The 65796-nt window shown below is 39.1% G+C and overlaps 6 protein-coding genes across 8 annotated transcripts in view; all 6 read right to left on the minus strand.

The window, feature by feature from the left end:
- Window positions 1–3989, minus strand: part of LOC113016226 (nectin-1-like) — a 5267-nt gene extending 1278 nt beyond the window's left edge. The window contains exons 1-5 of the mRNA XM_026158900.1: window positions 3929–3989; window positions 1594–1932; window positions 354–671; window positions 242–280; window positions 30–159 (exon numbers count right to left, since the gene is read on the minus strand). Of these exons, the coding sequence (XP_026014685.1) occupies window positions 30–159; window positions 242–280; window positions 354–671; window positions 1594–1932; window positions 3929–3983 (881 nt within the window). The 5' untranslated portion in view covers window positions 3984–3989. The remainder of the gene's footprint in view (window positions 1–29; window positions 160–241; window positions 281–353; window positions 672–1593; window positions 1933–3928) is intronic.
- A 1193-nt stretch (window positions 3990–5182) lies between these two features.
- On the minus strand, window positions 5183–8022 carry LOC113016227 (OX-2 membrane glycoprotein-like). Of its 2 annotated transcripts, XM_026158901.1 has the most exons (7): window positions 7944–8022; window positions 7050–7150; window positions 6455–6793; window positions 6006–6332; window positions 5894–5926; window positions 5688–5787; window positions 5183–5534 (listed from the first exon to the last, which is right to left on the minus strand). In XM_026158901.1, exons 2-7 carry the CDS (start codon window positions 7120–7122, stop codon window positions 5504–5506), a joined length of 903 nt encoding a protein of 300 aa, XP_026014686.1. In that variant the 5' UTR covers window positions 7123–7150; window positions 7944–8022; the 3' UTR covers window positions 5183–5503. The 2 variants fall into 2 exon arrangements, with proteins under 2 accessions (XP_026014686.1, XP_026014687.1); XM_026158902.1 differs by lacking the exon at window positions 5183–5534 and having other exon boundaries at window positions 5725–5783; window positions 7944–8019.
- A 7936-nt stretch (window positions 8023–15958) lies between these two features.
- Window positions 15959–23186, minus strand: LOC113016230 (OX-2 membrane glycoprotein-like). Its single transcript, XM_026158905.1, has 7 exons — window positions 23013–23186; window positions 17990–18328; window positions 17597–17890; window positions 17485–17517; window positions 17302–17398; window positions 17151–17217; window positions 15959–16506 (listed from the first exon to the last, which is right to left on the minus strand). Exons 1-6 carry the CDS (start codon window positions 23074–23076, stop codon window positions 17175–17177), a joined length of 870 nt encoding a protein of 289 aa, XP_026014690.1. The 5' UTR covers window positions 23077–23186; the 3' UTR covers window positions 15959–16506; window positions 17151–17174.
- A 6202-nt stretch (window positions 23187–29388) lies between these two features.
- LOC113016229 (OX-2 membrane glycoprotein-like) lies at window positions 29389–35088 on the minus strand. The gene is made up of 7 exons (XM_026158904.1): window positions 34955–35088; window positions 31157–31495; window positions 30737–31036; window positions 30624–30656; window positions 30418–30514; window positions 30267–30331; window positions 29389–29651 (listed from the first exon to the last, which is right to left on the minus strand). The coding sequence occupies exons 1-6, from the start codon at window positions 35016–35018 to the stop codon at window positions 30289–30291; spliced, it is 876 nt and encodes a 291-aa protein (XP_026014689.1). The 5' UTR covers window positions 35019–35088; the 3' UTR covers window positions 29389–29651; window positions 30267–30288.
- Window positions 35089–38260: 3172 nt separating this feature from the next.
- Window positions 38261–42443, minus strand: LOC113016555 (OX-2 membrane glycoprotein-like). The gene is made up of 5 exons (XM_026159457.1): window positions 42395–42443; window positions 39270–39614; window positions 38882–39181; window positions 38766–38804; window positions 38261–38340 (listed from the first exon to the last, which is right to left on the minus strand). Exons 1-5 carry the CDS (start codon window positions 42441–42443, stop codon window positions 38261–38263), a joined length of 813 nt encoding a protein of 270 aa, XP_026015242.1.
- Window positions 42444–48578: 6135 nt separating this feature from the next.
- On the minus strand, window positions 48579–52518 carry LOC113017014 (OX-2 membrane glycoprotein-like). 2 transcript variants are annotated; one of them, XM_026160270.1, is made up of 7 exons: window positions 52384–52518; window positions 50686–51024; window positions 50298–50591; window positions 50180–50218; window positions 50003–50072; window positions 49866–49908; window positions 48579–48739 (listed from the first exon to the last, which is right to left on the minus strand). In XM_026160270.1, the coding sequence occupies exons 1-6, from the start codon at window positions 52445–52447 to the stop codon at window positions 49884–49886; spliced, it is 831 nt and encodes a 276-aa protein (XP_026016055.1). In that variant the 5' UTR covers window positions 52448–52518; the 3' UTR covers window positions 48579–48739; window positions 49866–49883. The 2 variants fall into 2 exon arrangements, with proteins under 2 accessions (XP_026016055.1, XP_026016054.1); XM_026160269.1 differs by lacking the exon at window positions 48579–48739 and adding an exon at window positions 48770–49631 and having other exon boundaries at window positions 52384–52517.
- Between the last annotated feature and the right edge of the window lie 13278 nt (window positions 52519–65796).

Below are 65796 nucleotides of genomic sequence, written 5' to 3' on the forward strand. Positions count from 1 at the left end.
CGAGGAGACTATATTAAAGTGAAAATTACCCAGTCTTGTTTTGTTGTTTGAAATGAGCAGTGAAGAAAGCCGAGATCCAATCGCGATGAACCACATACAACATCACCACTAACACTGCAACCACCAACACCATAACTAATACAATGATCCAGGTGAAATCTGGGAGAACAGAGGAAAACTGTGACTTGGAGCACCATTCATAAAGCACTTACAAATTACACACATGGAAAGGCAAACTTACTTGATTCACTGCTATGGGATGTGATCTTCTCATAAGAGCCTAAAAACAGGAACCCAAATATTAGAGTGGCAGGGCATCGATCTATAAATCTGTGAATTTGAATGTTTCTCACCATCCTCAGTAGCATCAGGTGTCTTTTGGACCTCGTAAATCATCACCGTCACCCCTCGCTGAGGGGCAGAGAGCACTCGTGCTGCACATCCCACCTGTGTGCTGTGTTTACGTGAACCTGAGAGCACAGCTGTAGTGGTGACAGTGAATGTAGCGTTGGTGTTGGACACACTGACAGTGTTGTACTGTGAGAAGCTGAGGTCTTGTTGTGAGACACTGAGTGTTACAGTGGGAGCAGGTCGACCAGTGGCTGAACAGGAAACAACCCACTCTTCAGTAGAGTTTGACTCTCTGACATCAAGGACAGGTTCATGCAGCTCTGCGAAGAGAATATATTTAAGAAAAGTCACCATTAAATGTGGAAATAAAAATCCAAATAAGCCTGTGTGTGTTGCTGATTTGTATACTATAGCTGTGCAGTGTTTTAGGCAATCGCATTCTCTATGTAAATAGATTTACTGTGAAGAGTGGTGTAAAAACTTCTACAAAATGATTTAACATTGGGGATAGGAAACAAAATATTATTCTTTTAATAAAATATTTTAATTTCTAAACAGAGTATTTGTGAATAAAGTATGAAATACAAATTTTCACAGTCTCTTTCCTTACCTGTCTTTTGAAACCCTGCATACTAAGCACTAAGGGTGGAGGAAAACCCGATGCAGAAGAGTATTTCAATATTTTGCATGGTGATATTATATCATTACAGGGACACCAAATATGAAAATGTTATTGAATAAATTACAAAACAAATGTCTGGGAATACCTAATAAAATGGCTCATCTCATGCACTACTGTGCAAAATTACATTAAATCAACTCAACCAAAAAAACATTCAACGCACCCATCTTGACAAAGCTATCTCCTAATAAAAAGACACTTTTGAGTTTTTATCAATAAGCACAACTAACGGGGACTCAACTGCCAGGATGTATTCTAGTTATATTCATATAGAAGAGGAAGGTTTTTCAGTATATTGTAAAATGTTAGGAATTGCAATAATATTAATTTGTGAGTGTAGTATTGAGATAATATTGTATCGAGGTAAAACTGGTACTTCCCAACTGTACTGAGCAATTCCTATTTTTAATATATTTTGTATTTTTTTTCACATTTGTTTTGTTTTCTATATTATTGCCATTAACAGTAAATACCACAAGCACTGTGGGTGCAGATGATGTAGAGATCTAGTTTTAGCTGTGGATAGGTTTCCTCTATAACTCTAGACCACGTGTCCTTACCGTAGACGTGGAGGCAGGTTCTACCTGTGAAGGCTCCTTCAGGATAAGTGTTAAACAGACAGCGATAGCAGCCTTCATCCTGCTCCGTCACATTCCTGATGACTATGGAGCAGTTCTGTAGTGCAGGATTTTTAAACTCCACTTTCTTTGTAAACTCAGGATTCACTCTCTGGCCAAAGTACTTGTTGTAGGTGGCCATATTTTTTTCTGAACTTCCTGAGATCATCTGCCATGTGACTTGAAGGACGTCTTTAGAAAGCATGAGCTCACAGTTCAAGCAGGCCTTATCTCCCACTGCTGCCAGCACAGTGTGCTGTGTTTGTATCCCAGATGTATGACCTGCACAGAGAAAATGACACGAAAATTATGAATGGCTTGAGCAGCATATGAACCACAGGCTGATGGTTATCCCTGCTGATGCCACAGAAACAGTTAAGTCACCACATGGGCCACCTTTACCCTGTCATGATCATACATGTCCTCTTAAAGGTTCTTCTGTTTCTAGCTAGAACTACAGAACAGGATGTAGCATAAATGGAGAAACTTGAAGTGGCAGACAAATTCAAAATAAAGACAAATATGCTGTTCTGATCGCTCAGCACCTTAAACTTTACAAAATGGAAATTTAAAGGTTACATGTAATCTCTTAAATCAACTTAGATGTTTGTAACCAGACAGCAGAGCTGTACGTGACGTGCTGCTGAAGTTATCTAATTATGTCACATTGTGGAATATCTTTCAAAGTAAATCACATGATAATAATTTCATGATATGCAAAGGCTAAAATGGAAGTTCAGTGCAGGCTAAGCTTTGTGTTTTGCACTATTGTGGTATAGTTCACAGTGACAGCCTGTAGCATCAGTGACTGTTGCTAGGTTAGGTCCTGGGCAACAACAGAGACATACGAGAGATGTGGGACCAGGCACAGTGCCCAGATTTGGATGGGCCAGAGTGTAATTTGGGCTGGATCTTTTAAATAATCTTATAAATTAACAAAACAGTGGATTGTATTGTAAAGATCTATATAGGCTTCATCTTTATCTTCTTGTTATTATTATAATTATTGTTATTATTTCTGTTACTCTATTGATTTTCTTTTGTCTCATTTACTTTGCCCGCCTCCTCTTCTTGATGTCCAAAGTCACCCTACAGACGACCCTGCGATGCTTCCCCTTACATCAGCTTGCAGTCTCCTGCCTCTTTTAGATTGCACCTTTGAATGAGATGGACTCCACCTTCCTCCACTCTTATGTTACTCCAGCTGGTAACTCCCTAACACCCGGAGCCCAAATGCTGTACAGAATTCTTCCTTCTTCAGCTTCCACCAATGGAGGATGTTCATTCACTTAAACACCAAGATCCAAAATATAAATAATAAATAAACTATCTTATGAATGAAAGAGAAAGAAAAGCTCTCACTCCTGTTTTTCTAGGTTTTTATACTTTTATACTTTCAGTATAAAATGTATTCGCTGTGTTAAGTGACTTTATTGTCACTCTAACCTCTTTGCCAGCAGTCTATTACAAACTGATGTAAAGCCCATTTGTGCTGTAAAAACAAACAAATAAAAAAAACTGTGTAAACCACTAAAGAAAATGCAACAATGCACATCCAACAATTACAGGTGACCTATTAGTTAATCATTTACATGATAATTGAGTTGCTTAGATTTGAGAGGTATTCGTCAGTGTAAAATGACCTGTTATGATCGCTCAGAATTCACCTGTGGTAACTTCTTAAATGCTTTTACTTTTGTAGAACAGAGAGCACATTTGAAAAACTGAAAATAAAACCAAAGAAATCACTTCTGATTGGCAGCCAGGATGGGGCTGTTGTTAGGCCCCTCCCACCTGTAGGATGGCAGTGAAGTGAGGGGATTTTCAAACAGCAAACATGCTGGTTGTTATACTTCCAGGGATAAAACTTTATAAAGCTTTGTGTGCAAAGTCAGCAAATTTTTAAGTGTTTTATTATTTTTTTACAGTCAAATTTGACTCGATGTTCTGCACGTGCACTTTTATGTCCCGCTCACTATTAAAATAAAAGTTAATTTAGGTATTGCTTCAAATGAGGTGTTCCTCAGTGTGCCTGCTGACTAACAGCATTTGCTTCTAAAGGAAGCAACTTGACTTGAATTTAAGCTGTTGATGTTCATAGTGTCACAGTAACAAATTCCATCTTATTCACTAACTGTATCTATAACTGTAAAACAAACTACCTGCCAAACCCACTTTGACTGTCTGCAGTGGATTACACTTAAATTTATACACTCCCCACAGAGCAAACTGACTACTACAAATCAATAAGTCATAAAGAAAACAGCATCTCTCTCACCTTTTGAAAAGATCGCCAGTAAAGAAAAGATCAGTGTGATTTTACGTCCTGCCATGTTGTCTGTGTGCCGCCAAATAAATATAAAGAAAAATTTGAATCTTACCGCTTGACCAGTCCGTACCATCTCTGGGTGTGCAGTGAAAAAAAAAAACATAATAAAAGATTATCCCTTTTATTAACAACAGCTACATGTCATATGATGATTTTTCACTTGGATATCTAATAAGTCAGTAATCTGATAATATTTACTATTTTGGAAACCCTGTCTGTCGTTTTACAGCACATTTATTCCTCATCGTCCCCTCTTCACAGTGCAGTGGAACAGACTTACTTTCACTTTCGTTTTGAACTCGCAAAAAGAATGAACGTGCCTTTGTTTCTCTAAAAGGAGACGCAACACCTCAGACTGTGGTGTGAAACACGCCTGATCTCTTACATGTACTGATCACATTTTGTCTATTTCATTCAACAAAACAGGAGAAGGTGAAGCTCGCCGCAGACGCTGAGTCATATTGGGGAATAACTCCCATCTAATAATGAATGACTGAATCTCACTGCGGCTCAAACCAGCCAAAGTTTTCATTCAGAGTTCACAGATGAGATTATTTACTTCCAGACAAGACAAAGCAGCATTGCTCAGCTTATTAATTGCTTTATTCTCAATCATACAAAACATCAAAATAAAATCACCAAAACAGCTTTCCGTGTTCATTATCTATATTTATTATTATTAAAATATTAATAAGATGAACATGAAGGAAGAAAGAAAGATGGGTTCCCACTTCCCCTGTATTCACCAAAAACGAACAACCTCACAAAGTGCTTTCAGTTTGTTATAACTTCATGTACACGTTGGAGTATACATCCGATTACATTAATTCTATAGCATTTTAGCAAAAAATAAATATTTTTCATAAGCAGTGCAGTGTTGTTTGTGTGTTTATCAAATCAAATATGAATAAAAAATAATGCTAACAATATTTGATGGTTTAATGGATTTTTAATGGAACTAGATAGAACCAACATTCCTGGGTTAAGTGAAAACTTTAACCATATGTATGCGCTATATTTTTGTATAGATGCTGACAAACTGAATTGTAAAAATCTGTAAAATTTCACAACAAACAGAGAACTTCAATTTCAGCAATGGGAGCAAAAATGACTAAAGTGAAAATTTTATGTTGATCACTCCTGTTGATTTTCAAAGTTTTCATTTGAAGTAATTAAGTGTAATAATATCCACCAAAAAAAAAAAAAAAATTAATAAAAATCCTTTTTTATCACCAACGTTTCCTTTTCCTTAATAATTTATGTATAAAAAAAACCTTTAAAAAATGTAGTAAAATTTAGCACAAACATAATAGTTGCAGCATGAACACCAGGAAAGCTTCTTGAATGCTTCAGTGGAACAGGTTTTTGTGTTTTGTGTTTGTCAAACTCTAGCACCATTTTGTTCAGAAATGCCACACTTCATTAAAGAGAAATCAACAATGGTCAAGATCAGATCTTCATCCTGATAAAGACGTGAGCCCTGGATGGTCTCCCTCAGGATGTTTGTGTTTTCTGAGCGGATTGTCACCTCATCTGACTAAAAGTGTTTTGGTTCCTAAATTAAAACAAAATGAGAAGATAAAGAGTGACTTACATCATTGATCTCATTTGTCTCGAGCTCGCTGTGTGACAAATACAGTTAAAACTGCAGAAACATTTAGCAGCTGAATCAAATTGACAAACAGTAACAGAATATAAGAAAGAGTACCTGCTCTGAGATTTCTTTTTAGGCCAGACAAAGATGAGTGTAGTAAAACAGGCCAACAACAACAACAACAACACAGAGGATAGAATCACTAAAATCCTTCCTTTGACAAAAACAGAGAAAAGAAGGACATAATCATTGAAACATCTACTAAATAACAATAGAGTGAACAGAAAACCTGAGTGTAAAGCATTCAAATGTAAACACACCAAAATTTCTGTGATAGGATCCATCATTCAGACCTGTTAGAAGGAACCTCAACATTAAAATCACAAAGTAATCACCAATTTATAAATCAATCATTTTAAAAGAGTTTCTAACCATCATCATAATCATCATCATCATCATACTCCTCCTGGACCTCAGGAATCGTCTCCATCACCTCTCTGTGAGGAGCAGAGAGCACTCGTGCTGCACATCCCACCTGTGTGCTGTTGCTACGTGAACCTGAGAGCACAGCTGTAGTGGTGACAGTGAATGTAGCGTTGGTGTTGGACACACTGACAGTGTTGTACTGTGAGAAGCTGAGGTCTTGTTGTGAGACACTGAGTGTTACAGTGGGAGCAGGTCGACCAGTGGCTGAACAGGAAACAACCCACTCTTCAGTAGAGTTTGACTCTCTGACATCAACAACAGGTTCATGCAGCTCTGTGAAGGATCAGGAAATACTATAAGGACTATGTTGTCAAGAATAAACAAGCTTCTAAACCATTTTACAGCATCATGGTTTCTTTCGGTCTAATCCGGTTAAAGAACATATAAGTTCTTACCATAGACTTGGAGGCAGGGTCTACCTATCAGAGAGCCTTCAGGATAAGTGTTAAACAGACAGTGATAGCAGCCTTCATCCTGCTCTGTGACATTCCTGATGACTATGGAGCAGTTTTGTAGTTCAGTATGTTTAAACTTAAATTTCTCTGTAAAGCCATCATTCACTCTCTGACCAAAGTACTTGTTGTAGGTGGCGACATTTGTCTCCACATCATGTGAGACTTTCTGCCATGTGACCTGAACGACGTCTTTAGTCTCCAAGAGCTGACAGCTGAATTCAGCATCTTCTCCCACTGCTGCCAGCACAGTCTGCTGTGTTTGGATCACTGCTGTTAGAGCTGCAGATAAAGGTGTCAAGCAAGACAAACACTCTCTTCAAATTCAACACTTACTGAAACAGAAAGTCCAGTGTTACTCCCACAGGTCTGACATGACACACATTTTCACCTTCACCTTACTAATAATTCTCCCACCACCACAAGTAAAATCCTTTGAAACCTGAGCCTGTACCTGTGGAAAAAAGGAATGAAATGAGTCTTTACTGTTAAAATTGTCTTAGATCTCATATTGTAATTAACATACAGTTTATCTCACCTTTGTCAAAGTTCCAAAAAATGAAAATGACAGCAACATAAAACTCGTAAAGTAAAACTCCAATGTTCGCCATTTCATTCAATGCGAGGTGAACTGTAAGGCTGCACAGGAAAAGCATGTGTGACTTGTTTGACCACATAAAGGGAAAGTCAAGAGTTTTAAACTTCTGTCCAGTAATTTACATCCATTATAGCATGTACTGGATGAACCAACCAATCAAAATTTGTGTTACTCATATCAGCACTAAGAAAAGGGGCTCTTTGTTTGCTTTCTGGTTTAACCAGTGGTTTAACTTCTCCTAAGGTTTTTCTGACCGTGCAGAAAAGAGAGATTAAAAGTTTCTGTAAAAAGTCAAACGTTTTCAGATTATTTTTAAACTAGAAATATTACATCTCTGTGTTGTGTGGTTATGTTTTTATGTAGTTGCAACTAAATTGCATGTTGATGATGTGGATCAAACTAGTGTTTAAGCTATGATGTTTCACTGAACAAGCTCCATCCCACAATGTAAAGCTACAGATCTTAGCAACCTAACTGAGGCTCCCCAAGATAAGAAAATCCTGTATGTTCGTTTATTTACATCTTAATGTCATAATTGCAAACAAAAACACTGTACACAAGTGAAATTACAAACACCATTTACCATAATTAATTAGCTGGACAAAAGTAAATATGTGGAACATGAGACAATAAATTGTTACATATACATACACATGTATAATTTTTCAGGGAACACTGTAGAAAAACTATGAACACAAAAATAACACTGTGTGACTAAAAGTGTTGCAATAATAGAATCTGCAGTCACAACAACCTAAAAAGACCAAACAGCAAAAAACACTGAGAAAGGAAACACATTTTTTATCAGTGAAAAAATATGTGTCTCTACTTCACCTCGTTATATGATATGGTACAAAGAAGAAAGGCTTAAACTTCAGTGAGTTCCATTCACAACACAACACAGAGTACTGAATGAAAAGAACAATCAACATTTGTGTTACAGGTTGGTGGCTGGTGACACCTTGTTATCCAGCATATTTGTTTCAGGCTGGTTCCACTTGTCAGAGAACAACAAACAGTGATAGAAGCCCTTAATCCTGCTCTGTCACATTCCTATTATTATGGAGCAGTTCTGTACAGTACAGGTTTAAACTTGAGCAAAGCCACGATTCACTCTCTGACCAAAGTACTTGTTGTAGGTGGCAACATTTGTCTCCCCATCATGGTAGATGTCCTTCAAGTGATGTCATGTGATCTAAAGAATGTCCTTCAAAGCCAAGGATTTCTGTTCAAGTTCAAGTCCAACACAAAGGACAGACCTGTAAAAAAAATCTGTCCTTTGGGGAAAACAGCCAGCTCAGTCCCTCCCCTCCCCTCAGTGGCCAGAACATACAGACAGAGATCTGATGACAAAATCCTCAGTCAGTTTTAACTGTTGTAATTATATATGTCAATGTCTGTGTAGGTTCTCAGTCATCGTATACACTCAAAAAAGTGAAATTTGGTGGTTATTGCATTTACAAGACTCTAACATGTAATTTGAACACAATGAATTTATGTTTCTAAGGTGAACGTAATAAAATCATATAAGATCTACAAGAAATTTACCAACTTAGCGCCTCTTAAATTTATTCTTGTTGATATGACATGATAAAATCTAACAAGAGTGGTTAGCTGCCTTAAAGACTCGCGATATCATAAGATCACGTGAGATTCTAAACAACAAGAGGCAGGAAAGCACATGGTTTGCTTCACGGTCATCTTGGAAAGGTAAGAGTGAATCTATCTTCATCCATCTTGATGAAAATACTTTTTGCACAAAGGTATCATTAGTTTGTCGATTCTTTTCAGTCCTATTTATTCACATTAGTTTTTGTTTTAAAATATCTGTTTGTTTATGCCATTCTAGCTAGCTAACACGTTAGTGCAAGAATATAGCACAATGTCATGCTAGCATGATAGCCTAATATGAAAGACTTAGCTACTCCAAATATAGATGTTGTTTATAATAAGCTAGTTTGGCTATACCACAGAGACTGTTGTGATAAATTTACATTTTACGTGTGGGTTGTTGAAATTTGTAAGTTTGTAAGTTGCAACTGATGGACAGTGGTTTATTTAACAATTTATGTGTTTTTAGTACACTGAGGAGGAAAGACAAAACATGAACAGATATGTTTTCCTGTTTTTTAATTTTTTTGAAATTAAATATTTTTCTACTTAATAAACTTGCAGACTTGCAGTTCCCTCCTGTAAAGATAATAAATGTTTAATCTTATCAGGTGGTGAAAGGTCTGGAGAGCTGACAGGCCAGTTCATCAAATTCATAGTGAGCTAATATTTTTCTTAAAAATTATCACATTCCCATGTTAAAAATGTAATATATTCATTTGTAGGTGACATATAGTTTTGAGACCAAGAAAACATTGCATTCTGATTTTATGTACACATCATCTAAACTTTCTTGAATTGGGGGTATGGCATGATTAAATTAATACACAAATTACAAAACAATATTAAAATGACAGACTTGTCTAAAATGCATAAATACTATTTGAAAAGATTAAGACGGTAAAACAATAGCCTCTGTATTTCTCACAAATTCCTGGTAATTCAACTAAAAGTTCTTTAATCCCACTGCTAGGTCGTTGAGATGGATTTCCGTATATATTTGTTTTTTCCCCCTCTGTGTATAAAGACTGATGCTGTTGAAATCAGAAGAGAATACATCGCCAAAGATCTTTGCGTGTACCTGAATGAAGATCCTGAGAAGCTGGTGAAGGATTACCTGGTATGTTAACTTGCCTGTATCCTTAACTAAGGAGATGATCAAAGATAAGCTTGAACTACATACAAAAAGTTTCAGGGGATGGGGTTTTCCTATAAATTACCGGTGGCTGTAAAAAATACCTTTTAAAATAGGAAAAGTAAGAGCTTTAAGTTTCTCACTGGATACTACACGCACCATTCTTGAGTGTTTTATACTATCATTATTATAATATCATTATAATAACCTCATTCATACACACATTCATACAAGATTTTTATGTAACATTTACACTTCAATGGATGCATCAGGAGCAACTTGGGGTTCAGTATGTTACCCATTGATAGTTTTAGTATCAGATTAGAGAAGCCAGGGATTAAACCAGTAGACAACTTGCTCTACCTCCTGTGCCACAGTCACCCCTATCACAACTCAAGATTTTGAAAGACATTGTTGAGGTATTGAATGAACTTCTCATGAGTCAGGAAAAATATCGGGCAGTCATTTTTGATTACATTTACATTATTATAAGGCTTGAATGAATAAAGCTTTTAGGTATTTTACATTAATGTAAAACAGATATTTACTTTTAAAACTGTTTGCAATGGACATTAGTGAGAAATCATTATCTTTTTTTTGTTTGTTTTATTGTCACAGGAAGTTGATAAAAAGCATCGCCACTGCCATAGCAGAGACAGTCTTTGGAATCTGTGTCATTCGGTCAGAGGGTGCGGAGCCTGGCGATGACCCTCAGGATGTTGTGATTGTTCTAGAGGGGGTGGAAGTGATGGGTGAGTTGGGCAATGTAGTTTTTGCAGTGACAATGTTGCTTGGCCTGGTCTATTCACTGAACCTGAGCTACCCTCTGGAACTCAGGTACACCTTTGAGGTCCTGCAGAAGATTCTTATGGAATTAGATGCACACGAACTATCCAACAGCACACAAAGTACAGGTTCTCAAAACACTATTTTCTCATTGAGAAATGTTCCCATTACAACAGCTACACCATGTATCTGGACCATGAACCTAAAATAATTGCAGGTATTTTCTTTTTTGAAAGTGCATCTGTTGACCTTCAAAGTAGTTGTATTGGTCATCGGAAAATCACCTGCTTCAGCCATTCATTGTTGTTAAAAAATTGTTTTAACAGGTTAACTTTCCACTTTGTCCACTACTTTTTTTTCTGTTATGTAACTTGCACTTGCATTTCATGTATTCTTTATACATTATGTGAAATTTGCTATAAATTCAATAAATTGGAGAAAACAAAAAGATGTGTATGACAAATTTTTATTTACCTTTTAGATGTAATAGTGAAATGTATGTTAACCAGACTCTAGACTTTGTTAAATGCTCCAAAAAATTACTCTTTAAATTAACTTAAAATACTCATGGAAAGAATTTCCACGTGATTAAATTGCTTTCTATTAGCATTAAAGACTTGTGTTGGAATAACTTAATTTGTATGAGTTGGTTCAACTCAATTAACTTAAGCTGGGACCAAATTTAGTAAATTAGTTGGAGAAAACCTACTGAATTGAGTTGGAACAAAACTCTTTAAGTTGGATCAACACTATTAAAATATATTGGATCAAAATGCAGTAAATACATTGATTCATCAATCTTTAATTAAGTTGGTCCAACTTGAGTGCATTAAGTTGGAGTAACAGAATTGCATAATGCTAAAATAAAGCAATTTAATCACGTGGAAATTCTTTCCATGATTTTTTTTATGTTCATTTAAAGAGTTATTTTTTTCACCTCTCATCCAGTGAACTAAAGAAGCCTCCAAGATGAGAGGTGAAACATCTTCAAGGAACTTAAAGAAGCCCAGTCACTTTCTTTCCAAGTTCCTTGGAGTATATAGAGCATTAAATTCTATATGCATATTAGCATTTTACGCTGGGTGTTGCCCTACAGCAGGTGGGCAATTCCAGGCCTCAAAGGCCGGTGTCCTGCAGGTTTTAGATATCACCCTGGGTCAACACACCTGAATCACATGATTAGTTCATTACCAGGCCTGTGGAGAACTTCAGGACATGTTGAGGAGCTAATTTAGCCATTTAAATCAGCTGTGTTGGTTCAAGGACACATCTAAAACCTGCAGGGACACTGGCCCTCGGGGCCTGGAATTGCCCACCCCTGCCCTACAGTCTACTTAAAACACATTTGGATTCTTATGTCTTTTATTCAAACAAAAAACAAAAGAAATCCAAAAGTTTTACACTGACTTAACAAATGCTTAGTCCTTTTAATAATAAACTTCAAATCTGTTCTCCTCAACACCTCAGCATTTTTATCATGAATAATAAGGCACCCTCAGGGGCCATGTTATTCAATTTTAGCTGAAAATCTGTTGGGAATTATTTAAATTTGGTTGTTGGTATCAATCATATCAATTCCAGCAACAAAAGAAATTATATCAATCAGCCAAAGGTACTGAAAAATGCTTCATGTTAGTCACTCACTCCTGCTGACTTTCATTTAAAGTCATTTAAAGTAAGTCAAATTGAAAATATAAATATCAATCAATCAATCAATCTTTATTTATAAAGCACTTTTCATACAGAAAAAATGTAGCACAAAGTGCTTTACATAGTTAAAAGCAGCCCACCCCACCCTCCAACTCACTCCCCACACTCTCAATACACATATATCCCCCCACCCCCACCCACACACACATACACACACGCGCACACTTAAGGAGTAAAAATTGGGCTGGGCTCGCATGAGCCAAGTGAGGAAACATTATAACAGAGAGCCGTCTGCACCGGGAGCCGGTCACAGACCGCAGCCTCCGGGCTGGGCACACAGCAGGAGGGAGGCAAAGGAGCCCCCCAACCAGGCTGAGAGGACCCCAGAGACCCAGCAGCCACGGTCAATAACAGCCCCGGTGCAGAGAGCGCCCTCCGAGGAAACACTGGAGATATGATGCAATACGATGTATACAGGGTAAAATGATAAAATAAATAAGAACAGGATACAATATAAATATAAATATAAATAGAGTAAGAAGATTAAAAAATGAATAAGAATAAAATCAATAAATATTAGGTAAATCCTAAATTAATAATAGAATAACAGGATAGAATAAATAAGCATAAAAAATAAATAAACGCTAAGTAAAAGCTAAATTAAAAAGGTGGGTCTTGAGCCTGTTCTTAAAAACATGTACGTTCTCTGCGGCCCTGAGCTCCTCCGGCAGGCTGTTCCACAGACGAGGACCATACCACTGAAAAGCTGCCTCTCCGTGAGTATGTGTCCTGACTTTAGGGACAATTAAAAGGCCAGTACCAGAGGATCTCAGGGTCCGCGAGGGTTCGTATGGTAAAAGCAGATCTGAGAGATAAGAAGGCCCAAGACCATTAAGACATTTAAAAACCAATAAAAGAAGTTTAAAATCGATCCTGAAACACACGGGGAGCCAATGCAGCGATTCTAAAACCGGTGTAATGTGGGCCCGCCCTCTGGTCTTCGTCAGCACACGAGCTGCCGAGTTTTGCAAGAGTTGTAAAGTTGAAATATTCTTCTTAGGAAGACCAGAGAGCAGGGCATTACAGTAATCAATGCGACTGGTAATAAAAGCATGCATCAGCATCTCCGTGTTGGCCCGAGAGAGAATAGGGCGGACTCTGGCTATATTTTTTAGATGATAAAATCCAATTTTGGTTACATGTTTAACATGTGGGATAAAACCAAGCTCAGAGTCAAAAATAACACCCAGGTTTTTCACTTGTAGCGAAGGACATAGTGAAAATGCCTCTAATTTAGACAAGAGTTTCTCTCTCTGAGCCTCAGGACCGACAATTAAAACTTCAGTTTTGTCCTGGTTAAGCTGTAAAAAGTTTTCTGCCATCCAAGATCTTATATCCAAGATACAGTTAAAAAGGGCATCCATTGGTCTGGTGTCATCAGGAGACACGGAGATGTACAGCTGCGTGTCATCAGCGTAACTGTGGAAGTTCACTCCATGCCTACTGATGACACTGCCGAGAGGCAACATATACAAATTAAAAAGTACAGGGCCTAGAACCGACCCTTGAGGCACACCACATGTCATTTTATGGATCTTAGAGGAGCATGTATCCATACTCACCATAAAAGATCTGTCAGAGAGATAGGAAGTGAACCAGTTGTGTACAGCACCAGAGAGGCCCACCATGTGTTTCAGTCTGTTTAAAAGAATAGCGTGGTCTACTGTATCAAAGGCTGCGCTTAGATCCAGTAGCACCAGGACTGAGAGCTTTTGGGCGTCCCAGTTACATCTAAGATCATTTAAAACCTTTAGGAGAGCCGTCTCTGTGCTGTGGTTCACCCTAAATCCAGACTGGAATATCTCCAGGATCTGTCTATCATTGAGAAAATCAGTAATCTGAGTAAAAACAAGTTTTTCTAAGACTTTACTTAAAAATGGTAAGTTGGATACAGGTCTGTAGTTATTAAAATCATTACAATCCAAATTGCTCTTCTTCAGAAGGGGCCTCACTGAAAGAAATCTCCGTCCCGGGTTCATCCGTGGATCGGGTTTCCTCCGAGGCGTGATCACCGATAAGCAGAGTTTTGTCCTTTCCTTATAAGACTCCTAATTATTCAAAGTAACGCTTAAGTATGCCGTTCAGCGGGTTAGTTACAGCGCCGGGAGCAGTTAGGAGAACAAAGTGATACATAGACTGTTTCAGGTTGCTCTCCCACAATCAACTCAAAGGTTTATTCATCAGACAACAGTTTATATAGAAGAAAAAAAGGTTCGTGTGTCAGCAGGTTCTCAGTTCAAACCGGTACAGACCAAATAAGGAAACGTCTTCCTGCCTTCTGAGCAAAGAAGTATCCTTTGTGTAGTTTTTCAGTTCAGCTACAATTTATGATCATCCCAGCAAAATACACTCCTAGACATAGAATACAGAGTTCTTTCATTAGTGAATTCTGAAACAAACCACCTGGCCTTTAACAAGCTCTTTTCTAAAGGATAAGGAAGGGAGAATGGGAGTAAGGGAGTGATCTCTGTGGTGTTTTCAACCTTGAGGTACCATCCTGTGATTCTTACACATTAATTCTTGGGTCACAGAGAAAGAGAAAAACAACTAGTAAATGGGCCTTATTGAGTAACAGTTTTCCTGTATAATATCACTATAAAACAATATCCTGTAAATGCTACCATGGTATCAAAATATCACAACACTCACCACCGCCGTTTTAAAGGCAGCAGGGAAGACACCCAACTGAAGAGAGCAATTCATCATGTATAAAAGCTCAGCCTCAAAAAATCCATAAAGTGTTTTAAAGAGTGAAGAAGGAATTGGATCTAAAAGACATGTGGTGGGTCTCACTGTGGAGAAAACTTTCTGAAGGTTCTCAGCATTAACCAGGACAAAGCTGTCCAGTGTCTCCTCAGGTACAATCGAGCCCTCAGATGTGTTTACAATCATATCGCGATTAGATAAAATATCAGATCTGATGGCGCTGATTTTTCCCCTGAAGTGGTCTGCAAACTGCTCGCAGAGTGAGTCTGTGGGGGTTCTTTTGGAGCTTTTAAAATCAGGGTTAAATAAATGATCTATGGTGGAAAAGAGGACCTTGGGATTATTTTTTTTAATACTGATTATTTTGGCGAAGTATGAATTTCTTGACTTCCTTAATGTATTATTGTACAATTTAAGTTGCTCGGAAAATATTTGATGGTTGATATTATTTTTATTTTTCCTCCATCTCCTTTCTGCTGCCCTGCAATTTCTTTTGGGTTTTTTGACTTCTTCGTTTCTCCAGGGTGATGCATGTTTTACGTTAATCTTTTTGGTAGTGAGTGGAGCAACGGAGTCAAGGCTTTTCTTCAGTTTGCTGTTAAAATAACTAAAAATCAAATCGCAGGGTGCAGGTAAAATCACAGGGGGGCATTTGACTAAAACCCTGGTAAAATTTGCAGCCACTTCAGAGGTTAGATAGCGCCTCCTCACAGTTCGCACCGAGGTCTTCCGCTGAATAAAACCGGTGATGTTAAAAAACACACAGTAGTGGTCAGAGACAGCCAAGTCAACAACAGAGGATATCCGTAAAATGACAACAAAACATTACTTTTTACAGTACATTTTTATTTTCTTGCATTTTCAATTTTTCTTTCAAATATTTAAAAAAACAGTGGAAAAAATAAACAGCAGAAAATTGAAATGTACAGGATAATAATATTATTTAACAGTTTGCAAATGTTTCAGTGCAACACATTTTAGTACTTTGTAAACAGAACTTCAGTGCTGTTTTGTTAAGGGACAACATGGTCTCGTGTTTCCAAATATAAAAAGGTATAACAACATTAAAAACTGGTGAAAAAATAAATAAAATAAATATGCTATAAATATATAGCACAAAGTGATGATATAAAAGCTGCAATTTCCCTGTAACAATTACCATTTTCTTTAGTCCAACGTTAGTGCAGTTATTTGTCAAATTAGCACCATTGTTTTAGAAAATACACTCTTCTTGATAAAAAAGCAAAAAGTAAACACAAAAAGCAAAAATCTGTCAAACTGTAGTTTTGATGCAAATGAATTTCCAAAAGTTGATTCTGTTCATCTGAACGTAGCGTTTTGTGGGAGAAACGTTTCATCACTCAAAGGCCCCAATATCATGATGTGGTGTCAGCAGGCATTCGCTTTTTGCGCTGACTGACACGTTGTTTACCTGAAGATGTTTTAGTCCTTTAAAATAAAATAAAAACAACATTATATCATTGCTCTGTCAATATTACAGAATCTAAGTATTCTAAATAAAGCAATAGCTTAGTGGAAAGATATATGCATCAGTTTGGTTGACATGCAGTTTACATTAGTTTACAAAGGAAGTAAAAGAATAAAAAGGAGCTCTGGAGGTAAGTCAGAAAATTCCAAATGTCAAAACATATTTTTAATTTTAACTTTCCATTGCATGTTTTATTACATTATTTTCCAAGTTCACAATCTTAAAAGTCAACATCTGGCCATTTTCTGACAAACCCTGTCTCTTTAAAATCCTCATTTTATACTACTAGCATTTTAACAGTTAATCTAGTTAGTTGTAAAATGTTCTTCCAGTTTTTTCTTTCATTTTGAACTTTTGGTGTCCTGTGGCAACATTTTTGAGATGCATTTAGAGACACCAAATCCAAAATAAGCTAAAAATTTCATTATTTCATTAGATTTACATTTCATCAATTTGATATACATTCAACATTCTATTATGATAGGTTTATAAAATGTTCTAATTACTGCATTATACTTTTATTCGTATTTAACAGCATTCCAAATTTTTCATAGCTGGGTTTATAACTTTGTAGATGCAGAATGATGCATCAAGCTTGACTTACTCCTCAGTATCTCTCATTGTAGCTTCAGGTAGCCATGTCATTCATCTCAACCGGCCGATGTGACTGACTGTAAGATTCAAGAACAGTTACATCTGCACAAATATTTATCAGCTGAACAAAAAGACAAAAAGCAACGCTGTTAAGAGGATACCTGCTCTGAGATTTCTTTCTAAGCCAGACAGAGATGAGTGCAGAAACACAGGCAAACAACAACGCAGCAGAGGATAGAATGACTAAAGTCCTGGATCCTATGGACAAAGAGGGGGTATTACGTTTTAAATATCAACAGATGGAAAAGAAAAACTGGCTTTAAAAAGTGTACATTTTGACATACCGAAATTTATGTGATTAGATTTTTCATCCAAACCTGGAAGAAGGAACCCAAACATTTGAATCACAGGGTAATCATTAATTTATAAATCGATGACTTTGAAAGAGTTTCTCACCATCATCATCTGGAGTTGTCACCATCACTTCTCTGTGAGGAGCAGAGAGCACTCGTGCTGCACATCCCACCTGTGTGCTGTGTTTACATGAACCTGAGAGCACAGCTGTAGTGGTGACAGTGAATGTAGCGTTGGTGTTGGACACACTGACAGTGTTGTACTGTGAGAAGCTGAGGTCTTGTTGTGAGACACTGAGTGTTACAGTGGGAGCAGGTCGACCAGTGGCTGAACAGGAAACAACCCACTCTTCAGTAGAGTTTGACTCTCTGACATCAACAACAGGTTCATGCAGCTCTGTGAAGGATCAGGAAATATCATCAACATGTTCTTACAAACACACCAGCTGCTAACACATTTATTTCCAGTATGTTTGTTTGAGGTAAAAGTTCTTACCATAAACTCGGAGGCAGGGTTTCCCTGTCAGAGAGCCTTCAGGATAAGTGTTAAACAGACAGTGATAGCAGCCTTCATCCTGCTCCGTCACATTCCTGATGACTATGGAGCAGTTCTGTAGTCCAGTGTATTTAAACACAACTTTATCGTTAAAGCCATCATTCACTCTCTGACCATAGTACTTGCTGTAGGTGGCAACATTTGTCTCCACATCATGTGAGACTTTCTGCCATGTGACCTGAACAACGTCTTTAGTCTCCAAGAGCTGACAGCTGAATTCCGCATCTTCTCCCACTGCTGCCAGCACAGTCTGCTGTGTTTGGATCACTGCTGTTAGAGCTGTAGGAGATAGATCAAGCTGTGAGGCACTTTAAATATTCTATTCAAGTTCAAGTGCAATCCTTACTGACACAAGTCTAGTACCGTTAGCTATCATTATTCCTGCAATTAACATCCTTTTTTTTTTGCCTCCACACTCACATTTACATTCTGCTCAAACAAATACAATATCAAATTAAAGAAAGGATCAAAGCCAGCACCTTATGAAAAAGCTGCAATCCGCAATCAGCATTCACATCAGCATTGGTCCATACGCATCAGATAATACACAAAAAAAAAAACCCCAAAACAGTTTATATGCTTGATTTGCCAAACACACTGACAGGCTGAAAATCGGGTGCTATTGGAATGCTACTGCTGCAAGGAAGAGCCAGGATGACAGGTCAGGGAGGAGATATCATCACCCCCACCCGAGATTGGGTACCAAGCCCCAAGTGTGATGTAAGGATCGTTGAGTGTGAGAGGAACTGACCTGAAACATAGGATCATGATGAAACTTGAAACCTGGATCTTCCATAGCCGGTTACCAAGACTACTTGAAGTACCCTATGAGGATCGACTTGATGATGTGAATGCAGTACTATGGAAAATGCCCACTGTGACTATTACCAAAACTAACCAGCTGATCTACACGATAGCAGCAGTGATCAGTGAGATGCTTGGCTACAAGTTGAACAACCACAAGGAGCAGTACCCTCCATGAAGGAAGCTAGAGGCCAAGATCAAGGTAGTACAGAGGGAGGTAAGCCAACTATCAGAGTGTCAGAAAGGTCAAATGAAGAAGGTGCCTAAAAAGTACAGCAAACTGTTGATACCTGAGGCCTTGGAAACTGCCAAGCAAAGAATCACAGCCTTGGCCAGCCGTTTGAAGAAGTATACCCGAGAGATCGAAGGCAGGAGAATAAACCAGCTGTCTCGCCACAGAACCATCCAAGTTGTACTCTCAGTGGTAGGGGGAACAATATGAGAACAGCACCACCAAGGCTTGAGATGGAGCAATACTGGACACCCAGTATGGCTTACTGAAGGCCGGACAGCCCTAATTCCCGAAGACCCCCAGAAGGGACAGTCCCATCTAACTACTGGCCAATAATCTGTACCACACGGAAGCCCCTGTCAGGCATCATAGCAGCTAAGATGAACAGGCACATGGCTCAAAAACTTGAGCGGGGCACAGAAAGGCAGGAATACCAGAGGAGCGACCGACCAGCCTGTGCACTGCCTGGATTGACTACAAGAAAGCCTAAGACTCGATGCCACACACATGGATCCTGGAATGCTTATAATTGCATAAGATCAACAGGATCCTAAGAGCCTTCATTGGGAGCTCACTGGGGATGTGGCGTACAACACTACTTTAAGTCCATAGCACAAGCACAAGTCACAATCAAGTGCAGGATCAAGGAGATGCTGTCCCTGCTGCTGTTCTGCATAGGCCTGAACCCTCTCAATGAGATCATTGACAGGACTTTTTGGTTTAGCACCTGAAGCTCTCAAACTTTTACACAAAATACCCACTTTTATTTCCAATGAATGGGATCTATTCAAAGCCCTGCAAGAAAAGACCTCGTGTGTTAACATTAAATTTGTTACAATGTACCCTAATATCCAGGTGGGTTGTAACAAATGCTGGGAAGAATTGTAACAATTAGACAAAAGAAACAGAAAAACAGAGCCCACACCAGAGGACATGCTTCAAAGAGTGGTTTATTGCACTCATTGGGCCACGTTTGGTACTGGGCCACGAGAGTTGAGGCCCAGGTGTGAAATTTATGGTTTTCAGGGTTTTTATCATTAACTCTATTTCCCTGGGTCTTTTCCTGTGTTGTAGTTGTGTGTCTTATTTTGAAAGAAATACCAGAGACCATTAAAGGACAGAGAGGAGGATGTTGCTCTCAATGTTGTTGGCACATTTCAGGAGGATGCTACTAATAAAGTAATTTAAAAAATGCCACAGTTTTAGTCTTGGTCGTATCATTTTATTTTGTTGTATTTATCCGTGACACCTTAAAGGCCGGTCAGTGAAAATATTGTCTGACATTAAACCAGTCCGTGGTGCAAAAAAGGTTGGGGACCGCTGGTCTATTGGAATAAAAGAACTCTCTTTGTGACTAAACATAACTCAAATGCACTCTGCTGTGTGTGGGTGTGTAAATTAGCTTAAGAGAACAAACACAAATACTCAATAAACAGTTCAGTCACAGGTACGAACAGGTACAATGCACCTGTCTGAAAAAGATGTAGGTCTTTCTGGTTGGGTGTGTTCTGTGGCATGGCTGCAGGGGATGAGTGGACCAGCAGGTTCAGGGTGTGGTTTGGTGTGTTGTTAAAGCTCAACACCACACACACACACAATGTTGTTGTATATTATCTGTATCAAAAAAAAAACCAATGGCAGTGTGCATGTATTAATCAGATTCACAATGTTGACAGATGAATGTTGGTAGCTCTGCAGTGCAGGCTTGGTGGGCCCAAAGACTGCACAGGGTAAATTTTACCCAAACTTTTTTTGCCTTTGAGTTACCAATGCAAAGGTTTTCATCATTCATTGTCTCAGAATCTTCAGCGTTATTTTTCAAATTTTTGGGGGGCAGATTTCACTTTCTTTTTCTTCTGCTTGCATATATTTTTCCTGAGATATTCTTTTTCCATTCTTTTTTCTGTTATTCTTCCATAAGCTTTTGCAATGACTTGGAGTATCTGCTCAGTGTTACATGGAAGATCTGACTGACTCACCCTTCGTTGAGACCCCATCAGATGCCTTTTTCTTTTTTTTAAAAATATTAGCAAGCATACCTTGATCAGTTTTAATTTTCCACTATCTAGACATGCTGTAAAAGTATAGGTGTTAGCATATTTAAAATCAATAAGCTATTCGTACTTTGGGGAAGGGGATTGCTGTAACACATTGAAAGTATATGTTACAACTCACCCCACCCTTGTCGGTCATTGTTTAACTAACTTTATTAGCATAGTGGCTTAAAATTAGCAGGGGGCAAATGCATTACAGCTTGCCTATTTAATATACTGTTAGTCATATTATTTGGTCTGCAGCTGTTTAACTCCTAACAAAGCTTAGTGCTGGTCAAAAGAATTAATTTCATATGTCAAAATCAGTTTTCTTCAATACAATCTACATGCAGTTGCTTACAGTCATGATAACCACCATGTGAAATAATAATAATGGATTGCATTTATATAGTACTTTTTGGGGCCCTCAAAGCACTGTACAATGCCACTATTCATTCACACACTGGTGGAGGCAAGCTACGGTTGTAGCTACAGCTGCCCCACAGCCTGGGGCAGGCTGACAGAAGCAAGGCTGCCACATCACGCCATCGGCTCCTCTGGCTATCACCAGTAGGTGGAAGGTGAAGTGTCTTGCCCAAGGACACAACGACCGAGACAGTCCGAGCCGGGGCACGAACCGGCAAACCGGCAACCTTGCGGTTACAAGACAAATTGTCAACGCTTTGAGCCACGATTGCCCCATCACCCCAAATCAGGGATGGAAGTGGCTAAACACTGAAGTGATCATGGGATGAGATAGGAGTCATATGATCAATTCAGTGATCCCAATGTTACAACTATACCAGGTCTCTCCTATGTGGTGCTATGGGGTCACCTGACATTGCAGTAAGGTTATTTTTCTATAAACCCCACAAATACAAGCATAGTAGCACACACTTGTGTACAGATCACTACCCTGTTTGCAACAATTGCCTTTCTGTGTTGGAAAAAAGGCAAGTATTAACTCACAGGGCATATTAGAGTCATAAGATTCAGAACTCTGTCTGTATAAACACGCTTTCACTGAATTATGCCGGAGAATGCAGGAGAAACAAAGACAGGTTTGTGTTGACCCTTCACCATCATTTCCATGAACGTTAAGTACGTTGGAAAATGTCAGAGTTTGTAGAATCAAATGTCAGAATGTGTCTTCTTAGTCTGTAATTTGTTCTATAGATGGAAAAAAAAAGACTGATGACTGGGGCGGCAGTTGGGGCTGAGTCTAAAGACACTGATGATTTTACTGCAGTCTGTGATTACAGCCACGAATGGAGGGCAGTGGACCAAGCTGTGCACACATCTATAAATCCCTCTTTAAATCATTGCAGGGTGGAGAAATAGGAATTCTTGAGTGATGAGGACTGTTGTTTTGTCCTTAACAGTGAGCCTGGTAGCTTTTTATAATCTTTGAGTTCCCAGCAATTGATGTTTCTTGAGTAAAAAGTGATTACAAAGTAGTTAAAGCCAGAACCCGGGAATCGTAAGTGCAGAGGAAAAAAACCCCTGAATTTTACTTTTTTTTTATGTTCATCTAAAATATCTTTTTAATAATATTTTTCAAACTATAAATTATCGTATTTGCTTATTTAAATGAGAATTGATATGAATAATTCACAGAACAATAGCTGAAGTGCCTTTCCTGCATACATCAGGATCATCCACACACCCCTGATGATAGTAACGCCTAAATACTCAGCTACACCCACAGAAAACACTCTTATGCTGCCTGTGGTTGTACCTGTATCACATTTTCAAAATGGTTACTTTACCTTAGCGACCTCTCCCACCACCACAACTGAGTCATTTTCTTATGAGGGAACAAAATAAATGACCTTTACTGTATAAAAAAGTCAAACTCATATATTATAATCATTAACATGCAGTCTCTTCTCACCCTTTTCAAAGGCTCCAGAAATAAAAACAGCAACAACATAAAGCAAAACTCCGAAAAAGGACATTTCACAAAAACTTCATTCATTCAGGCTGACTCTTTGTCTGGCGTTGGGCTCAGCTACTACAGTTACGGGTAAACTTTCAGCTGGTCTGATGCATATAAACGTTTAACAGGTTAGCTAAAAAGAATCATAAGATAATACATGTGAACATGATCGTATAGTGAGACAAATAACAAAATATAATCGAGAATTATCAATTTAAAGTGCGATGTAAAGGCACGTGTCGCCATTTTGCCCCCCTTTTATTATAATGGTACAGTCGATAGATAACACCAATCTGGCAGATCGCAGGAAACTGCCGCATGCGCTGTAGCCGCTCCCCACACAGCTAAATCTCCAGTGTTATATTAACACTAAGGATGTCTATATGGGTTCACTCCACTGAGTGTTAAATGAACACGTTTGACAGTGTTATATTTTTAAAGGTAACCTAGTCAGTTTTGAAGATTAACAATGACCAACGGTGCTGATTTCCTAACACTGGAAAATAACTCAAAGTGTTAGAAATATTCCAGTGTCAGAAAATCAGCACTGCTCAGATTAGTCATTGTTAATCTTCAAAACTGACTAGGTTACCTTTAAAAATATAACACTGTCAAACGTGTTCATTTAACACTCAACGGTGTTATATTTAACACTCAGAGGAGTGGACCCTTAAAGACACTCTCTAGTGTTAATTTAACGCTGGAGATTTTGCTGTGCATGGATCACCGAACATCTGTAAATTACTTACATGTCGACGACCTAAATCTGATGATTAACTTTTAAGGTTGAATTAAACTGGCTTCATACCGGAGTCCACAGTAAACGCCTTCACTGGACTTTAGTTAGTTTACATCTTCATGTCACAGCACTGTACACAAGTGAAACCCTGCATTGTCATTCATCCATCGGCTTCCCATTTTCCAGTTCATAGTCGCAGTCGTAACCCAGCTGACATAAAGCGAAAGGCGAAAAACATTCTTTCTCCACTAAATCACAGAGCAGTGTTGCAAGTTTTCCTCAAACACAGCGAGCAAGTTCTGGCGATAACTGGAAACAAGGAAATGTCCTGTGCACTGACGCTGTAGTGCCATCTAGTGGGCAAAAAAGAGACAAATCCACACGAATGCAATGGTTTCAACCTAATATCAAGGCACGGGGTACTTTGGTTAGTCCCCCCTCACTCTCAACACATGATGTTTTTAACACATGTGCCGCATCAGCTCAGGGACGACACATATTGCTTGCCAATATGTGTCGGCACAAAATAACCATCATTTTTTTTCCATCATTTTTTTCACCACAAACATCAATGAAATCTTTAAAAATTGGGGCGGGGGGGGAATTAACTGCACAAAGTACTCACACAAAAACTGCAATGTGCAATTAATATTTACTGAATGCTTCAGTGCATCAGTTGTTTGTCAAGCTTTAGCACATTTTTTTTTTTACATTTTATTTTATTTTATTTTATGGAAAGGCACACACAAAAAGAGAAAGAAAGAAAAAATTTGTCAAAATTTAGTTGGTGGTGACGGTGATTGTTTAGTTGGTGTCTGTCAGGAGGTGTTCACCTGTTGAGCTAAGTGTTACTTTGTTTCACTGACGATGTTTTAAAATAAAACTAAAAATGATATCATTATTCTGTTTATATTCGAAAGTATCAAAGTATTCTAAACAGAGTAAAAGCTTATTGGACAGAGCTATACATCAGAGTTTAGTTGATATACATTGAAAACTGGCTTTTAACACACCTTACAAACATTAGAATCACAGAGAAATCATCATTTTATAAATCAGTGAAAGAGTTCCTCATTATCATCATCATCAGGAATCGTCACCATCACCTCTCTGTGAGGAGCAGAGAGCACTCGTGCTGCACATCCCACCTGTGTGCTGTGTTCACGTGAACCTGAGAGCACAGCTGTAGTGGTGACAGTGCATCTACTCTATGCATATGTACATGTGTGAACTGTTTAAATGATTTTCATTCTTGTATTCCAATTGTTTACAATCAGATAATCAAAAGCCTCCATACGATCACGTTTTCTAAAAGATTTGTGGTGGAAATCTGATATAAACCAAGACGTACACAAGCAGGTTGATTTTGTGAAAATTATTTACCTTTCAAAATGTGTTTATCAGCAGTAGTGATAATAACAGACTTTGAGGTGAAAAGCTGCTGACATTTACTACACACATCTTTAATAAGGAGCACAGTGTTGATTGCACATTTACCATGAGAATAAACCGTTATACCCACAAAACCTGACAAAAATCGTCGTCGTTTTATTAGGTTGACAAATATCCCAATCGTAATATGACAGGCAAACGATTTAAGAACAGTTAAATCTACACGAACATTTATCTTCTGAATCAAAAAAAGCAATCAACAAGAGTGTTTAAAACGAGTACCTGCTCTGAGATTTCTTCTTATACCCGACAAAGATGCTGCACCAACAACACCACAGACGACAGAATGACTGAAATCCTGATACCTTTGAGAAAAAAATGATAAAGAAGAGTATAATAATTTGAACAACTATAAAAAAAATAATAGACTCAACTGACTTTAAAACACTCCTAAATTCCTGGGATTAGATCCTGATTTCTCATTTAACTCTGTTAGAAGAAACATAAGCATTACAATCACAAAGTAGTCATCATTTTATAAATCAGTGACTTCAAAAGAGTTTCATCATCATCATGAATCTTCACAGTCACCTCTCTGTGAGGAGCAGAGAGCAGTCGTGCTGCACATCCCCCCTGTGTGCTGTTGTTACGTGAACCTGAGAGCACCGCTGTAGTTTATTTACACCTATTTACATCTTAATGTCATAATTGCAAACAAAAACACTGTACACAAGTGAAATTACAAACACCATTTACCATAATTAATTAGCAGGACAAAAGTAAATATGTGGAACATGAGACAAAACATTATTACATATACGTGCACATGTATACAATGTATATACAGTGTATAAAACACAGAGTACTGAATGAAAAAAACAATCAGCATTTGTGTTACACGTTCATCCGGCTGGTAACACCTTGTTATCCAGCATATTTGTTTCTGGCACTTAGCTGGTTCCACTTGTTTGAGAACCTTAAGGGTTAAACAAACAGTGATAGAAGACCTCATCCTGCTCCGTCGCGTTCCTGATTATTATGGAGCAGTTCTGTACAGTATGTTTAAACTTGAGCAAAGCCATGATTCACTCTCTGACCAGCAGTAGCGGTTTTTGATACGGGCGACACGGGCGGTTGCCCGGGGCGGCATCGTGGTGGGGGGCGGCATCACGGGCATCGGCAAAAATAAAAATAAAAAATACATTGCTCGTACTCATGCTGCCCCGACGTCAGCCAGCGCATATTGGGAATGACATAGGCACCGATCGGTTTTCTATCGCCCGTTTGCGAGGTGCGCCTGCTGCTTGCGGCACAGGCACAGGGAGGAGAGGGCGGGGCGGCGCGGTTTCACTGACCGGCTGGAGCAGCATCTAATAACCAACTCGCAAAATAAAACAAAATGAAAACAAACCAACAAACACGAAAACACCAGACATTATGATACAGACTTATAATTTGCAATTTGTTTTTTTCGAAATTCTATACGCGAAAAGTGAGCGCGAGAGCCCTCGGTGCGCCTGCTCGGTGCTGAAGTCAAAGTCAACTGTATTGTCATCTCCGCTGCATACAGTCCAGTATATAGAGAGACGACAAGGGTCCAGTTACAGCAGTGCAAGTAAACGAACAGTAAATATAAGAAGAGTAAGAAAATAAATATACACGTTAGGACTCGGGGTAAAGGGATCAATAACAATTTAAAATGTATAATTTACAGTTTGCTGATTTAAAGTCTCACACACAACATGTCAAAAGGGGAGGGGGGGCGGCTGCTTCCAAATAGAGCACATTTCATTCATAATGTAAATCAGAGCCCATTATGTATTCATGATTTGAATCCTGGGTTGTGTGAAATCCCAGAAATAAACTAAAGTGAATCTGTGAACTAAGGTGTAGGTGTGTTAGGTTATGTTGTGGTGACCTTTGAGTTGGGGGATTTGTGTTCATACTGGAGTGCAAAATGAAAACCAATGGAAGATGGACAAGAAAAGGCCAAAGCCATCAGGTGCTCAGTTTAGAAAAAAAGAGAAAAGGAGGAGAAACGAGCAAAAGATGCAGGTAAGCAGATGTGTGATTGGATAATGGCAGGTCATCCTGAAACAATCAGAATCAGAATCACAATACTTTATTAATCCCTAAGGAAATTATGTGCGTTACAGTTGCTCCAAGAAGAAATGGTAAAAATAGCAACAGTAACAGACTAAACTCCAAACAATACACTATGTTACAGATTTTAATATTAATTAGTCATTGTCAATTGTTGATTTGCCCTGTTCTCATTGTATGACAAATTATGATGGCTGTTTGGTATCCGTTTGCATACTATCCATACTCTCTCTCTCTTCATATGTGTGTGTGTGTGTTTCTCTGGTGAAATTCAGTATGGTTCCTACAACAGTTTTATCCTTAATATGTTTTATGTGTGTGTGGCGGCGGCGGGGGGGGGGGCAGGCTAGGACCGCCACTGCTGACCAAAGTACTTGTTGTAGGTGACAACATTCACCTCCCCATCATGGGAGAATGGTAGATGTTGTTCAAATCATGTCATGTGATCTAAAGAATGTATTTCAAAGCCAAAGGATTTATGTTGAAGTTCACAAGAAATTTGACATTACATGTCCCAGTCATTTGTTCCAGTAGCCAGAGATCGGTGTGCCAGGGTCTCCTCTCTTTGCCACCATGTGGCACACATTGCACCTGACCATTACGGCGCTCCCTGTGGGTGGTGACATGTACGGATCATACATGTCTCCTCTTCATGCTGTGCCGAACCAGGCCCCATGGGCTAAGGCCTGGTCAACAGGCACTCTTCCTTGAGCACCCTCCCTGCTACAGGTCCCTGGTAATCCTTTTCCAGCTAGGGTTGTAGAGAACAGTTTTACAACAATTTCAACTGTTGTAATTAAATATGTCAATGTCTGTGTAGGTTGTCAGTCATGGTCGTGAGATCATGGTAGCAACTGGGCTTCTTTAAGTTTCGTAAAGAGGTTTCACCTCTCATCTAGTGAACTGAAGAAGCCTCTAAGATGAGAGGTGAAACATCTTCAAGAAACTGAAAGAGGTCCAGTCGCTTTCCTTCCAAGCTGCTTGGACTACATATATTTTATATGCATATTAGCATTTTACTCTGGGTGTTGCCCTACAGTCTACTTAAAACACATTTGCGTTCTTATATCTTTTACTCAAAAAAAAATTAAAAGAAATCCAAAAGTTTTAAACATACTTAACAAATGCTGAGTCCTTTTAGTAATAAACTTCAAATTTGTTCTCCTCAAAACCTCAGCATTTTTATCATGAATGAACAGACAAGCTCAGGGGCCATGTTATTCGATTTTACCTGAAAATCTGTTAGGAATCATTTACATTTGGTTGTTGGTATCAATATCAATTCCAGCAAGAAAAGAAATTATATCAATCGGATAAGTTTGGGCAATCGTGGCTCAAGAGTTGGGAGTTCGTCTTGTAATCAGAAGGTTGCCGGTTCGAGCCCCGGTTTGGACAGTCTTGGTCGTTGTGTCCTTGGGCAAGACACTTCACCTGTTGCCTACTGGTGGTGGTCAGAGGGCCCGGTGGCGCCAGTGTCCGGCAGCCTCGCCTCTGTCAGTGCGCCCCAGGGCAGCTGTGGCTACAATGTAGCTGCCATCACCAGTGTTTGAATGGGTGGATGACTGGATGTGTAAAGCGCTTTGGGGTCCTTAGGGACTAGTAAAGCGCTATACAAATACAGACCATTTACCAGGCCATAAGTTACTGACAATGTTTCATGTTAGCCACTCCTGCTGACTTTCAATTAATTAAAGTGAGTTAAATTTAACCCATGGGGTCAGAGCCGACCCCATTGGTTTACTAGGGAAACCATGGGGTCAAATTTGACCCCACGGTTTGACCCCAAATTTTTATTTTCTTGGATTTTCAATTTTTTTTTCAAATATTTAAAAAACAGTGTAAAAATTAGATAGCATCAAGTACATGAAAATGGAAATGTACAGGACAATAATATTATTTAATGGTTTGCAAATGTTTCAGTGCAACACATTTCAGTGCTTATTGAACTTTTGTGCTATTCTGCTAAGGAAGAACATGGTTACATGTTTCTAAATGTAAAAAGGAATAACAACATTTAAAACTGTTGAAAAATAAAATAAAATAAAAATACATGTGCTATAAATACCGTATATAGCGCAGAGGATTATAAAAAAATAGAATTGTAACAATTTTAACTGTCAATGTAAATGTAACATTTGACATTTTCTTTAGTACAACTTTAATGAAGTTATTTGTCAAATTTTAGCACCGTTGTTTTAGGTAATACACTCTTCTTGAAAAAAAAAAGTAAACAAACAAAGTAAAGATTTTTCATTATGTAGTTTTGTTGCTGTTCATCACCACCACATGATGACCCAGATCATCATTTGGTGTCAGCAGGTACCCACTTGTCACGGTGTTTACCTGAAGATGTTTGAGTCCTTTAAATTAAAAAACAAAATCAAAGAAACAAGCATTATATCACTGCTCTGTCAATAATACAGAATCTAAAAATTCTAAACAAAGTAATAGCTTAGTGGAAAGACGCATCAGTTTGGTTGACATGCAGTTTACATTAGATTGTAAAAGAATAAAAAGCAGCTCTGGAGGTAAGTCAGAGAACTTCAAATGTCACAACATATTTTTAATTTTTACTTTCCATTGCATGTTTCACTACATTATAATTATGAGTTCACAATCTTAAAAGTCAACCTTTAATCAGTTGTAAAATGTTCCTCCAGCTATTTCTTACATGTTAAACTTATGGTGTCCTGTGGCAACATTTTTTTAGATGCATTCAGACAAACCGAATCAAAAATAAGCTAAATATTGTCATGAAATTATTTCTATTATTTTCACACAATAATAAAATGTCACATTTTATTACTTCATTACATTTGATATGCTTACTATATTCTGTTGTTATTAAATGATAGGTTCATGAGCCTTTCTAATTATTGAAATATGTTTTAATTTATATTTAACAGTAACCCAACTTTTTCACAACTCGGGTTGTAACTTCGTGGGTCCAGAATGACGGATCAAGAGTGACTTACCCCTTTATTTCTCATTGTAGATTCAGGTAGGTATAACATTCATCTCAACCTGCCTGTGTGACTGACTGAAATATTCAAGAACAGTTAAATCTGCACAAATATTTATTAACTGGAAAAAAAAACAATCAACAACACTGTTTAAGACGAGTACCTGCTCTGAGATTTCTTTCTATACCAGACAAAGATGAGTGCAGTAACACAGGCCACCAACAACATCACAGACAACAGAATGGCTGAAATTCTGATTCCTTTGATACAAACAGGAGAAAGGAGAATATAATAATTTATGCAGCTATCAGAAGACAATAGACTCAACAGGACAAAAAGTACATTTAAAACACTGAAATTTTAACGCACCTAAATTCCTGGGATCAGATCCTGATTTCTCATCTAGCTCCGGTAGAAGAAACATAAAAGTTACAATCACAAAGTAGTCATCAATTTATAAATCACTGAGTTCAGTTTCTCACCGTTATCATCATCATCAGGAATCGTCACCATCACCTCTCTGTGAGGAGCAGAGAGCACTCGTGCTGCACATCCCACCTGTGTGCTGTTGTTACGTGAACCTGAGAGCACAGCTGTAGTGGTGACAGTGAATGTAGCGTTGGTGTTGGACACACTGACAGTGTTGTACTGTGAGAAGTTGAGGTCTTGTTGTGAGACACTGAGTGTTACAGTGGGAGCAGGTCGACCAGTGGCTGAACAGGAAACAACCCACTCTTCAGTAGAGTTTGACTCTCTGACATCAACAACAGGTTCATGCAGCTCTGTGAAGGATCAGGAAATGTAAGGAATATCTCTTTAACTTCACCAGCTTCTTACATTTTCATATCCACTATATTAGTTTGAGTCTTCTGTGGTTGGTTAAAGAAGGTAAAAGTTCTTACCATAGACTTGGAGGCAGGTTCTACCAATGAATGAGCCTTCAGGATAAGTGTTAAACAGACAGTGATAGCAGCCTTCATCCTGCTCTGTCACATTCCTGATGACTATGGAGCAGTTCTGTAGTCCAGTGTATTTAAACTCAACTTTATCTGTAAAGCCATCATTCACTCTCTGACCATAGTACTTGCTGTAGGTGGCAACATTTTCCTGAACATCAGGAGAGATTTTCTGCCATGTGACCTGAAGGATGTCTTTAGTCTCCAAGAGCTGACAGCTGAATTCAGCATCTTCTCCCACTGCTGCCAGCACAGTCTGCTGTGTTTGGACCACTGCTGTTAGAGCTGTAGGAGATACAGATCAAGATGTAAGGCACTTTGAATGTTCTAATGCAACAATTACATTAGCTCTCATTATTCCTGTATTTAACACCCAGTTTTACCTCCACTCTCACACTACTGTAAATAAGTAAAAAGGATTTTTAAAGCACTTTTAACAAAAAATAAAAAATCTCAAAGCACTTCACAATAAAATAAGAAATGAATATACAACATATTGATGTAAAAAAAAAGAAAAAAACTAATTAATTAAAAGCTGGTCTATCTAAAAATGTCTTCAGATGCTTTTTAAAACAGTTAATGGCGTCTCTACAGCATAAAAACAGTGGAAGAGAATTCCACGACCTGCCACTGTCTGAAAGACCGAATCACCCTGAGTTTTAAGTCGTGTGAGGCCACCAGCAGCCTCTCACATGATGACCTTAGAGCTCGGGAAGAGGAATGAACTTTCAGCAGGTCAGCTATATACTTGGGAGCTTGACCATGTAGCGCCCTAAAGGTTAAAATCAAGATTTTAAAATGAAACCTAAAATTTACTGGCAACCAATGAAGAGAAGCCAAAATTAGAGTGATATGTCTCTGGCGTAGGGGAGATCAGGTATGGCTGCAACCCCTTTTGCTTTAGCACTTGTAACTCAATTAAATTTGGGGCTAGAGCGCTCAAGCTTTTACACAAAATACCCACTTTTGTTTCCTATAAATGACATCTATTCAAAGCCCTGCAAGAATGCCACAGACCTTGTGTATTAACGTTAAATACATTGCATTTCTTTTTTACAATCTGCCCCAATATCTGGGTGGGTTGTAACACATGCTGGGGAGAATGGCAAACATTAGACAAAAGAAACAAAAAGGGAGTCCACACCAGAGAACACACTTCAAAAAAGGGGTTTATTGGAATACAAGAAGAGTCTCGATCTGTATTTCTCTGACTGATCATAATGTTTTCTGTTACATTAATTATGTTTCTCTTTCTTTGAGTTACCTGGTTTGGGGTGTGGCTGAGGACTTTAAAAACAAAATGTCAAAATACCAACCATGTGCTATCAGAAACAGGGGTGCTTAGGTTTATGTGCGCTATTCTCTGCTTATTTAGTACAGAATAGTCCCCCTCCACTATATTTAAGTGACCTGCTAGGGGGCTTGCTAATTATGTCTTTGAATTCTGTCCTTTTGCAATTTTTTTGAGTGTTAAAATAAAAATAAAAAACATTTTGAAGACATTTTTCCTGTGTCCTCTTTGCTGCTTGGTCCCTCACAATATTCTTTTAACTTTGTTACTTTTTTCCTGTTACTCTTCTGTCAGCTTTTGCAATGGTGTGCAGTATCAGCTCAGTGTTACATGGCAGAGTCGACATTCCTTTGTAACTGATGTTACTGACTCGCCCTTCGTTGAGACCTCCATCAGATGCCTTTTCTATTTTTAAATATCAGCAGGCACACCCCTATCAGTCTGTCTTTTCCACTATGAAGGCATGCTGTAAAAGTATATGCGTAAGCATATTTAAAATCAATTTTTACATTTTTCCGCTACAACACCACAAATACAAGGATATTTGCACACACTTGTGTAGAGATCAGTATCCTGTTTGCAACAACTGCCTTTTTGTGTTTGACAAAAGGCAAGTATTAACTCACAGGACATATGAGAGTCATAAGATTCATAACTCTGTCTGCATAAACACGCTTTCACTGAATTATGCCGGAGAATGCAGGAGAAACAAAAACCGGTTTGTGTTCACCCGTCACCAGTTAAATCATTTCCATGAATGTTAAATATGTTGTTAAAGTTAAAGAGTTTGTAGAATCAAATGTTAAAATGTGTCTTCTTAGTCTGGAATTTGTTCTATATATGGAAAAAAAAATTGACTGACCACTGGGGCAGCTGTTGGGGCTGAGTCTGAAGGCATTGATGATTTTACTGCCATGGGTGGAGGGCCAGTGGTCCAAGCTGTGCACGTCTATAAACCCCTCTTTAAATCATTGCAGGATGGAGAAACAGGAATTCTTGAGTGATGAAGACTGTTGTTTTGTCCTTAATGATGATCCTGCTAGATTTTTATACTCTTTGAATTCCCACCAATTGATGTTTCCTGAGTAAAAGGTGATTACAAAGTAGCTAAAGCCAGAGCCCTGGAATCGTAAGTGCAGAGACTAAACCAAGTTTATTATTATTATTATTAATAATAATAATAATAATAATATATAGTATACTATATTTATCCCTGTGGGGAAATTCCTCTCTGCATCTCGTGGCAGTCCTAGCCCGTTTGGCGCCCTGGGCGAACACTCCCTCTGGCGCCCCCCCCACACACAAAACATATTAAGTAAGTAATAAAGTATTCTGATTCTTAATGTTTTAGGATACATGACCTGCCTTTGTTGACCGCAGCACAACGAGTTTCCCCTTGTTGCATGAGAGTCTGTGATGTTTTAAGAGTTTGAATCGCGAGCCGATCACATTTCTCTGTAAAAATTTCAAGCACTTCAATAAACAAGCGAGCAATTCCACCTCTCATTGCGTAAAGTTGACAGCGCGTCAGGCAAATAGGCAGGCTCAATCCCCGGCCTCTAGCGACTGTGGAAGTCGCTACACTCCTCCTCTTCTTTTCTCTCTTTAAACTTTAAAAACGGGTTGTGTGTGAGACTTTAAATCAACAAAATATAAAATATACATTTTAAATTGTTATTGATCCCTTTACCCCGAGTCCTAAAGTGTATATTTATTTTCTTACTCTTCTTATATTTACTGTTCGTTTACTTGCACTGCTGTAACTGGAGCCTCGTCGTCTCGTCTCTATATATGCTCGACTGTAAGTAGCGGAGATGACAATAAAGTTTACTTTGACTTCAGCAGCGAGCAGGCGCACCGAGGGCTCTCGCGCGTATAGAATAGAAAGTCTGTATCATAATGTCTGGTGTTTTCATGTTTGTTGGTTTGTTTTTATTTTGACAGACAGAGAATCCCCCCCGCCGGCCCGTCCTCTCCTCCCTGTGCCGCAAGCAGCAGGCGCACCTCACAAACGGAGGGCGCCCTTACTCCCAGCAAATGGGCGATAGAAAACCGACGGTGCCTGTACCATCCCTATGCGCTGGCATGATGTCGGGGCAGCATGTGTACGAGCAATTTTTTTTTTTGCCGATGCCTGTTATGCCGCCCCCCACCACGATGCCGCCCCGGGCAACCGCCCGTGTCGCCCGTATCTAAAAACGCTACTGCCCCAATGATAGTAACGCCTAAATACTCAGCTACACACACAGAAAACACTCTTTTATGCTGCCTGTGGTTCCACCTGTATCACAACATTTTCTAAGAGGTTACTTCACCATAGCGACCTACCACCACTACAACAGAAATGTGCCATCACCTTATGAGGGAACAAAATTAATTCATTTTCACTGAAGTCTCAAAAGTCTCACAAAAAACTCATATAGTATAATCATTAGCATGCAGTCTCTTCTCACCTTTTTCAAAGGCTCCAAAAATAAAAACAGCAACAAGATAAGGTGAAACTCCAAAAAAGGACATTTCATATAAACTTTATTCAGGCTGACACTTTGTCTGGCACTGGGCTCAGCTACTACAGCAAACTGCCGCATGTGCCACTCCCCATGATCACTGAACAGCTGCAAATGATTTATATGTAGATCCAGGGCCGTGCAGAGACGTTTAAAGGGGCGGGTGCTCAAAGTTAAAAAGGGGCACATTGAACCAGGCTGAATAACAACAACACACATTCATCAAGAATCTAATATGGGAAGGGCAGGGCTGTGTTGATCTGAGACTGTAGACATTAAAAAGTCCACAGGAGCAGGGCCGTGCAGAGACGTTTAAAGGGGCGGGTGCTCAAAGTTAAAAAGGGGCACATTGAACCAGGCTGAATAACAACAACACACATTCATCAAGAATCTAATATGGGCAACAAGGCAAAGCAAACGTAGCCAATGTTTTACCTGATGGGTACAATGTTGCTGTTGAGGTGTTTCTGCTGCTCCTGCTGCTGATAGGAGGGCAGGGCTGTGTTGATCTGAGACTGTAGGCATTAAAAAGTCCACAGGAGAGATGGTAGCTGATTAAACAAGTGTCATGAGATAATAACAAAATGCAAAGATTGGTGACAGCGCTTGGAACCATAAGGCAACAAAAATCTGTGAGAAATAATTTAGGCTCTGCCTGTGAATCACTCTTTGCTTCTCTTCTTCCTTCCATCATTTCATATATCACTCTCCACTTGCTGTCTATCTGAGAACAAGGCACAACTTGCTATTGCAATAAACTATAATCTAATTATCCACACCTAACAACTCTTGCACTTAATCTATAATAAAATGATGACAGAAAAATGTTATAGCACTGCCTTTAGTAGCCTCACACAGCTCCTACTGTTTCCTCCTCATGTCCTTACCAGCCATGTCTGGACAATGTTATATCATGAGTAATAATTTAAAAAAATCCATATACATAAAACAAGCACATGCACGCACACACAGTGACATTTTAGACCTTCTTCAGAATACTGTATATACTATGGGCATCATGGTGCTGATCCAGAATCCTTACATTATTATTCATTACTAGAGCTACAATAATAAAGCAATGAGGAGGGGGAAGTAATAAATATGAAATAATGTATTTATGATGATTCCATTTGTTTCACTATCCACTCTGTGCAGGGCAAAGCTTATTACACTTTTAAACTGTAGAGATACAATAATGTTACTGCTGTAACATCCAATTTTTGTCTTATTTAAAACATAAATCTAATATAATCTGTTTCTTAATGTATGTTTTTTTTAAATACAGCGTGTGTTTTTAATATATTATAATTATAATAATAATTATGTGGACATGTATATTAGATCGTTTTTTAGTGAAATATAATCCCCCCAGAAAGGCAGGAAATGCTCTGTAACTTACTTTAAAACTAAATATGTTCCCTAAAACGGTGACAGAGCTACAGACCCATGACAGCCTTACCCAGTGAGCTAGCAGCTATGACCAGCACTACTTGTGCAGTTAATAAAAGGACAGGTAATGTTTGTCACGCTGTTGCACACACAGCACGCTCGTTTGTTTCAGTTCGTCAAATTGCCACAAGACAACTTACCAACGTGTACGTAATAAGCCAATACTCCTGTGTGCTACACACTACAGTGTGCGCTGTACACCTACTTACTGGGTTTGTCGCATCAGTCTGTGTCTCTGAGTTAACTTGTGTTTCTCCTACAGCTCCGGACCGCAAAAAATGCGCGTGCTCTTTGTGAGCTCGTTCCCGGCTCGTAACCAGCGCGTTCTGCCGTCGAGGGCGATCATTGGTTAAATGTGATCATGTGACTGATGCAAGCCAGATCCTTTTATTTAGCAAAACTGTGATTAATAGTTAAATATTATTGTTGAGGGGCACAGACAGGACTCCGCACGCACGCACACATTAAAAAAATAATAATAATTGTTTTTTTTTAAAAAAAGTTGCCTCAACAAAAGGGCACCTTGGGCACCCATCAGGAAAGGGGCGGGTGCTCAAGCCCCTCTAGCCCCCCACATCACATGGGCCAGCATCTGGCCAATCCACCACCTTTCATTCATTTCATTCATTGTTACAAAAAAACAAAACAAAAACAAAACAACGGCCCATAAAAACGAAAAATCACAAGACATGGAAATTTTGTATTTACATTCAGTCTGAAAAAATGACATCTGCTATGTCGGCCTATACTGAGTTACATGTGCAGCGGTACAAAGTTAACTGAGCCACAGCATTAAGATTTTTGTGTTTCAAAACATGCTTTAATCCTTAAAATGAAAGTAAAACATACTTTCTCCACTACAACACAGAGCAGTGTCGCATGCTTTCCTCAAGCACGGTGAGCAAGTTTTCGTGATAAGTGAAAACGAGGAAATGTCCTGCGCACTGACGCTGTAGTGCCATCTAGTGGGCTCACTCGGCAAGAAATATAATCCACTCAAATGCAGTGGTTTTAACCCAGCATTACGGCACGGCCTGCTTTGGTTAGGCCCCCTTCACGCTGCATCAGGTCAGGGACAACACATGTTGTGTGCATTTTGACACAATGTGTGCTTGTGTGCTTCCTCAGGAAGTTCAGTATGACACAGAGAACTTACAAAATCTCAAAAGTTTTATAGAGTTTTAGGTGAAAAGCTCATGACATTTACTACACACATCTTCGATAAAGAGCACAGTGTTGATTGCACATTTACCATGAGAATAAACCGTTATATCCACAATACTTGACAAAAATCGTTGATATCGTTTTAGTAGGTTGATAAATATCCCAACACTGAGTAATTTAAAGTTTGAACAATGTATATGTTGATTTAAAAAAAAAACAACCTATTGTTTTATTGACCAGTAAATGTCTCAACATGCTCCCCATGAATAAGCCGAGACCCCCAGTGGCCGTTTTTTGCAACTTCAGGTTTTCATGGTTGCTTGTATTAGGAGGAATTACTGCAATAAAAGCAATTTAATCGATCAGCTAAAATTATTGATGAGAACAATTTCAGGTTAGTCACTCCTGCTCATTCTTACACTTTTTGTTTCAAGTAGCTTAATGTTAAAAAATCTGCCAAAAACACAATATTGAATAAATATAAAAATAGATAAATAAAAGCAGAAACTACTGAAGTAGAAACTGCAACATGAGTAAAAATGAATGCTTTGTGTGTGAGTGTTTTTCTTTTATCTTTTCAAATTTTGTTAAAAAAAGACCAAAAACAAAAACAGAAGATGGACCAGTAGAAACAATTTGTCAAAACATTTCTTGCTGGTAAAGGTGAAAGTCGTGGATCGTGGTGTAATCGCTGAAACCTCTATTAAGATGATCCAGATCTACAAACACCAGAAAAAGAAAAATATTGCATGTCACTCTTAAGGTTGCAAAATCAGAGTATTCTGGAAAGAGGGATGGCTTGGAAAAAACAAATACAAGTTCATCAGAGTTTGATTAGTCAGAAGATGAGCTCTCTCTGTGACAGACAACAGATTTAACAGTTAAATCTGCGCAAACATTTATCAGCTGAAACAAAAACAAACAAACAACAACATCGTTTAAGACGAGTAGATTTCTTTCTATACCAGAAAAAGATGAGCGCAGCAGCACAGAGCACCAACAACACCACAGACGACCGAATGGCTGAAATCCTGGTTCCTTCGAGGCAAACAGCAGAAAGAAGAGTATAATAATTTAAACAACTATCAAAAGTCAATAGACTCAATGATAAAACTTACTTTAAAACATACAAATGTTAACACACCTAAATTCCTGGGATTAGATCCCGATTTCTCATCTAGCTCTGGTAGAAGAAACATAAGCATTACAATAACAGTAGTCATCATTTTATAAATCAGTGACTTCAAAAAAGTTTCTCACCATCATCATCATCATCAGGAATCGTCACCATCACCTCTCTGTGAGGAGCAGAGAGCACTCGTGCTGCACATCCCACCTGTGTGCTGTTGCTACGTGAACCTGAGAGCACAGCTGTAGTGGTGACAGTGAATGTAGCGTTGGTGTTGGACACACTGACAGTGTTGTACTGTGAGAAGCTGAGGTCTTGTTGTGAGACACTGAGTGTTACAGTGGGAGCAGGTCGACCAGTGGCTGAACAGGAAACAACCCACTCTTCAGTAGAGTTTGACTCTCTGACATCAACAACAGGTTCATGCAGCTCTGTGAAGGATCAGGAGATATCATCAACATGTTCTTACAAACACACCAGCTGCTCACACATTTATGTCAAGATGGTAAAAGTTCTTACCGTAAACTTCGAGGCAGGTTCTACCAATGAAGGAGCCTTCAGGATAAGTGTTAAACAAACACCTATAGCAGCCTTCATCCTGCTCCGTCACATTCCTGATGACTATGGAGCAGTTCTGTAGTCCAGTGTATTTAAACTCAACTTTATCTGTAAAGTCAGTATTCACTTTTTGGCCAAAGTACTTGTTGTACGTGGCAACATTTGTCTCCACGTCATGTAAGCTTTTCTGCCATGTGACCTGGAGGACGTCTTTAGTCTCCAAGAGCTGACAGCTGAATTCAGCATCTTCTCCCACTGCTGCCAGCACAGTCTGCTGTGTTTGGATCACTGCTGTTAGAGCTGTAGGAGTTAAAGATCAAGGCACTTTAAATATTCAGTTCAAGTCCAACCCTTACTCACACCGAATGTAACACATGTAACACACACTTATACCTTCATTCTCACACTCACATGCTGCCCAAGTAGTTCTGATGCTAAATAAACGAAAGTATCAAAGAAAATGTTTTTCGTATTAACTGAATGTGTACCAGTCAAATACATTTCGCTTGACCAGATTCCATTCAATGCAACACTTTACATTTTTCTTATGAGATCACACTTTTTCTTTGCTAACCTCTTCCTTTGAGTACTTTCCTCTAGCCCACACTCTTCCTTCTTAAATTAGTAAATACTCTTAAATGAGTAAATAAACCATCATGTGGATAAGAGAGAAACAAAGAGACCGTTGAATTGTCAGCAGCTCTTAAGAAATTTCACCTCCTTTAAGTTTATTACCTCCTTCTGCTGCTCCGCTTGACAGGAACCGCCCGTCAAATCTACTTTCTGCAGTGAAATCCACTTCACTACAGAAGCTCACCACAGAGCAATAAATCGCCACGCATTAAGTGTCATAAAGAAAACACAGTATCTCCCTCACCTTTAGAAAAGATGGCCACCAAAGACATGACGATTATGACTGCGAGAGAATTCAACAGACAGCCTGTTCAAGAATAAATGATTTCAAATGGGCCCCTTACCTTCAAAACAGGAGGGGGCGGGGTGCTTCCTGATAAAGCTAATTTCATTCATAATATCGTCAATCCAAGCCCATTATGTCACAATTAATTCTTCCTGGTTTGTGCCAATCGCAGGGGAAAAACGATACAAACCAAATGTGCGCACTAAGGTGCAGGTCTATTAGTTTACGTTATGACGATTCTCCGATTGGGAGGGGTGTTGTTACGGAGTGCAAAATGAACACCGATGGAAGATGGACAAGAAAAGGTCAAAGCCATCAGCTGCTCAGTTTAGAAAAGGGAGAAGAGGAGGAGAAGCGAGCGATGTGTCATCATGGAGAATGTGTGACGAATTATAATAGCTGTTGGTTGGCTGTTTGCATACTGTGCTACGCTAAAACCGGATGACAGTATAATGTTGTAGTCTAGCTGACTTTGCAAAACAACAAAAATCCTCACACTATTAAGTTGCATTATTTAGGAACTTACTGTAATTACAAAGTAATGTATTACAATAGTCATGAACACCACAACTCCATGAAAGCATGGAAAAAATGGTAGTGAGGATTAAAAAGGTGAAACAATTAGCAAACAAGAGACGGCACTTCTGCAGGCTGAGAAAATAAGATAGAGAGCAGTACTGACTCATAATGCAGGAGTGCATTAACCTTGTCCAGAAAGGCTCTTGCAGTCACAGCAGCTACCATGTTACCATGTACAAAACAAACTAGCAGGATCACTTCAACAATGGTTGATGATATCAAGCTTGGAAATTTTTTTCTCCATAACTCTAGATTGCACTCCAGATATTAGCCGCACTGAACATCTGTCGGTTGTGATTCGGATTGTGTCATTACAAGAGAAAATAGTGAAAGAGGCTTTGATTGAGTTGAGAAACCACACCAAAGCCCAGTCTTTGTCTGAGGAGGTGGGATTATACAGATTCAGCATTTGTACAAGGGTGTGGTATGACATCCTGAACCAAACCCACCATGTGAGCAAACTCATGCAGTCTCCCAACATGCATGCGATGTAGCAGTCAACCTGCTCAAAAAGACAGAGCGAGGTCTCTACAGCTACAGGGCAACAGGCTTTGATTCTGCACAAATGTCAGCCAAGGATATGTGTGAGGACATGAACATAGAGGCTGTTCTGCCACAGAAAAGACTGAGATCTACAAAGCAGCACTTCTCTTACAAATCATTTGATGAGCCATTGAGTGATGCCTTAAAGAAGCTGTAGGTGACCTTTTTAATGTTGCTGTTGATGCTGCAGCGTCTTCCATCCAAGCGGGATTCACCACATTAGAAAACTAAGTACTAACACATTTTCCAAATCTCTCAAATGATGACCTCACTGAACAGTGTGAGGCCCTCAGTGCTACTTTGCTTTTTCAAGGCCAATTAGAGTTGGATGCCAGAGATTACGAATTTGCCTGACTTAGCATCAACATCGCTGACCTCTCTTGAGCTGCTGAACGTTTTGCATGACAAATGTAACCACATTTCTGGACTGCTCTGAGAATTGTAGTCACTCTGCCTCTGACTGTGGCTTCAGGAGAGAGGAGCTTTTCAAAGCTGAAGCTTGTGAAGAGATATCTGAGGTCCACTATGTCTCAGGAACGCCTCACTGGCGTTGCCATCATCAGCATCAATCATGCAATTGCTGACCAGATTTCATATGATGACATTATTGATGACTTTGCACCAAGGAAGGCAAGAAAGGTTCTGATTTAGATGACAATTATTTCGTATCAGTGTGTGTTATGCAAAGTGCAATCATGTTAATTCTGCAATTTGGGAATGCCTTATTCTAATTGCGTCTGCCATTTTTACTTATTTAATATTATAATGTTATAAGCATGTCTTATTTTGACTTCTGTGTGTGCCTGTTTCACAATTAAAGATCAGTTTCTTCCAATTTACATTTAAGTTACTATATTTGCTGATTTGTTTATAAATTCCATCTTATACACTAAGTTTATTTTCCCAGAAACCACATGCCAAATCTCACTGTATGTCCTGTCTGCAGTGAAGTACACTTTACTTTATACGATCACCACACAGCAAACTGACTACAGCAAATCAGCACGCATTTAGGTCGTAAAGAAAACAGTCGCTCACCTTCTGAAAAAAATCGCCAGCAAAGAAGAGACCAGTGTGATTGTACGCCCAGCCATGTCCCTTTCATTAATAACAGCAACATGACATATTACGCTCAGTGTGATATCACTGATTCCATAAGATTCAATATTTTGCAAAACGTCTGCTATTGTACAACACACTTATTCCTCGTTGTCCCCTCTTCTGTGTGTAGTGGAATAGACCATTGTGCATAAGTTACTTTCACTGGTTGAATGGTGCACATAAAGACTTCTGTGCCAAACACATTCAAAACTTTCACCTTTTGTTCCATACTTCCACTGACATCACTGAATCACGTGGCTCCTTTACATAAGTCAAACTTTCTGAACAGTCTAAAAAACAAAATAAGTCAAATTAATTAACATTAAAAACATACAGAAATGTCGGAAATCACTTTCTGGCACAACATCCAGCAAAGAGGGACTCGTGGAAATGGGTCGAACAGAAAGGAGTGGGTGTGGGTTAATCAATGGGCGCCGTTTATGGGCACCGACCAGGGAGTAACGGGAAGGAGAGGGTGGTTACGGAGCTGATCAGTTATTGATTCTGACAGACTGAAGCACAAACTCAACTTACGTTGCTTTTTTTTCTGAGAGCTTTGTGAGTTTAAGCATCATGTATACGATCTCTTCGGTGGCCTTTGAATACAGAAGGATATTTTGAAAGTAGCGCCGTTGTTTCCTGCATGTGTTGCTGAATGTAGCTAGCTAGTTAAACATCAACACTAACTCCGCTTACTTCTAACAGCAAAACATAAAGTCGTCATGTCAACAGCATCTGAAAAAATTATTTTTGGTGGTTTTTATGTGCTGCAATTTTGTGTTGTGCGTGTACTTGGTGTTTGGTGTATTTTCATTCATTAATCTCTTTCACCGTGTGAGGTGCATTTACCCACATCCTCATCCAGCAACACACAGCAACATGCTATCACTGTTATGAAACACCATGCTGTTTTTAGAGGAAATACTCAGGTACTTAGTACCGATAAAGTGTCAAAAATGTACTCGAAGAATGACAAATGTAGTTAAAGTGCAACTGTAAAAGCACATTACACAGATTCAAGTCAACTTAATGCATGAACTGATTCTAGGCTCTGAGGTCACAGCAAGAATAAATTATTTCAAATGTAAGCCAGCCAGTGTTTACATCCACTTAGGAGACGCACAGCCTCATAAAACATGATCTGAAATACAAAACCGAAGCACTTTTACATTCCACAACTGACTTTCAGCCAGGGGCGTAATTTCCAGGGGGGTTAGGGGGGTTATGACCCCCCCCCAATAATCAGATCCAACCAATATAGCCCCCCCAATAAAAGTATGAATTATCTTGCAAAAATAGGCTGTTGATTTTCTTTACTCATTTCAGTTATTACCAGCAAAATAGTTGCATTTTTAATCATCTGGGAATTTACCCAGATTTAATTACCCCCCCCCAATGTTCAGCACAAAGTTACGCCGATGCTTTTAGCTCATAGTGTATTAACCCACTATCGCTTTCAAACTGGCTTTCTTTAGCCCCTCCCATTTCTGCATAAAGAGTAAAAGGAAAAAACAAACATTCATCAGTGAAGTTTTGGTGAAATGATGGTTCCTTCTTAAGAAAAAAGCAACCAGTTATTTTCTTCAGCAGGTGTCATCACACAAAAAAGACTGTATTCTTGCATATGACAGTGTTGACGAGACTGCACACTTTAGTGATACCATCAACATATACTGTTAATGGTTCATTCTATTGACCTAATTGGACCAAATTAAAAGAGATTCACCAAACTGCTGGATTATTCTTAAATTGCTTTTTCAAAGTTTTAGCATTTAATTTCAACACGAAATCTTGGCCATCAGCACAAAACCTACAAGTGTAAAGACATACCCGCGAAAGGAACAAAGCTTTGTCAAAATCCATGGTGACATGAAATAGGAGTACTTTTATAGGCATCTAACCAGGAAAACAAGAATATTTTAATTATCGTTCAACAAGTACTGCATCAGAGCATCTCGTACTCCTCTGCAATGAAAATCACAAGAAGTCTCATAAGTCTCTCCATGATTTTCACGCAGATTGTTCAGAGAACTACAATTCTCTTTCCAGACAGAAACAGGAGTAAAACCTTTGCTTATATTGTTTTTGTTTGTTTGTTTTTTGTTAGGCTCTTTCACACTCCTTCATCATGTGTGTTCATTGTTGAGCCACTAATTTGCGCTGTTCCTTGTAGGTCATTATTGAAAGGAGCTCACTGCAACTTTCTATATAAATTGGGACACTGTTAGTAGAGAAAATAGAAACGGAACAGGACAGCCGTGCTCTGCCAGCACCACACCTGTTATTAACATATTTAAAGTGAAAATTAATATTAATTACCCCTGATAGTCCCTAATCCCCTCTTAAATACTCATCTGCACTCACTTTAAAGAATTTTCTTTCAAAAGGTCTAACTTACATATTATCATTAATGTGCAGTTTCTTCTCAACTTACTCAAAGGCTCCAGGAATTAAAACAGCAACAGCATAATGTGAAACTCCAAGCACTGACATTTCATCCAAACGTTATGTACTCAAACTAATTTTCAGTGTCTGGTTCGTCACCTCAGCGCTTCAGGTCAGAAGCGCAGCAAACACGAGAGCAGTTTCTAATGTCTCACTGAGTGGGCCAAAGTCTCCCACTCTACATCGTTATAACGAGGCCAGAGATCTTTCTGATGTATCTTGAGTCGATCTGTCCCTGTGTTAATGAAAATAATGTTTCTGCGCAGGGTGCGTAAATGTGCATGTCTTTTTCAGCAGGCTGTGTGCTCCGGGTACTTATAAAAATTCTAGTTTCTAAGGTATAAAATACGTAGTAGTCCATTCCTCTTTTTACATTCCAATATACTGTATCTCCAAAGTACGTTCGTCTTGCAACTACCACCACACGGCAGACAAGACAAAACTGAACCGCAGTGGTCTGCACAGGGCACACATGTCAGGCACACGCGCGCGCACACACACACACGCGGACACACAGAGACACACGTGTGCAATTCTTACAACTGCGATGTTTCTTAAGACACAACAGTCAATGTATGTAATAAACCTATTTGCGCACAGCTGACCACTTATCTTAGAACTTATCTTTTTCTCTCTCTCCTCGCAGTTCAAGAGCAAGACCAGATTAATGCGTTTCCTCCAAAACCAGAAAACCTGTCACAGCAGCTTCACCCACCACTCTTAATGGGTTGTGTGCTTGTAACAAATTAATGGACGTGATCTGTCGTTGTGTAAAAACGTCTAACTCGCATGCTGCCACACACCTATGTGTGTAATATTAATGTACACTTTTTACTCACCTTTGTGAAAGAGTCCACAAGTAAAAACGGCAATAACGTAGTTTACAGTTCCAAACTGTGACATCTTCACTCCATACATCCCTCCAAAGATTGAAACAAGCGCAAGACGCTTCCACGGTGATGCCTAAAGTATTCTTCACGAGAGCACATAAGCCAACAGCAAAAATGATATGTGCGGGAGAATATTACAATATCTTAATTCAGTACAATCCTAGTCAACACGCATCGCCTAATTACCGCTGTTAACTGCGCGTGTAACCCGGTTTTCCCCTCCTCTCATTCTCTTTATATTGTGCAATCCTCGCTCTCCACCAGACGAAGTGTTTTCCTGTCTCCTCTGCTCAACCCGCTACTGTACTCGATGAAAGAGTAAATGAACGCTTGAGCACTCATATATCAGAGGTAACGGCCTACTTTGTTTTCTTTCTGCAAAGGTAATATAAATGACACATGAAATGAAATCCCGTACATAGAAATCACAAGCACTCCGTGTGTTGGTGGTAGAAACTAGAATCAGCAAACTGATGTGCTGCCAAGTATCTGTGTACTACAGCTGTGCAATGTTTCAATCAAACACTTCTCCAGGCACAGTTTATTCTCATAAATAGATTTACTGTAGCAGGTGAGAGAGAAAAAAATCATAAACATGAAATAGATAGCAGGAGGAAACATCTGATGCTTCCTAAGAAAAAATATCACATTAACTTCTAAACTGAGAGAATTTGAGAACCAGTATATCGATGTGAAAAGCCTCGCTTCTGCCACATTTTGGTTGGGTGTATTATGAATGTGTGGATGCATTTATCAGATAGGAATATTGTTTCTCCGTGATTCCAGGTCAAAACGTCTTACCTTTAGACTTGGAGGCAGCTTTGTGAAACTAACAGACTTTATCTCTCTGCCACCTTCTTGGTGACTGTTGAGCAGTTCTGCAGTGCACAATTTTTAAACTCCAATTTCTTTGTAAAGTCTGGATTCGCTTGTTGACCAAAGAACTTGTTGGCAGTCATCTTTCTTTTCTGTTAAGATTTTCTGCCATATGACTTGAGGGACATGTTCAGAATGCATGAGCTCAGGATTTCTGCTATTGCCAGTCTGCTGTAGATCTGCACGGAGAAAATGGCAGGACTGTTACTGGTGCAGGGCTTAAGCCGTGTCCGACACAGAACGATTAAAACATTGACAGGACTGAAATTACAGTGAAACTCAGCACTCCACGTCACACGCTTCTTAAACTGAAGGTAACGAATCATTTTACAACCAAATCAAACTGATACAGAAAACAAATTATTTGTCTTACTTTTGGAACAAAAAACGCCATCAAAGAAAATATAAATATGACTGTACGCTCTGCCATTGGCCCGCCAAAATTCAAAACACATGGCTCTTGAATCAGTAGGTGTTCCGCTCAGTCAGGCTACAGTCTCACTGAGTGAGTGCGTGCGTCAAAACAGCAAATTAAATAGGGCCTCCTCCATTAATAAAAGTGACATGACATATCACAAATTTCACTTAAATAGCTAACGAGTCATCGATTTCATAGGTATTTGCTTTTTACAACACATATATTTCCCCCTCCTCTTCAGTGTGTCATGGAACATCCTCACAACTATCAGTTTCGATCTGAGTGTACTGAGATTAGTCCAAGCCGAAACTGTGCGCTTTTCTTGTTTAAGTCTTAGATGACAAAATGCGCATGAAAGTCATGAAGTCTTCAGTGAACTCTCTGCGCACTGTTCTTGAGTTAGTCTGAAGACCACATGAAGCTTAGAGGTTTTCAGTGACTGTGCAAAAGTTATGTGACATATGCGCGCTATGAGCCTCAAGGTCCGCTCTGTGATTTTACGTACCCGTATTTCATGACTGCACTTGTTGCACAGGTGGAATCCTATCACAGTACCACACTGCAGTTCTCCAGGCTTCTTTCACAAATGTCTGTAGAACAGTGTAAATGCCTGGGTGCTTGATTTTATACACTATGTGGACATGGAATGATTGAACACCAGAATTCAATAACTCTGAAGGCTGAGTGAATTATTTCCACTTGTGTGTGATGTGTTCTGTAGTGCTCATTGTGTCTGCTGTTGGTCCTGAGTGTGAACACACAAATGATGTCCTGCAATATTTGTTCCATGTGGTGCACTGGTTCAAGGTTTTTTTCACACACACAATAAGTCTCATTTGTCATTATTTATCATATTTACCGTGCACTGTGTAGCTGGTAACTGCAACACAGAGCTGATTAGTGAAGCGAAAGCAAGGAAAGATGTTGTAGGAGGTCATCCTACGGCTGTAGTGCCACCTAGTGGAAAAAAGTGCAAACAAAGGCAGTGGTTGGTGTGGCTCACCAAGGAACCCTTCCCAACAAATCTGAATGGATACATTCACGAATCAAGAATTCCTTCTTAATGTCCACAACAAAAATTGAACTACAGCTGAATTTAAAGGATTATTCCATATTCTTCTTCTAAATTTGAATCCATATTATGACCAGGTGGTCATTTTGAGCAATAGCAGGTGAGTGAGTCACATTTAGGCATAAATTACCACTAAACAGGCGCAATATGGAACCGTTATTATTCTATAGAGTAGTTATACTTGAAGTCACAGCAACAACCCAATATCCGCCAATCGGCAACACAAGTACGAAAGGAAAAAAATGATCTATTTAACAGAACACTTCACAGATCAAAGATGCTTTTATTATTTGGAAATCACTTTTTGGCACAACACTGGGATTTCTTTTCTTTTTCTTTTTTAATTATCGGGAGGAGGCCCCAGGACACGCTGGAGAGATTACATTTAATGAAATACAACTGCATCTCTTGGCTGAGCTGGTCTGGGCTTGTCTGTCACCTTCACTTCAGGTAGTGGACGAAAAATTGTTTTTTTCATGTGTGTTCAGTATATGTAAAACAAACAGTTTTACGTGCAGCTGTGCATGTGCCGCCAATCAAAAGCATCCATCTGATCATCTGTTTGATGAAAACATTTTTTGTAGAAATCTGAAATAAACCAAGACAAAAACAAGCAGGTTGACTTTGTGAAATTTATTTACCTTTGAAAATGTGTCAGTCAGCAGTACAGTGAGAATAACAGCAGTCTGCATGTGTTTAGACTGACAAACTGTAAGCCTGAAAATTGCTGTCTTTATGTGTGGAAAGGTAACTCATATCAACAGATAGTATACCTGCAAAACTACATGGAGACAATAAGGAGTGTTTTGCATTAAGTCCAGTTTGACACAGAGAAGAAGCAAAAGCGTCAAATGTTTCTTTACACTTTCTGATGAGCAGTGCAATGTTTGCAGATTAAAAAAACATTAAAACATTATTAAAACAATACTTGACTAGCACTAGGATGGTCTTACATTACTAAGGTGATAAATATTCCTGGTCTGAGTAACTGAACACAAATGTATGTGTTGGTTTTTTAACAATACACGTAGTAATAAATTGAGCATAACATGTTCACAGTGAACAAACAGAGACCTTCAGCTGCCATTTTCTGCAATTTCAGGTGGAAAAGTGTTGTTATTTACAAAAGCACAGTGCAGTTTTCATTGTAGTTGTCTCTGGTAGTATCAATTTAATCAATAAAATCAATTTAATCAAAGTTATTGATGAGAAAGGTTCATGTTAGCCACTCATGCTCGTTTTCACAGTTCGCATTTCAAGTAACTTAATGTTTAAATATCTGACAAAACACCAAAACATGACTTTTTATAAACAGCACCATTTCAAAGATATACAAAAAATAAATAAACAGCACAAAGCACTGAGATAAAAAAAAAAAAAGTAACACTCTGGCATAATGAACTGACACTCCTCAGGAGGTGTCTGCCTTCTGCCGCTGAGTGTCTGAGTGTCCCTTCATTTGACTGAAAATGGTCCAGTTCTAAAAATAAAAACAAAAACATTTTAGCATCACTGTGTTAATATTGCTGAATAAAAATATTTTTGAACAAAGAACAATAGCTTAGACAAACCAAAGACGGGTTTGATGAATTAGAAAGAAAGTAGAAAAGTAAAAGGTAAGTTGGAAAGAATTGAAATGTGAAAATATCCTGAAGAGTGAAAAAGAAACCAGCAACTTTCCGAGTGCAGTCTGGCAGGATGAAGAGAGACTTACTCCTGAGTGTTTCTTGTTTCAGTTATAATTCACCATGAGCTCTCTGTGTGACAGAAAACAGATTTAAGAACAGTTGAATATGTAAAGATGCTGTAATATCAGCAGACGAGTATCTGCTTTGAGATCACTTTTTATACCTGACAAAGATGAGTGCAGCGACACAGAGCACCAACACCACAGACGACAGAATGACTGAAATCCTGATTCCTTTGAGAAAAACAGGAGATAGAAGGATACAATAATGTGAACAACTATCAAATGACAAAAAAAATTGATCATAAAAACTGGCTTTAAAAACACAAATGTTAACACACCTAAATTTCTCTGATTAGATCCTGACTTCTTATCCAAACCTGGAAAAAGAAACACAAACATTAGAATCACAGAGTAATCATTAATTTATGAATCGGTGATGTTGAAAGAGTTTCTCACCAGCATCATCAGGAATCGTCTCCATCACCTCTCTGTGAGGAGCAGAGAGCACTCGTGCTGCACATCCCACCTGTGTGCTGTGTTTACGTGAACCTGAGAGCACAGCTGTAGTGGTGACAGTGAATGTAGCGTTGGTGTTGGACACACTGACAGTGTTGTACTGTGAGAAGCTGAGGTCTTGTTGTGAGACACTGAGTGTTACAGTGGGAGCAGGTCGACCAGTGGCTGAACAGGAAACAACCCACTCTTCAGTAGAGTTTGACTCTCTGACATCAACAACAGGTTCATGCAGCTCTGTGAAGGATCAGGAAATATGTTATAAGGACCATGTTGTCAAGAATAAACCAGCTTCTGGTGCATTTAATCACATTAAGGTAAAAGTTCTTACCATAGACTTGGAGGCAGGGTTTACCTGTGAAGGAGCCTTCAGGATAAGTGTTAAACAGACAGTGATAGCAGCCTTCATCCTGCTCCGTCACATTCCTGATGACTATGGAGCAGTTTTGTAGTTCAGTATGTTTAAACTTAAATTTCTCTGTAAAGCCATCATTCACTCTCTGACCATAGTACTTGCTGTACGTGGCAACATTTGTCTCCACATCATGTGAGACTTTCTGCCATGTGACCTGAAGGACGTCTTTAGTGTCCAAGAGCTGACAGCTGAATTCAGCATCTTCTCCCACTGCTGCCAGCACAGTCTGCTGTGTTTGGACCACTGCTGTTAGAGCTGTAGGAGATAGATCAAGCTGTGAGGCACTTTAAATATAATGTTCAAGTCCAACTTGCTGACACATGAGGTCCAGTGTTACTGGCTATCCCAGTTCCTGCAACACACAGTTGTACCTTCAGCCTCACACTGACACTCTGCCTAAACAAATCTGGTAACTGTGTTATTGCAACAGGAATCAAAGTTGCTTCCAGCTGTTTCAGGTTTTTTAGTACATGTTTTTTTTAGTTCTACTGCAACACCCCGAACACAACCATAGAGGTGCACACACACATGTGCAGATCACTATCCACCCTTTCTAGCCACAAGGCAAGATTTTAAGGTTACATAATATATTAGATGTAAGATTCATCCCAGTGTCTCCATAGACAGACTTATAATTATGCCAAGGAATGTAAAAAAAACAAAAACAAAAAACAGGCTGTTTTGAGCTTCATTGTTAGCGCCCAAGGTCAAATTTGACTTATCATTTTGGCTAATATATCATATGAAAGTTAAAGTACATGCAATAGTATGTAATGCTTAGAGGTCATACATCACAGGTCAAGGTCAAACTTTTTTTTTCAGTTTGCAGTTTAGGAAAATCTCCAAATTTTAAAGCTAAACCAATAAATGACTCACTGGGGGACATATGCACTTTCTCTGTTTGAGTTCTTTAAAAAACATTTGTTAAAACAACATTATAAAATGACTATTATAAAAACTCCATTCAGCATTAACAATTCTCACATTACCATGTTTGATAAATAATACATTGTGTGGATTATGGCATGAACCTGTGCAAACATTTTCAGACAAACGTCACTCAGGGCATCATTAGCCATCAAGCCGGATACACTTCCTTAGATCGTAAGCTGACATAATATCACAACTGCCACGTTGTCCCTTTTGCCCTTCTTGTTCTTCTACTTTTTCTTCTTCTTTGCCGGTCGACACCAACAATAAGCTGCAGGACCTTATTACTTTTTCAAACTATGACATTCACATATTGAAAATTGATTCAGAGTGAGATTAATTCACCCCCCCCCCCCCCCCCCCACACACACACACACACACACACACGCACACACACACACACACACACACACAAAAGAAAAAAACATACTGGGAATGCTGAAGTGTTGCTATGATTTTCCTAAAGAACAAGCTCCAACAGCCCCGTGACCGTCACTAACCCCTCCTAAATATTCAGAGAAACCACAGAAAATAAACTTTAACACTGTCGGTGGTTGTACTTGTCACAACATAATCTAAATTCTCAGGTCACCTTAGTGACCTCTACTGTATAAAAATAAAAATAAAAGTCTATTCTATAAAAGGGTCTAACTCACATACATACAGAAATACATTTTTTCTCACCTTTGTCAAAGGCTCCAGAAATGAAAACAGCAAGAAAATAATATAAAACTCCAAAGGAGGACATTGCATTGACTCGCCATTCATTTAAACTCCAGGTTCCTGCTTCTGCAGTTCCTCGAGTTTGATCCAATCAAATGCGTACAGCTCGCGTGGAGTCAAGTTACTCAACGTTTCACGTCACTTCCAGCTCTAAAAGTCGGAGCAGCTCCACCATCATCTCTCAGTTCGCTGTCCAAACGGAGATGTGAACGCACTCGAGGACAATAAATTACGCTTAAAGTGTTTCGTTCTGACAGAGTGGGCTTTCCACCCACCCCATTAATGCTCCTGTTCAGTCTTTCAACAGACTACCTGCATGTCTCTGGACAGGGATAGCGTTGGTCGAGTGCTGATTGATTGACAAGTGGACGGGAATAGAGTGAAAGCGGAGTTTACCAGGAGCGGCAGAAGCACAGAAAGCTTACATAATAACACGAGAGGATTAAAAGCACAGACAGCGGCTGCACTGAACACGTTTCAATGTTCGTAACTTTCGATTTCTCTTCAGATCTTTTTCCAGGTCAAGAGCAGCACAATCCTACAGACTGTTTGTACACACGTGAAACTCCAATCAGCATTCAAACATTTTAATTGTTTGTTGTTTTTACGATTTCCCCCCCTAAATATCTGCAGTTACAAGTCGTTCAGCTGTTCAACTGTCTGATTTTTACACGCGACTTTTGCTACTCTTCTCCTACATCTGATCTGTGCAGAGATTCATTTGTAATCTAAAGCTCGTTAACCCCGAGCTTCTCATGCTCAGTGTACATGTATACCAGCAGGTGGCGTAGGCTACTCAGTCTTCATCACATTAGTTGGCTGGTAGTGATGGTTGCGCGATGCAGGGCAGGTTCAGTCACAGATCACAGTACATCTACCATATGCTTGTTGTAGCGACGTGTTTATGTTTTTCAGTAGTTGTCATAGGTAGCTGGTTTTGGCACTTTGTATAAAATAAAATGTTAACTGAACAGTTGTGACTGCTCAGCCTATGGTTCAACAGCAAACTCTTACATCAGTTGGCAGAGAGGAAACAAAAAAGTCTCACTGTATAGGAGTCAGTGGGTTATCACATACAATAGCTGCAACAGCATGAAAGGCAATAATAATAATAATAATATAAACATGTGCAGCCTGGAACTACAGCAAGACGTTACCTTCTTGTAGTTCCTTCTAGCTACGTTGGTACCTGACTTTAACACATATTCAGAGTGTCGAGGCAGACTAGAAAAATATGGTTGATGGAAGAATGGTCAGTTTACTCGCTTTATTGTATCACACTGGAGCATTTATGAAATGTTAATAAGCAGAATAACCATCTACAGATACTTCTGTCTCCTAAGCCTGGTCACCATAAATAAGGAGGCACGTCTCTCTGCAGCAGTCTGTTCTGAACGTAACCACAGTCATTTGTTTTACATTTTGTCATGTTACTGTCTCATTCAGTTCATTTTCACCTTGAAACTCTGCACACAATACGCCAGAGTGACAAAGTGAAAATGTTTGCTTGTAATTCTTGCAAATTTATTAAAAAGAAAACCAAAACTATAACACACACAACTATTCACAGATGTTACCATGACACTGGAAGTTGAGCTCAGGTGTATCCTGTTGCCAATGATCATCTGGCAGATGTTTCTATATGTGTGATGAATTCAGTTGAATTGCACAGGATTTTAAAAGGCGCACACCGGTCTCTATCAGGCCACATAGGTGACAGAGCACAAACCAAGCCATGAAGTCCAAGGAATTGGTTGTATATCTCTGAGACGGGATTGTAGGAAAGTGTGCAGAAAAATGTGTGCAGTATTGAAGGTCCCAAGAAGCACATGGAAACACACCTGGACTTTACCAAAAGGCAAGGACTCTCAGAACATGAGAGACAAACTTTTCTGGTCTGATGAAACAAACATGGAACTCTTTGGCCTGAATGCCAAGCATCATGTCTGGAGGAAACCAATACCATCCCTATAATGAATGCAATTCCTAATGAACGAAGCCTTAGCTTGATGCTCTCAACTTCTTCTTTTTTTTTTGTATCCAATAATAAACATATAATGTGAAAAGATCCCCAATAAATTACCTTATATGTGGTGACATCCAAAAGTGGGGATCTATTAATGTGTTTTCAAAAACATTTCCTGTGGAAATTTTTTAAATAAATCAAGGTTCACACAACTAGGTTGTCTTTGTGAGTTTGATTTACCTTTGCAAAGAGGTCAAACAGCAGTGCAGTGAATAAACTGTTGCATTAGATTTCATTTCAGCAACACGAGCAGCTTGTTTGTTCATTTTCACAATTCTCACTTAAAATCACTTGATGTCAAAATATTTGACAAACAAGACAAAATTTTACCTTTTATGAACAACAGTTTTTCCTAATAATAAAGAAATATACAAACATACAAATATACAAAGTTTTAAAATTAAAAGTGCATTTCCCCCCAAAAAAGCAGAGTGCAGTAACAAAGACCGACTAAATAAATGACTGAAATCCTGATTCCTTCGAGACAAACAGTGGAAAGAAGGATATAATAATCTGAACAGCTATTAAATGACAAAACACTGAACATAAAAACTGGTTTTAATAACACAGATGTTAAAAGACCTAAATTTCTGTGATTAGATCCTGATTTCTTATCCAAACCTGGAAAAAGAAAAACAAACGTTAGAATCACAGAGTAATCATTAATTTATGAATCAGTTACTTTAAAAGAGTTTCTAAACAGTCACTTCTCTCTGATAGTGACAATTTGCATTCATCAATAACCAAGAAACTGACCTCACAGCATGAGTGGTGCTGGTTTCAGTCATTATGGAAATGTATTGTTTATAAGTTTGGGGAAACCTGGAGTCAGCTGAGACTGAAGAATTCACTTGGCTGAGTAACAAAACATTTCTCCCACTGAAAACGTTACATCCAGGTCAACAGAATCAACTTTTTTGGGACCGAGAAAGAATTAGAGGAAAGAAAGTTTTGGCACTGTGTCACGGACCGGCTCTGGAGGACTCAGGGGGCCGTGAGCAGTGTTTATCATTATTATTATTATTATTATTATTATTATTATTATTATTATTATTACTATTATTATTATTATTATTATTATTACTATTTGGGGTCTGTGTCGTCTTCTGTTCTGTCCACGTTTGTATGTAGAGTGAGTGTGTCTGCTTCTCTCTCTCTCCCCCCGTCCTCGGGGCTGTTGACGGAAGCGCGCGTCGTGGGAGAGGCGTGTCCGGGCGACTGTCGTCATCGGGAGTCCCTCTTCGCTGTTGCCGTGGCCCACCTGCAGCTGATTACCTGACCAGCTGGTGGTAATCATCCCTCCCGGCTAGAAAGAGGTATTTAACCTGGACCCACGGCGACAGTCGACGTGGGATTATTACTCCTGACTGGTATAGTCTGTGCGAGACGTGTGCTCTTGGTAGTCGGCTAGCGTGTGTGGCTAATTGTGGTTTTTCCTTCTTCCTCCAGGAAAGTCGAGCGAAGAAGCGAGTTGGGGAGCACACACACTGAAGGAAATTGCCGTCCCGGGTTTCCTCCGTGGCGTGAGCGATAAGCAGAGTTCTGTCCTTTCCTTCTAAGATTCCTAATTATTTAAAGTAACACTCAGGTATGCCGTTCAGCTGGGTTAGTTACAGCGCCGGGAGCAGCTTGGGAGAACAAGGAAACACAGACTGCTTCAGGTTGCCTTCCCAAATCAACTCAAAGGTTTATTTGATACACAGCAGTTTATATAGAGGAAAAAGGTTCGTGTGTCAGCTTTCCCAGTTCAAACCGGTACAGACTAAATAAGGAAACGTCTTCCTGCCTTCTGAGCAAAGTATCCCTTGTGTAGTTTATCAGTTCAGCTATAATTTATGATCATCCCAGCAAAATACACTCCTAGACATAAAATACAGAGTTCTTTCATTAGTGAATTCTGAAACAAACCACCTAGCCTTTAACGAGCCTTTTCCAGGAGATAAAGAAAAAAGGGAGGATGGGAGTAAGGAAGTGGTCTCATCTCTGTGGTGTTTTCGACCTTGGGGTACCAGCTTGTGAGTCTTACACATTAATTCTTGGGTCACAGAGAAAGAGAAAAACAACTAGTAGATGGGCCTTATTGAGTAACTCTTTTCTGTATAATATCACAATAAAACAATATCCTGTAAATGCTACTATGGTATCAAAATATCACAACACACACTAAGGGGGCTACAGCACGGGACGCACTGGGAGTAAGGGATGAGCACCATTGGCTAATTACATCTGAGTTAACTGTTGGACTGACCTGTCTATTCACTGTAAATAAAGTGCACTGTGGCATCGCAGAGTCTTGCGTTTTGGGTCCTACTTTCCTCATCGCCACGGTCTGCCAGCCAGACCGTGACACACTGTGCTCAAAGCTTTGACTCTGCATTTTCTGCTCCTCAGTAATTCTGCAGTTTTTATGAAACAGAGCAGAACTGAAGATGAAGCCTCGGGGTCAAGGAGGAGAGCCACAATAAAAGACACACACAGACAATCAACTGAGTTTTCACAGTGACTTCTTTCAGATATGTATACACATTTTGTAATCGGTCCATGATGAACAAAAACTGGAGTCAAACACACACAAACCTCTGCAACATTACAAATCAATTTCATGTAGTTTTTCCTTCTCTCAGACCTGCACTACAGCCTACAGCACATCTGTCACGATGCTGCAATTAGTGTCACTCATATTAGAAGTGAGTTAGATTCATGTCTGAAACTTTTGGTACAGAATATTGACTTTAATAAATGTCTGCAATGTTACAGGTCATGCAGGAAGTAAAAAAGACCTGACTGTGAATAATGTTTTGTGCTCTTCTGCACATTGGACAGTCAGGTGTTACAAAGTTACAAAGACTTCATGTTAATGGTGCAGGAGTTTCTAACAAAGCAGCCCTCCTCTGGATGAATCCTGAGCTGTCACACACACACACACACACACACACTGTCACGTCCCGTGGCCTCGTTTCCAGATTTCTGTATTTCAAGTGGAAGGTTTTCTTTCTCAGTGTTCAGCTGTTATAGTTTCACAGATTTTTAAATATTTTGCAGGTTGATCATGAAGATCCTAAAACGTTTGTTTCAGCTGTGAGATACTGATGCTGAACTAAACAGACCGTGAGCCCAGAATTACTAACACACTAAATAACACACAGACATTAAATTAGCCTCTACTTACTTCACTTAGTTGAGGCTTCATGTCTGATTTGCTGTAATGTATTTAAAGCATAAAGTAAAGGGGACAAAGCTGAATGGCATGTAAGGTTATGGTGTAAGGATAAAAGCAGTTTCCAGTTACGACGTAAGTTAGGAGGAATAAGCAGAATAAGCCAATATTTATGTAATGCAACTTTGGGTTCTGGTGTTTAGGTAAATCGATAAATAGATAAACAAATAAATAGCACAAATCACTAAGAGTAAAATTGCAATGTACCATTATATTAATTAATATATCTAGCTAGCTATCTTTGTTTCTTATTTTGACTGTCCTGTCTGGCAGCCGTTGCAAGCAGAGTGTGGTCTGTGGCTCCGCTGCAAAGGAGGGGCTGTGCCAGGGAGGCTGGCAGGGCTGCTGGAAGCAATTCAGTAACTATGCTCTCCATATTTCAGAGACTCCAGGACCTGGAAAAAATGAGGACAGGTGGAGATAGACTCAGAATTGAGTCTAGCTGGCTCTCATAAAGATGAAAGTCCTGGATCATCATGGTTGGTGTCTCCTAGGAGTCCATTATCTGAGGTGATTATCATCGTTTTTCAGTGGAGGTGTTTCAGTCCCATAAAAAATAATAAAAAACACTGCAGCAGTTGTCTGTTAATAGTGCAAAATCAAAGCATTCTGAGCAGATTAGCTTAGACAGAACAAAGACAAATGCAGCAGAGTCTACTGAGGTGTAATACACATCAGATTGGAGGGGGGGGGGAAGGGAGCTCTAGAAGCAAGTTGGAAGATTTGAAATGTGACAACATAACAGAGTGAAAAAGAATGACAAAAATTTCCACGCACAAAATGACAGGATGATAAATAACCAATAAACCTGAGTGTGTCTGGCTTAAGGTTTCAGGTGTTTCGTTCATCTTGAACTGTGTGTGCGACAGACTGAAAGATTTATGAAGCTGCACAAACATTTATGAGGGGAATCAAAAGGAGAAAGTGTTTAAGAGGATTTCCTGCTATGAGATTTCTTTTTCATATAAGCCACAAAGAGGAGTGCAGCGACACAGAGCACCAACACCACAGACGACAGAATGACTGAAATCCTGATTCCTTTGAGAAAAACAGGAGATAGAAGGATACAATAATGTGAACAACTATCAAATGATGAAAAACATTGAACATAAAAACTGGCTTTAAAAACACAAATGTTAACACACCTAAATTTCTCTGATTAGATCCTGACTTCTTATCCAAACCTGGAAAAAGAAACACAAACATTAGAATCACAGAGTAATCATTAATTTATGAATCAGTGATGTTGAAACAATTTCTCACCATCATCATCATCATCATCAGGAATCGTCACCATCACCTCTCTGTGAGGAGCAGAGAGCACTCGTGCTGCACATCCCACCTGTGTGCTGTGTTTACATGAACCTGAGAGCACAGCTGTAGTGGTGACAGTGAATGTAGCGTTGGTGTTGGACACACTGACAGTGTTGTACTGTGAGAAGCTGAGGTCTTGTTGTGAGACACTGAGTGTTACAGTGGGAGCAGGTCGACCAGTGGCTGAACAGGAAACAACCCACTCTTCAGTAGAGTTTGACTCTCTGACATCAACAACAGGTTCATGCAGCTCTGTGAAGGATCAGGAGATATCATCAACGTGTTCTTACAAACACACCAGCTGCTCACACATTTATGTCCAGTATGTTTGTTACAAGCACTTGTTGTTTGTTAAAGAAGATTAAAGTTCTTACCATAGACCTCGAGGCAAGTTTGACCAGGGAAGGAGCCTTCAGGATAAGTGTTAAACAGACAGTGATAGCAGCCTTCATCCTGCTCCGTCACATTCCTGATGACTATGGAGCAGTTCTGCAGTCCAGTGTATACAAACTCAACTTTATCTTTAAAGCCATCATTCACTCTCTGACCAAAGTACTTGCTGTAGGTGGCAACATTTGTCTCCACATCACGTGAGATTTTCTGCCATGTGACCTGAAGGACGTCTTTAGTCTCTAAGAGCTGACAGCTGAATTCAGCATCTTCTCCCACTGCTGCCAGCACAGTCTGCTGTGTTTGGATCACTGCTGTTAGAGCTGCATGGAGATACAGTTTGAGATGTGAGGCACATTCAGTTTTTGTTCAGGTGAACTGTAACACACAAAGTTGCAGTTTCACTGCTAAAACTTTTTTGTTATTTTTCTCACTGTTCATAACATGTTTTACAGTCTTTTTATTTTTTTTTTTTTTTTGAGTTTCCTTCCTGAATAGAACTGCCCCAATAGTATACAGTAACTGCTGCAGGGGATTTTCTAACACTACAAGGAGGATTTTAGTATTGACCGACATTTCAAAAAGAGCATTGCAAATTAAGAGTAAAGAAATGAGCAGACCTGACGAAACATTAAATATGAATATTTAAAAGCAAATAACAGAGTGTAAGTGTTTTTCTGTAAACAGCACGGCAATTCGGCTAAATGAGAGGAGGCCGAAGGGCAATTATTCTGTTTTTGATATAAGATTGAACCAGTCAGGGGACTGTGAGGTCCTGAGACTCAGGGAGTATCCAGAGAAATCTGAGGTATTACAAACTGCTCCACTATGAACCTCTAAATCTCTGTGTAACAGCTGAGTTATACAGTGGACAGAAGAACATTTATGATCAGAGCCCCAACAGTCCCTGTGTTAATGAAGATACTGTAACTGTCCCTTTTGCTGTGGTTTGCAGGCAGTGAGCAGAAAAAGTACTTACCAAAAGTCATTTAGTGTGAGACATTTTTCATTATGTGCCTCCGTGCAGAAATGTGACTCAAATCCTGAAACCCTGCAAACTTGTCTGCTCACTCTCAGTACAGAATATCGACTTTAGTAAAGGACAACAGTGTGCACAGTTATTATGTAAGCTCATATTTATTCTAATGGTTCAGGGTTTGACTGTAAATAATGCTCTGTGTTCTTCTTCACATTGTACACGTGAGCTGTTAAAAAGACTTGATGTTCGTGGTGGAAGAGTTTGCAATGAAGCAGTCCTCTGGATGAAACTTGAGCTGTGCAAGGACACGCAGGAACATTTATCCACACGCAGCTTTTTTTAACACGAGCCTCTCTGATATTAAACACACTGATTTTCCTTCAGCTGCCTCTCGTTGCGCTGAGTCATCGTGCTGTTTCTGGAGAGAAACACGTGCGTGAAAGCGGCTCCATTACTGCACACTCATTACTGTTCTCCTGTCAGGATTGTTTTTGATCCGCTAATTTGCCAATTTTTCCCAATTTGTAAATTTGTAAAAATCAGATAACCTCACCCCTCATTGTTAGTTACTGCATTGCACAGTTTACACAAACTCAAGTTCTCATTTATCATAACTTGAGTAATATCTGTCACTTTGACGCCTACGTGCTGAACATGGGAAAGTCCAAATACTTCAAATGATTACAAAGTTAGTAAAACTGAGTGGTAAGCTATCGAACACACACACAGATATATATAGATAGAGAGAGAGAGAGAGAGAGAGAGAGAGAGAGAGAGAGAGAGAGAGAGAGATTGTATAGAGTTGTATTAACACAGACTTTGTTCCCACCTTTGTCAGAGACTCCAAGAATAAAAATAGCAATCACATAAAATGAGACTCCAAGATGCGACATCGTGGCTCCACACTTACCGCTAAAACTTCAAACTGAACGGAAATGTGAATGTTCCGGGGAAACACCTCCGACACTGAGTCACAGTATATGTATCTACTGTATAGAGAGAGAGAAACAAAGAGATATTTATTTATATTAGCAAGTGCGCTTAAAGTGGTTAAAAAACTGTCTGTCCATAAAGAAAATAGTTTAAAAGCTTTTATAATTCATGTGTTCTAAGATGTTTTTGTGTATACTTGCTGCTAAATTGCAGGTTGTTCATGTGAAACTAAACTGTTGGCTAATTTCAGGTTGATCAAAACGAGCAGCTTATAATACGGAAGCGTAGAGCTGCCACCCAGGCAAAAGAAAAATACAAGTGTATCACGTTATAAGGTGAAAGGTTTATTGTTCTAACAAGATACTTTTCCTGTTTGTACAATATACTTTTCACGTTTGAACAACATAATATCACGTTATTACAATATACATAATTATCACGTTCGTACAATATAGGATCACGTTCGTACAATATAAATATTATATTGTACGAACGTGATAATTATGTATATTGTAATAACGTGATATTATGTTGTTCAAACGTGAAAAGTATATTGTACAAACATGATAGTATATTGTACAAACAGGAAAAGTATCTTGTTAGAACAATAAACCTTTCACCTTATAACGTGATACACTTGTATTTTTCTTTTGCCTGGGTGGCAGCTCTACGCTTCCGTTTGACCAGTCATCCAAAATTATTGAAAAAATAATTTTAATGTTCAAAAAAGTAATAAAAAAATAAAACAAAGAATTTACATAAAAAAACAATGCACAATACAATATTATTAATCTGGTTTTTCTGTCTCAAATCTTAACACCACACTGTAAGGAAAGTCGAGAAAACTCAACACAAGTAAAGTGTAAACTCTTGCTTCAATCACATTCAGTTCAGGTTTTGAAAAACACAAATTCCTGCTGAGTAAACAAATGTGTGAGCTGCTAATAAGAGATCTTCTGCTGTTCAGTCAGGTGCACTAACCACTACACTGCAAATCCACACAAAACGTATGTTTATCCAGAAAAAACCGCGTATCTGCAAAACCTGCAGCCCAAAAAAAGTCAACGCTGTCAAAAAGCATGTGTTTGTGCTGGTGACGGTGAAAGGGTTGGATCATGGTTTAGTTGGCTTCTCTCAGGTCTCCACTTTTTAAACCAGTTTTACTCAGTGACTCAGTGAGGCAGTGGGCAGCCATTGGGTGCCCGGGGAGCAGTGGGGACGGTACGGTTCTCATGGTTCCTCATTTTTCCGAAGTTGTCATTTAGGAACGTGCCCGAAAACGTGACATGTTGATGATTTGTCACCCAGCGTTAAATGTTACGCTTTGGGAGTGAGAACGTGTTGCAGCAGTACCTCAGGGTAGCCATCTATTGGATTCAAACCCCTGCCCTGCGATCATGGGGCCATCACTCTACCTACTGAGCTATCCCCCCCCCCCCCCCTCCTTTTTTTTTTTTGAACAGTGAAATTTGTTTTATGCCCAAATTATTCTGCAGATCATCAGGATGAAAAGTTATTGGCTGTGTTTGCACAGCCCTTTAAAAAAAATGCTTTCATGACATTATTGTGTGTCAGGTGGTGTCAGGGATATCCAGACTGACAAGTAGGACATTGAATGTTACCTCTCTGGTGGGAAGGGAGCCTGAGATTGTCTAAATTGTGGTCTGTTCTATAGTAAATGCAGATTTAAAAAAATTAAGAAAACAAATAAGATGGGGTTCTACAGAATATGATTGTTTGCTTACAGGACACCAGGAGAGATGAGTTCTCTATGACAGATGGTGTGGTCAGTGAAGATGGCCGCCTGCAGGTTCAAGGTCATTGAATCTCCAGCCCAAATCCACTGCCACTGTACTTAAGGGAAGAGAAGTTAAAGACTTTCTCCTGCACTTACATTTGGATCACCTAAATCCATGACAGTCATTCAGGAAGTAATGTCTGGACTGGAAACAAGCCATCCTTAAAGTATTACAACATACCAAGCTTCTGTGTTTGAATGCAAAACAAATGTATTGTTTGATCTAGAGACTGCACTTATGACTGAACAATATATAATGAAAATAAAATGCATGTAACTTGTAAAACAAAATTGTAGGAAGTCTAAACTTAGTTTCAGAATCATGAAATCGGAGACTTTGTTATTAACCTCACAGTGAAACAGTGTTGGCAGTATAATTATTTGTTGTTCAGAAGAACAGTGTCCAGTATGTTGGCTGATTTACTTTTTTGCATTTGGAAGTAAAAGTTGGGCTGATTTCACACACTCGACTGACAGCTTTAGGTCCATGTCACCATTGTTCATTCTGTTTACATTTCTTTCTCATTTTGAATAACTCAACACTTTATATTTGGAATGAGAGAAGGGGAGGAAAAGAAAACAGGAAATTAAGGAGCAGGACTTCCAATACTAAACCTTTAATAAAGACACTTTATTAACCAACATTACTTTAAAAAAAACCCAAAACCCAAAACAAACCAAGGTTCGCTGCCACGATGCTGGCCTAGTTAAAATAGCAGCTCAATAAAATAGTTAATGGTGGAGACTGGCCACCAGGGGAGGCAACCTAGAGGAATGCCCAAGGGGTGCCACTAATTACTCACCCCTGCAGTCTCTCTGCAATCCTTACTACCACTCTTACTGCAACTTAAAATGTTGCACTATATTTGCTTTTCAGTGTGTACACTCACATGCATGAGAGGGAATTCCACCACAGGTGGAAGCAGTTGTGTCTCCACTAAAGCAAATAAAATTAAATCTATAAATCAAGCAATACAAAACACGAAACACCTCAATAAATAATAGAGAAAGAAACAGTAACACACACACAGAGACACACGTACACACATGCACTTTAAAATACAACTTCAATTAAAAGCAACATCTGGCACATCCAAGCTGAACACCAACTGAGTGCAGTGCAGCAGAGGTACATGCAAATGGTACACCAGCACCATTAAAACGTAATAAAAAGTTAACACTAAAACACCATAAAACAAAGAATAACCAATCAATGCCAGTCAACATGACAGCAACAAAGCAACACGAGACTACAACAAGACAAGAAGATGCGACATCGTGGCTCCACACGCTAAAACTTTAAACTGAAAGGAAATGCACGGCTGAGAAAGTACTGGGTTATTGTTCCGGCGAAACACCTCAGATCATTGAGTCACAGGATATCTATATATAGATATTTATTTATTTTAGCAAGTGCATTTAAAGTGGTTAAAAGAAACTGTCTGTTCATAAAGAAAAGAGAGTTTGGAAGTTTTTATATTTGTTCTAAGATGTTATTATGTATTTGCAGCTAAAGTGCAAGTTGTTCATGTGACCCTAAACTGTTGGCTAGTTTCAGCTTCAGAGTCACTGATGCGGATCAAAACGAACTGCGGCTAAACTGAACCTGCTTTAAGAAAAGAAATTACTGGGCATGAGCTATGTTCATGTCAACATCTGAAACACAGGCAAAATCCATTAAACAAATCAGCTGACCAACAATAAATCTATGGAAATTGAGACATTAATATATTAAAGATAAATCAGTAAAAAACAATCATGAAACAGGTTTATAAGGCAAACATTCAGCATTCAGTCAAAACTCCAACACTTAGATGTCACGGACCCTCAGGGGTCCGTGAGCAGCTATTATTATTATTATTATTATTATTATTATTATTATTATTATTATTACTATTTGGGGTCTGTGTCGTCTTCTGTTCTGTCCACGTTTGTATGTAGAGTGCGTGTGTCTGCTTCTCTCTCTCCCCCCCCCCCCCCCCCCCCCCCCCCGTCCTCGGGGCTGTTGACGGAAGCGCGCGTCGTGGGAGAGGCGTGTCCGGGCGACTGTCGTCATCGGGAGTCCCTCTTCGCTGTTGCCGTGGCCCACCTGCAGCTGATTACCTGACCAGCTGGTGGTAATCATCCCTCCCGGCTAGGAAGAGGTATTTAACCTGGACTCGCGGCGACAGTCGACGTGGGATTATTACTCCTGACTGGTATAGTCTGTGCGAGACGTGCGCTCTTGGTAGTCGGCTAGCGTGTGTGGCTAATTGTGGTTTTTCCTTCTTCCTCCAGGAAAGTCGAGCGAAGAAACGAGTTGGGGAGCACACACACTAAGGGGGCTACAGCACGGGACGCACTGGGAGCAAGTGATGAGCACCATTGGCAAATTGCATCTCTGAGTTAATTGTTGGACTGACCCGTCTATTCACTGTAAATAAAGTGCACTGTGGCATCGCAGAGTCCTGCGTTTTGGGTCCTACTTTCCTCATCCCCATGACATTAGATCTCTGATTAGAAATTATCTGCTTAGCTCAAGCTGAGTGAAATTCTGACTAACGGGAAGTGAACATGAGGATTAGTTTGAAAATGTGCACACATTAAAAATATAAAACGACTTTCTTATCCTGTGTTTTTGATTGATTAACCTTGTTTATGTAATTTTTATTCTTGATCAGTCAGGACCCGTCATACACAGAAAAGCAAAATTATTAATATCATTTTTATTTTTATGA

The sequence above is a fragment of the Astatotilapia calliptera genome, chromosome 23, assembly GCF_900246225.1.
Source record: "Astatotilapia calliptera chromosome 23, fAstCal1.2, whole genome shotgun sequence".
NCBI classification, from domain to species: domain Eukaryota; kingdom Metazoa; phylum Chordata; class Actinopteri; order Cichliformes; family Cichlidae; genus Astatotilapia; species Astatotilapia calliptera.

Excerpts from the sequence above, each read along its gene's own strand:
- LOC113017014 (XM_026160270.1), bottom strand. The coding sequence starts at position 52,447 with ATGTCCTCCTTTGGAGTTTTATATTATTTTCTTGCTGTTTTCATTTCT. Across the intron at positions 50,592-50,685 it reads ACCCTGCCTCCAAGTCTATG|AGCTGCATGAACCTGTTGTT; the intron begins GTAAGAACTTTT and ends GATCCTTCACAG. Across the intron at positions 50,073-50,179 it reads ATCTAATCAGAGAAATTTAG|GAATCAGGATTTCAGTCATT; the intron begins GTGTGTTAACAT and ends TTTTTCTCAAAG.
- LOC113016229 (XM_026158904.1), bottom strand. The coding sequence starts at position 35,018 with ATGTCCTTTTTTGGAGTTTCACCTTATCTTGTTGCTGTTTTTATTTTT. Across the intron at positions 30,657-30,736 it reads TCCTGATGATGATGATAACG|ATGAGAAATCAGGATCTGAT; the intron begins GTGAGAAACTGA and ends TACCGGAGCTAG. Across the intron at positions 30,332-30,417 it reads AGAAAGAAATCTCAGAGCAG|TCAGTCACACAGGCAGGTTG; the intron begins GTACTCGTCTTA and ends TGAATATTTCAG.
- LOC113016555 (XM_026159457.1), bottom strand. The coding sequence starts at position 42,443 with ATGGCTGGGCGTACAATCACACTGGTCTCTTCTTTGCTGGCGATTTTT. Across the intron at positions 39,182-39,269 it reads AACCTGCCTCGAAGTTTACG|AGCTGCATGAACCTGTTGTT; the intron begins GTAAGAACTTTT and ends GATCCTTCACAG. Across the intron at positions 38,341-38,765 it reads ATCTAATCCCAGGAATTTAG|ATCTGGATCATCTTAATAGA; the intron begins GTGTGTTAACAT and ends TGGTGTTTGTAG.
- LOC113016227 (XM_026158901.1), bottom strand. The coding sequence starts at position 7,122 with ATGGCGAACATTGGAGTTTTACTTTACGAGTTTTATGTTGCTGTCATT. Across the intron at positions 5,927-6,005 it reads TGATGATGATTATGATGATG|GTCTGAATGATGGATCCTAT; the intron begins GTTAGAAACTCT and ends TCCTTCTAACAG. Across the intron at positions 5,788-5,893 it reads ATCCTATCACAGAAATTTTG|GAAGGATTTTAGTGATTCTA; the intron begins GTGTGTTTACAT and ends TTTTTGTCAAAG.
- LOC113016230 (XM_026158905.1), bottom strand. The coding sequence starts at position 23,076 with ATGTCCTTTTTCGGAGTTTTGCTTTATGTTGTTGCTGTTTTTATTTCT. Across the intron at positions 18,329-23,012 it reads TTCTGGAGCCTTTGAAAAGG|CTCTAACAGCAGTGATCCAA; the intron begins GTGAGAAGAGAC and ends TATCTCCTACAG. Across the intron at positions 17,518-17,596 it reads GACAACTCCAGATGATGATG|GTTTGGATGAAAAATCTAAT; the intron begins GTGAGAAACTCT and ends TCCTTCTTCCAG.